The sequence below is a fragment of the Momordica charantia genome, assembly GCF_013281855.1.
Source record: "Momordica charantia cultivar OHB3-1 chromosome 8 unlocalized genomic scaffold, Mcharantia_2.0 BLBB01000008.1, whole genome shotgun sequence".
In the NCBI taxonomy this organism is placed as follows: Eukaryota; Viridiplantae; Streptophyta; class Magnoliopsida; order Cucurbitales; family Cucurbitaceae; genus Momordica; species Momordica charantia.
Window position 1 is genome coordinate 23,303,249 of NW_028275166.1, and position 72,089 is coordinate 23,375,337.

The 72,089-nt window shown below is 33.9% G+C and overlaps 3 protein-coding genes and 1 long non-coding RNA gene across 7 annotated transcripts; 3 read left to right on the forward strand and 1 right to left on the reverse strand.

Annotated features, from left to right (window-relative positions):
* The first annotated feature begins 5,156 nt into the window (after positions 1-5,156).
* Positions 5,157-8,310, forward strand: LOC148209815 (uncharacterized). The gene is made up of 2 exons (XR_015792695.1): positions 5,157-7,216; positions 7,344-8,310. It is a non-coding gene; the product is annotated as an uncharacterized LOC148209815 (long non-coding RNA).
* A 13,885-nt stretch (positions 8,311-22,195) lies between these two features.
* LOC111024647 (plant/protein) lies at positions 22,196-25,945 on the forward strand. Of its 4 annotated transcripts, none has more exons than XM_022302384.2 (8): positions 22,196-22,387; positions 22,506-22,591; positions 22,672-22,821; positions 23,002-23,226; positions 24,626-24,747; positions 24,915-25,078; positions 25,196-25,350; positions 25,507-25,569. In XM_022302384.2, the coding sequence occupies exons 1-8, from the start codon at positions 22,243-22,245 to the stop codon at positions 25,552-25,554; spliced, it is 1,095 nt and encodes a 364-aa protein (XP_022158076.1). In that variant the 5' UTR covers positions 22,196-22,242; the 3' UTR covers positions 25,555-25,569. The 4 variants fall into 4 exon arrangements, with proteins under 4 accessions (XP_022158076.1, XP_022158075.1, XP_022158077.1 ...); XM_022302383.2 differs by having other exon boundaries at positions 22,200-22,387; positions 25,564-25,945; XM_022302385.2 differs by lacking the exon at positions 22,506-22,591 and having other exon boundaries at positions 22,228-22,387; positions 25,564-25,945.
* Positions 25,946-30,650: 4,705 nt separating this feature from the next.
* On the forward strand, positions 30,651-32,072 carry LOC148209816 (uncharacterized). The gene is made up of 3 exons (XM_088126995.1): positions 30,651-31,078; positions 31,367-31,580; positions 31,659-32,072. The coding sequence occupies exons 1-3, from the start codon at positions 30,651-30,653 to the stop codon at positions 32,070-32,072; spliced, it is 1,056 nt and encodes a 351-aa protein (XP_087983121.1).
* An 11,382-nt stretch (positions 32,073-43,454) lies between these two features.
* On the reverse strand, positions 43,455-47,874 carry LOC111024648 (uncharacterized). The gene is made up of 4 exons (XM_088128093.1): positions 47,168-47,874; positions 44,289-44,912; positions 43,907-44,195; positions 43,455-43,715 (listed from the first exon to the last, which is right to left on the reverse strand). Exons 1-4 carry the CDS (start codon positions 47,756-47,758, stop codon positions 43,681-43,683), a joined length of 1,539 nt encoding a protein of 512 aa, XP_087984219.1. The 5' UTR covers positions 47,759-47,874; the 3' UTR covers positions 43,455-43,680.
* Positions 47,875-72,089: the final 24,215 nt, after the last annotated feature.

A 72,089-nucleotide genomic window follows, 5' to 3' on the forward strand; every position in this document is an offset into this window, starting at 1 on the left:
TATATTAGAGAGGAAAATAAAAGTTATATATATTTTTTGAAAGGATCTAGATAGAAAATTAAAGTTAATATATTTTATGAAATCAACAAAAAGTAGTACCGTCAATAATTTAATTGTCACGTCAGCTTATTGTTAGTTAATTAATAGTCAAACGAGGTAAAGAGACTATTTAAAACTATTTTTCAATCCTAAAGAATTAAAAACGTCCAACCTTGAAACAAAATAGATACAACAGTCAACTAATAGTCAAATGAGTTCACAGTGTGAATTTTACCATTAATTTAATAAGTTACATTAAATTAGGTTTTATTTAATAAAGTTTACTAGATTAGGGTTAAATCTAATAAATTACACTAAATTTCATTTCATTTCAGTTAATGAAGTAAAAGAAATCAAGTTTAATTTAATAAATTAAATAAAAGTAAGATAAAATAAAATAGTTTAATTTAAAAAACTAAATTAAAGAACATTTTTACTGATTCATTTTTGCAAATGAGATTTTATTAATCATTAATAAGTTAAAAAGGAAAATTCAAAATTTTACCCTGAACTTCGTGTCGCAGTGGGTAAACTTTAATTTTTAATTTTAATTCATCCATTAGAAGCTAAATATGAACGAGTGTTGAAATTAATTGTTTGTGAAAAAACTTAGTTTTAGAGAATTGTTCATAAATAAACTAATAAATCATACAAAATTTAACCCAAAAAAAAACCAACATCATGTCACAAAAATGCTCCAATTTGATCATAAAAATACTCAAACCTAGACAAAATCAAACAGATAAAAATGTTTAAACTTAGGAATAAAATGCCAAAATCTGACTAATTAAAACCATCTCTCACAATTGGAATAACCAATACTTCTAACAGTACTCTCATCTAATATTATAAGAATGCTCAATAGAGCGAGTCACAAATTAGAGAAAAAAAAACTTAACAAATTGAGAGGGTATTATTTCCATTCCTTATTCACGTGTGTATATGGCTTAAATTGCAATATTAAGTTACCGTTTAAATTTTGATGCTATTGATTAATTAATTTAAATTGGGTAAACATTTGAACTTTTCTCTAACTTAATTTAGTATTTTTGTAAATTTATTTGTTTGAATTAGATTTTCTAGTAGAACAATATTTGGGAGTGAAGATTTAAACTTTTAGTCGGACATACATATCTTTACCCGTTTGTTTTTTTAATATTTAGTAAATACCATTTATTTGATGATTAATTATTATTATGTACATGAATGTAGATTATGATAATGGCATATAAATAAGTTAGTTATAGCATTATATCAATTCTCATAGTGTGGGTTCGAATACAATGGAGTATGGACCAACATATATATCAAGATCAGAAGATTCAAAGTCATTTAATTTATAGGTGGAGAGAGTTTTTGTCATTGAAAGAAATTTTATTTTGGAATTTTTTTTTTTTGGCAAAAATATTAAGTTTTATTCAATCACTTCCTTTATTTATTTTAAGGTGTCTAATTAATTATTTGATCGTGTTTTTTAATTTAAATTTGAATTTGAACTCTTAAATGTCTCCGACGGCTATTTTTTTTCTTTTTTTTTTAATGTCTTTCTAATTGATTGTGTGAGAATTGCGGTTTAATTATATTGAGGGATTTGTCGTTTAATTAGAATCGTGGTAAATTCACTTTCCTTCTCATGTCAATTTTCTTGTCCATTTATTGTGTAGTCTTGAAACATACGAAGCAAGAAGTGCAAAGCAAAGTTTGTTTGTTCTCTTAAATTGTTCAAGGATTGTTTATAGTGTAATATTTTGAGGGATAATTTTTTTTATGTAACTCGATAAGTGCAATTCAGTGAGTTGTTATTTTTTATTATTATTTTTTTTTCGTGAGATTTCTACCAAGTCTTGGGAGAAGGCACATCCACCGTTGAAGGGAGTTCAAGCAGTGGTCTACAACACAAGGGGAGCTTGTGTTTGAAAAGATTCAGTCGAATGAAAAGTCAATCAAGTATTGCGGCATGATTTAAGAATAGAGTTCTTTTACGTATAGGTCGATATTGATTGTAAATTGTATTAACTTTTGATTGTTGATCTTGTTCTCTTAGCGTGGCCTCGTGGAGTAGGTTGGGAAACCTAACCACGTTAAAACAAATGGTCTTTGTGTTGTCTTACCGTTACAATTGCACGCGCCTAATTGTTTTAAATTCTAAAATCCACCAAATTGAGACATCATTAATAAAATAATATTTTAGCAAGCTAATTAGATCTTTCAATTGTATCAATCAGCACTGATTTCTTTTAGTGAGATTTTTGGGAATTTTAATTGATCACAATTTTGTGCTAAAATGCCTGTTTCAAAAAGATTTTCCATTGCTAAACCAGATTTGTTGACAGCAAACAACTATTCTTATTCAAAGATCCGAATGAGAACATTTTATTAAAGGGCATGGAAGGGCGTCTCCCACTAAGCCCAAGATAAAATGGTTAGCTGAAGATGACAAACTATCAAATTGCAATAGCAAAGCTCTTAACCATTTTTAATGGAGTTAATGTCGATCAAATATCAAACTCATCTCAACATGTGTATCAGCAAAAGAGGTACGAGACATTTTACATAAAATATATGAAGAAACAGTTATGTTAACCGCACTGAATTATTAATTATGCTTGCCGCTAAGTTTGAAAATCTTACTATGTTAGAAGATGAATGTTTGAATGATTTTTACCCTAAATTATGTGATATTGCTAATGAATCGTTTGCATTAGGGAGAGAATTTCAATTTTTAAATTGGTTAGAATAATTATTAGATCTCTACCAGATAGATTTTGTCGTAAAATAACGGTTATTGAGGAATGTAAAAATTTAGATGATATGAAGGTAGATGAATTGATGGGCTATGTTAGAACTTTTGAACTAAATTGGAAAGAAATAAAATAAGAGAAATCAATTGCTTTTAATTGTGCTCAAAGTGATAAAATTGAGAAAATTTGATAGATGAGTCAACTAGCTATTTTGTCAAAGAATCTTAGTAAATTTATGAAAAAGATGTCAAAGAGTTCTAAAACTTCTCAACCTTTTTCAAAAGACGGTAATCTTTCGCTTAAATAAAAAGAAAAGCAAAAGGGATACAATATAGAGAATGCGACCATTACGGTCATATCCAAGCTGAATGTCCAAACTTTTTAACGAAAAAGACCAACTTGATAACAAGTACTTGAAATGATGAAGATTCAGATAAAGAAGAACATATAGTTGATAATGTAGCTTTTATTGCAACTTTTATTTCTGATAATTCGATAGCTTGCAGAATTTATAAGATGACATGGAATCGATATTGAGAAAGATGATTATGATGGTGAAGATTTAGAACTTGACGAAAATTCTCTTAAAGAAGCTTACCAAAGTTTGTAACGCCAACAAAGCTTTCGTAAGTCAAAATAATCCATTGATGAAAAATAAAAAGGATTTAAAGGTTGAAGTCGATGGTTTAAATGCATTTCTTATTGAAAAAAGATAAACAAAATGATGAGGGAATTAAAAGTGAATTTAGTACTTCCAAATTAGATTATCTTTTGAGTATGGGAAAATTTTCGTGAAACAAAAAAATGTTTGGGATTTAGAGAGAAGTTAAAAGGCCTTTGATTTTTGTGAAGGCACAAAATATGAGTGCAATGGTAAATGATCCTTCAACTTCCCACCTCACTTTTACACCTATGCAACAAAAGGTAAAAAGTCAAGGTAAAATTAGGGGTATCGAGTTAAATAGCCTTTTTCACAGGCCCATTATAAAATGTGGCCCCTCTCCTCATTTTTATGTTTTGTAACATCGATTTGGTGTATTTTTACCCTTTTCATTTTTTCTCGAATTTATTACTTTCTCCTCCATTTCTCTCTCCTCTTTCCTCCTATATCGTTACAAATTCTCTCTTTCTTGAAAAATTCAACCAACTTTATCTCTCTTATTTACTCACCATAAAAAAAACCCTAAATATTTATTGCTATCTTCCTCCCTATCACTCCTAAGCCGCCTCTTCCCATTCTCATTCTTTTTTCTTCATCTTCTCTGAAAAAACAAGCAACAAGCTGCTCCATTTATGATTTTTTTCCGATGAGAGACATACGATGAGAGCGAGAGTGAGAGCGCCGAGAGCAAGAGCGAGAGCGCCGAGCAGGAGCGAGAGGGGCGAGAGCAAGAGTAGCGAGAGTGCGAGTGCCGTGAGCGGGAGCGAGAGAGCGAGAGCCTTTTTTTGTCTGTTTTGTACCTCTCTTTTAGGTGTGACCCGTTCTTTTGTGTGTGTATTTGTTATTTTGTTTTTGAATTTTAAGTTCCAACAATGGAGTCAACATTGAGAGGAGATGAATGAAAAATAAGGAAGAGAGAGGAGAGAGAAAAATGCATGTCTTCAAAATCAAAACAAAAAAAATCCAAAATTAAAGGAAAACAAAAAAATTGAATGGGATATGGTATAAAAAAAATGGAAGAAAGAGAGAGGGAGAGAGAGGAATGCACATCCTTGAAAAATCTGATAGTGAAAAAAAAAATCGAATCACAGATAGGAGAAAAGGATCGGCAGAGAAATGGAAGAATGAATAAGAGAGAGAAAGAGAGAGTAGAGAAGAAGAGGAAAGAGCAGAGAAAATGAGAGATAAAATAGCAAGGGGTAATTTGTAATTTCATGGTTATAAAACATAAAATTTGGAGTTGGTGATATTGGCGTTTGAAAAAGGCTATTTAGTCCAATTTTCCCGTAAAATTCGAAAATTTATTCCTATATATGTCATTTTTGTGGTATTCATGGACATATTAGACCTAGATACTTTAAATTAATGAATTTAATGAGAAATGATATTATCTTATGCTTTCAATGTTCCTAAATATGAAATAAATTCAAAGAAAACTCGAGTGAGAAGAAAATTGCTTAGATTCTTATACGCTTTTATCTTTTAAATAATTTTTTTAATGTTTTTTTCTTTGTACTTGTGATCCTTTGTTCAAATAAATAGAAGAAAAAAAAATGTTATTTTGATATTTTATTGAGGGGGAGTCTTTTTATAATTTTTATTTGCCGTGTTTTGACAAAATTAATGAGAGAAATATTTTTTTATAGGCTAAATTATTTTAAAAGTGTTTTTGCCAAATCAATGCCAAGAGGAGGGATTGAAATGAATTTTATTTATTGACATTTTTGGCAAAACATTAAGTTTCATTTAATCATTTCCTTTATTTATTTTATATGTCTAATTCAAATATTTGGTTGTTTGAACAGTTTCTTTTGTGGAATGTCATTCTTTTTCTTTGTTTTTTCTTTTCTTTTTTTAGTACGGATGTCTTTGTAACTGTTTGTATTAGAAGTATGGTTTAATTGAATTGAGGGATCAATGATTTAATTGGAATTGTGATAAATTCACATTCCTTCTCATGTCAATTCTTCTTGTCCATGGAAACATCCCAAACCGATCAACGGATCAGTAATTTAACAATAATAAAAAATCCGTCATGTGTGTTTCTCCAAATGTTCGGATGGAATGCAAGCAGTATCTTCAACAAATATTAGGAGTCATTGTGGTTCGGAACGTTGGGAATTATGTGGGCCTACCTTCTTGCCTAACTAGAAGGTAGGAGGACGATTTCAGTGCTTTAAAAGAGAAACTACCTTCAAACCAACTTTGTCTTGCCCAACTGGTCACGAGGTTTTTGTTTCCAATCTAATTATTGCTACGAAACAATGGGATGTGCACCAATTGAGGCAACTTCTAAATGAGGAGGATTTGAAGACTATTATCCAGATTTCTATAAGCTGGTTTGAGGAACTGAATGTATGGGTTTGGCACTATGACAAAAGAGGATTCTATTCATTAAAGTGTGGATACAAATTAGCTATAAACACTAAATTGTCTATATACTCTTCGAGTAACAATATGGGTGGCGACTGGTGGAATTGTTTGTGGAATCTCCAAATCTCCCCTAAAATTAAGATGTTCATCTGGAGAGCTTCACTAAGTGTTTGCCAACGATGAACAACTTAAGAAAGAAAGGAATCGATGCTTTTCCAGTTTGTGCAGTGTGTGGTAAAAGAATTGAAACTACAGATCATGCCTTATTTGGTTGTAGAAGAGCGAAAAATGTTTGAGATTGTCTCTTACCTCAGGTCCTTGTACATAAGGAATTCTAGCAGTTCGTCCAAGATAGATTCTTGCTGCTCAAAGAGGCATTATCTACAAAGGAATTTGATTTGGTTTGTGTTAGTTGTTGGGCAATCTAGCTTGATAGAAATGCGATTAAGACTAAAAAAACAAATACCTGATGTCAGAAGTATAAGTGACTGGATCCTCTCTCATATGAAGGAAGACAAAGATGGAAACTCTGTGAGGATGGCTGAGGTTGAAGTTCGAAATCCTCATCGTAACAGAGACTGGATCGATGATATTGTTTGGACTCCTCTTTCGACTGGTTGGGTGAAACTCAAAACATCAAGTTTTCACACTGGAATTCGGGTCATTTGCCAGAATAATGAAGGGAAAACTCTTGCTCTGCTATGTCGAAGTGTTTCAAAGTGTATTACGAACCTCTCACTGTTGAGCTCCTGGCAATCCATGGGAGTATAAGGCTTGTGGCTTGATTGGACTTTTGATTTGTGCAAGTTAAATCAGACTCACTTCAGGTCATCGATTTAATTAAGGGAGCGAGTGAGGTTCTTCTGGAGCTTGGCATTTGAGTGAAGGATATCTGCCATGTATGTGTCAAGAGATGACAACTAGGTAGCCTACAAAATTGTTTTTATTGAGTTTTCTACCAAGGTCAATGCATTGTGGTTTTCCGATTTTCCCAACTCGCTTCTTAATGAAATCAGGAGGGATTTCTATAACTGAAACAACCATTGAGGCTTTCTTTAGTCTTCAACAAATTATATTTTTCTAAAAAAAAAGTTTGTTCAGTAGTTATCGCCCTTAGTTCAGCAAGCAAGGGCATGAAAGGAGTGGGAAGGTGTCTTGAAGAAGCCAGCCGTATAGAGCATTTTGAATCTAAAAAAATGGCTCCCAAGCTGGTAGATGATCGATTACAAGCAGCATCTACGTTTAATTTCAATTAATTGGCCGGCGGAAGATGCCAAGGGCATGGAACCAAATATGTCAGGGCATGGGAAGATAGTAGAGATAGAGCACGCGATGAACATTGGTTATTCCTGAAATTGGCTGAGGCATGTGCAAATCCAATCATATTTGTTGATTAGAGAGGGTATTTGCTTCCCTTAAACCGCACTGTTCCTATTATTCCAAATGGCCCAAGAAGCGGTTGATGCTAACTTTAGATCCTCGATATTATTTATAGCATTGAACTCATCCAAAATTTCATGGAATTGCAGATTGGGATTCTTTAGGAGATCAGTTGCTGGGAATAGGCGTTGCCAGATAGGCTTAGCCTGTTTGCAAAGGAATATAGTGTGGCTGTTTGTCTCTTGCATGGATCTACATACTGAGCATGAGCATGAAGGTAAGACATCTATTCTTCGTTTCTGAAGTTGGTAGATGATCATGTGATGCTTTCAAAAGAAAGAGCCTTAATTTAGATGGGATATTAAGCTTCCAAAGAGTCTGCTAGTAGGTTCCATTATTATTGTTGCTAATAGAGGTCGAGGCGTTTTTCTTATTCATAAAAAGTTTGTATCCACTCTTTACACTGTATATGCCCCTTTTGTCATAGTGTCAATGCCAGGAATCATGATTAATAGAGGCACTGAGGGGAAGACTCAAAATTAGATCCTTGTCTTCTTGGCAAAAAGTTAAATCAATCCACTTAAAGTTCAATTTGTTGGATATTTTCACATGTGTGAAAGCTCAACATTTTAATGCCCACATGGGCCATTAGTTTTTAGGGTATTTTTTAAATATTTTTTGTTTATTTGTTTGTTTCCTTTCTAAAACAAACATGTGCAGCTATTACCATAATGAGAGAAGGTAAAAAGTGAGTGCACGTAGATCTAGGAGAGAAAATCATAAAAGAAAAAGAGAAGAAAAACCTTCCGTACAGTAGCATTTTTTTGCACGATCCGACGTTGATCTGTGGTCCGATCGAGGTGAAATTTTGACAACATGTTTACAACACGAGGGTCTTCAATTTGGATGGTGGAGATTTCTTTTGGAGGTGCCTACAGTCAGATACAGTGGGTAGTTGGTGCCACTTTTTAGACTGGAATCTTTCTTTTCTTCTCCGGTTTATCCCCGTATTTGCCGAGATTTATTGTCTCGAGATATCTATTATTGTATGATCTAGTTGTTGCTAGGGAGAACTTGGTGTAGCCCATTATTTATTATAGTGGAGATTTTGACTTCGGTTCGTGGTTTTTTACTCCTCACATTGAGGGGATTTTTCCATGTTAAAATTGCTTTGTGTCTCGTGTTTGTTTGAATTATTATTTTTACTTGCGTTTTCCTATTATGTTCATACAAGAGGAAATAATTGGTCCATAAAATTATGTGTTTATCTCAACAAAGTGGTATCTGAGCGAGGTTAACAATTAATTAGGTCTTGTGTTGAACAATGGAAAACTAGTACAAGTAGAATGGTGACATTGAATGACTCAAATCATCAAGTTTGGAAAAGAAAGATGGAAAATGTTTTGTATGTGAGAGATCTTTATTTTCCTGTTTTTTCACTTGAGAAGCATGAAGATAAAACTAATTTAGAATGTGAAATACATCATAGAAAAATATGTGGCTTTATTAGACAGTGGGTAGAAGAAAATATTCTAAATCATTTTGGAGAAGAAACACATGTACGGACCATATGGAACAAACTTAAGTCGTTATATGCCTCGAAAACTGGTAACAATAAAATATTTCTGATCAAGCAAATGATAGCTTTGAAGTATCAAGATGGAACACCTATGTCAGATCACTTGAATACATTTCAAGGTATCATCAATAAGTCTGATGGAATGAAAATCAAGTTTGAGGATGAGATACAAAGGTTATGACTTCTTGGTACATTGCCGGACTCGTGGGAAACTTTTAGAACTTCGTTATCGAACTCAGCCCCAAATAGAGTAATAAGTATGGACATGGTGAAAAACAGTGTTCAAATGAAGAGATGAGAAGAAAGTCACAGGGCTCTTCATTACAGCCAGAGGTTCTTAGGGGAGGAGTAAGAGTAAAAGTCTGAAGGGTAGAGACATAAGCAAAAGTAAGAGCGGTCGGTTTTCCAATGTTGATTGTTTTTATTGTGGCATGAAAGAGCATATAAAGAAATATTGTCAACAACTGAAGAGGGAAAATAAAAATGATAAAGGTATGGAAAAGAAGAATGATTATGATGGTAATGATGCAGATAGAGAGTTGTTGTAGCTACCTATGATTTCCTTATCTTATTTGATGGTGATGTAATTAATCTAGCTACATAGCAGATAAATTGGGTGATTGATAGTAGTGCGTCAATTCATGCTACATCTAGGAGGAATTTCTTTGCATTCTACACATTTGGTGACTTCGGTAGTGTTAGGATGGGTAATGATGGATCAGCAAAAGCCGTTGGTATTGGTGATGTGCACTTGGAGACCAAGAATGGTACTATGCTGGTTTTCCTGATATTTGTATGAATTTAATTTCCACAGGTAAGCTTGATGATGAAGGTTTCTGCAATACCTTCTACAATGACAAATAGAAGCTTACTAGAAGCTCAATGATTGTAACTAAGGGGAGAAGTGTTTCAAATTGATTGTAGCTAAGGGGAGAAGTGTTTCTCATTGTATTTGATGCAAGTAATAGTTATTAATTCTGCAATAAATACAACGGATGATGAAAATACACTACAACAAATCTTAGTTTTAATGTCGGACAAAAAAAAGCGGAGGAAACGATGTCGCACAAGAAAAACACGGAGGCAACCATGTCAGACACGCTAAAAAACAAGCCCAATTTTTATTTTAATTTTTTTTAAGTATCCATGTCGGGCCTAGCCTGCCATTGTAACTTTAGTTTTAATGGCGGGCCAGACCCGCCATGAAAAGTGCCTAATTTTAAAACCTAAATTCAACTTTTCACCAAAAAATTTTACACCTGATATTTTTTTGTCTCCCCAGCTCCCTTTGCCTCTCAAACCCTTTCTACCCTCTCGTGAAACCGGCCCAAACCTTGCTCCATTGCCTTGGGAAGGGGAGCAAACGACCACCTACGAGAGGTGCGAGCGAGACCCAACGGTTAGGAGCAATTTCCGGCGGCAGAGAGCGACAAATCTGTAGCAGTGAGCTTTGATTCTATGGTAGGGAGCGAGTATACGGCGGCGGCGACAATATCGAAGGTTCCTTTCTTCATTCTCTTTTCTTCCCTCATATTCGCTCGTTTTCATCTTCTTCTAGTTTGATCAGTAATTTTCTTCTGGTTTGAGTTTTGGTTATTTATCGATTTGGCTCTTTTCATCTCTGTTACACGAATGAGTTTGAGTTTGTGCTTTAAGTTTGAATTTGTGTAGAGGGTAATTGAAATTTGCTCCACATCTGAGTTTGTGTAGTGTATAATTGAGTTTGTTATTGCATATCAAGTCCATAACCTTATGTCTTTTCATATTTTTAGAATTTTCTTCAAGCTGTTTCATGATGTCTTCCAAGTTGGAACGAGATACTTTATTGTGAATGATACCTTGTCCAATTGTTCTACTCCATGTTATTGAGATTTATAAATAACTGAGGTAAGGTGGGTGAAAACGTGTTTTGTAACCCTATAATTGTACGACTCATTTTCTTTTTATGAATAAATGTGCAATTAGCACAAAACTTTTTCAATTGAAACTATTGTTTTATTAAAATCCTGAAGATAGGGAATTTCTATTTTCTTTAATGCCTCTTATTAAGCTTATTATAGAATGATAATAGGTTAACCTCTTAGAATCATAATAGGTTAACCTTAGATTTTTAATTAGGATAAAATTTTAATAAATACTGTGTTAAGTTTATATGATTTTAAAGTTTAAATGTGGTTTTGGTTTATCAGAACACCACCATCAATGTGAAATTGATTTTTCACAGCAAATTTTCAGCTATAAATAAGGAAATTTTGCCATGAATGACCTGCTGTAATTTGGAAAATCTGCTGCTGTAAAAAGGGAATTATGTTGCTGAAAATATGTGGTGAAAAATCAATTTCACATTGTTGTAATTTCAAAAATTTGCTGCTGTTAAAAGGGAATTATGTTGCAAAAAATCTGCTGTGAAAAATCAATTTCACATTGATGGTGGTGTCCTGATATGGTTCCCAAACTTTTATCAATCTTTTTTAGTCCTTGATAGAAAGTATGATTTTTGTTCTTGAACTTCTATATGCTTTGCTATTTTGGTTTTGAACATTTAAAATCTCAATTTTAGTTCTCAATAACAAATGAGGTTATGTCACATTTGATAGGGATATGGTAGGGGCTAAATGTGTAATTTAATGAGAGCCAGTAGATTAAAATTGAAATTTTAAAAGTTAAAGGGATAAAAAAGGAAAGTGGGTAATAAATTAAGAATTGTAATAAAATTCCAAAAGTTCAGGCTCAAAATTGAAAATTTGTAAAAGTTGAGGGACGTACTTGGTATCACTATGTACACTTCTCTGCTATCAGTTTCCTTGTGATGCCATATTATAAGGAAATTGATGACAAGACATTCACTTGTAATACTGTAAACACAATTTTATTGTGTAGAGTATTAGAAGGTGACATGGCACATGACTTACACAGCCTCCAGTATATGCACTCATATGGTTATGGATGTGATTTAAGTATGTGAACTCTCATATGTGTTCTGTGTTTGTTAGTGGCAGGCTATGGTGGGAAGCTTGTTTTCTGGCTATTTAGTGTTGGTAGGAATAACAAAGGTTTTATGGGGATTAAGAGGCCTTGAGGGAGTTCGTGATGTTGTTAGGCTTAACTCTTCCATGTGGGTGTCGGTTTTGAAAGATTTTTGTAATTCAGTTAGACATTATTCTTTTGGATTGTAGTCCTTTATTGGTCGGTCGGGTTTGTCTCGTGTTTTTGTATGCCCTTTGTATATTCTTTCATGTTCGATTTCTCATTTTAAAAAACTAGAAAAGTAGTGGTTGGCTAAGTAAAACCTTTTTTTTAACCATCTCAATGAAGCCTTGTACAATGATTTTGCTTTTTGATAAGAGCTTCCTAATCATTCTGTTGACTTTTTATCCTTCATAAATTCAAGTAGAATAAACCCTTTATTTCTTAATCATTCATATTTTACTTCTTAAGAACCCGACAAAGTACACAAGCTTAACCATTGTTGTTGTTGTTTTTTTTTTTTTTAAGATCAAACTTTCATAAATTTAATTATGGATAATTCGTGGATGACAAAAAATAGAATGTCAACCGAGTATAGTTTAGGGGTTGAGATGTTCATTGAAAATTGATTACGACATTCAAAAAGATCAAATGTCATTTGTTGCCCATGTTTAAAGTGTATAAATGCGAAGTCTCAAAATGTGAATGTAGTTAGAGATCACTTATTTTTATTTATGGTATTGATCAAAGTTATAAAACATGGATTTGGCATGGTGAATCAATACCGATTAAGAGAAACATTGAAAATATGTCTACTAGTGCACAAGAAGAAGTTGGGGATGACAATTTTGATAACACAATAGGGATGTTTGAGGCTGCATATGATTACTTTGACAATAATCAACAAAATTTCAAGGAGCTACTAGGTGATGTGAAGAAACCATTATATTCAAATTGTAAGAACTTTACCAAAATATCTGCATTGTTGAAGTTATATAATTTGAAAGCGAAATTTGGATGGAGCGATAAAAGTTTTACTGAGTTGTTGGCATTAGTTCGTGTTATGTTACCAAGTCCTAATGAAATTCCAAATTCTATGTATCAAGCAAAAAAAACTTTGTGTACTCTTAGGATGAAGTATGAGAAGATTCATGTTTGCCGCAAGGATTGTTGCTTGTTTAGAAAAGAACTCTCAGATGCAGATGAATGCCCCATTTGCGGAACATCAAGATCGAAGCTTCGTAAAGATTCAAAGGTAAATTTGCATAACTCATAACGATGTCGCAGTAAATCCTTTGTATAACTCATAATTATGTTATTTTTCAAATTTTCTATATGTAGTGTCCTCGACAATCAGGTTCTATCGAGTGTGGGTACTATTTGCAAAAGTATATATGAGAAATAGTGCAGAACCCTGATACTCCTATAACTGAACTTGTACGTATTATCATATACCTTTATGTGTTTATATATGATTTGTCATTATATTAGTATTATCTTTCTTTTTCTTTTTTATAGTTTAATACAAAAAGTGCCTATCAATAAGAAGAAATCGACGAAGTTCGAATAGAATGTGCATCTTTTGTTGGACGATTTGTGTAGTACCTGTGGATTCATTAGTTTTGTTTATTTGATGTAAGTATTTGGTTTAGACTACTTTCTGTCTAGTACTTGGTAGATTAGAAATACTTTGTCTTGTTTATAATATGTAGAAGTTTGAATGGTGTATACATGGTAGTACTGCATAACATATTAGTTTTGGAGTATTATAGAAGTATTTGACTGTTGCTGTAGTGGGGTCCTGAGCTAAGCCTTGGCTAAACCTTGGAAATCTTAGTGCCATAATGCCTTTCAAATCCTCCTAGCCATTATCTGACTGCAATAATTCTTGCTAAGAAGAACGCCCATGTTGTGGCAATTCCACCCAGAAGGTAATGGGTTACTCCTACAGCACGTCCTTGGACAATGCTCAAGGCTCTAGGCTGAGTAGCAGGAGCAACTTTTAATTTATTATGAGCCCAAACGATGGATTCAATAAGTTCTTGCCAATAACCACGCCCGCTGAATAGAAACATTAAACTAAAAGCCCATACAAAATGAGCACCTAGGAAAAAAAGGCCATATGCAGATAATGAAGAACCATAAGACTGAATTACCTGGGATGCCTGTGCCCTGTCTGCTCTTGATTCAACACACTTCCACTTTAGTGTCCGAGTTGATACTCTTATTTTCTCCCGAACCATAGTAATATTTTTTTGATCAAATCATTGAATTATTTATTTCTCTTGAAATTTCTCTTCAATGTTTATTTTTACACACGTCGTTTTTTAGGGGGCCTACAGCCATTATGTGGCATAGGGGTTACATCCCGTATGAAACTTAAGAGTATACCGCTTCTACGAATAGCTCTTAATGCTGCATCTCTTCCGAGACCTGGGCCCTTTATCATGACTTTCGCTCGTTGCATACCCTGATCCACTACTGCCCGAATAGCATTTCCTGCTGCGGTTTGAGCGGCAAATGGTGTCCCTCTTCTTGTCCCTTTGAATCCACAAGTACCGGTGGAAGGGTGTTAATATAAAAGTGTTTGATTGTTGCTGAATATAGTATATTATTGCTTTCCAAGTTAGTGTTGAGTTATTCTAAAGTAGAGAGGTCATGTTGGAATTTGTACTTGTTTGATATACTCTTAAATAATTGTGTTGTGAGTTTAAGGTTAGTTCTTGAGTTAAGTTTTAGAAGATCATGATCTTGAAATTAGTTTTACTTGCATATTAGTTTTTGAGTTTCAATAACATTGAGAATTATTTTGTATGAATAGGTTGGAAAGAGATATATTTGTTGGTTAGTTTTGAGTTATATTCTAAAGTGGAGAGGTCATGATGAAAGTTGTACTTACTCTTGATTATTTGCGTTTTTTGTTAAGTTTTTATAGAATAGGTTGGAACGGAGATATATTGTTGGTTAGTTTTGAGTTATTCTAAAAGTGGAGAGGGTATGTTGAAATTTGTACTTTTGATTATTTGTGTTTTGAGTCTAAGGTTAGTTTTTGAGTTAAGTTTTAGAATAGATATTGTTTTATAATGGATGAATGTGTTAAAAGTTTTAGTTGCATATTGAGATATTATCATAGGTTTGAAGGAAATATATATAGTTGGTTAGCCACGTCTGGGCAACCAACTATTTTTTTAATTAATTTATTCACAAAATAGTAATGGTCAATGCCTGTCACGAAATATAGTCATTCCGGGACGCACATATAAGATGTAGATACAATAACCCCCAAACAATGACGTACAAATGATGATGGACAAACAATGACGTACAAATAATGTCATACAAAAGATGACGAACATACGATGGCGTACAAACAATGACGTACATACAATGACGGGCAGGAACTGACATAAAAAAATTAACGAAACAAGGACACTCGTAAAGATATCGGTTGTTGCCCATCATGGTTATCCTTTCATGACGGGCATGTCCGTCATGGAAAGAGATTATACATGACGGGCAATGCCCGACATTAAAATTGTTCGTCATGAAAGGGAGCAAGGACACTCGCATAGATGTCGGTCAGTGACCGTCATTGTTATCCTTTAAGGACGGGCAATGCCCGTCATGAAAAGGCAAATTTGTTGTAGTGATAGTGTTGAATTATGGCATAAGAGACTCAGTCATATTAGTGAAAAGGGATTATGATTTTGGCCAAGAGGAATCATCTTTCTGGTATAAAGAATGCACCTCTGAAAAATTGTGCTCATTACTTAGTTGGGAAAAAAACTAGAGTTTTCTTTAAAGCATCTCAATACTCAAGGAAGCCAAATATACTTGACTTGGTATATTCTGATGTATGTGGTTCTATGAAGACAAAAACACTTGGAGGTTCCTCATATTTTGTGACATTTATAAACGATCATTCGAGGAAAACCTGGGTTTATATGTTGAAGACTAATGATCAAGTGTTGCAAGTGTTTAAACAGTTTCATGCCCTTATTGAAAGAGAAACTGGTAAGAAGTTGAAGTGCATCAGAACCGACAATGAGGTGAGTATTGTAGACCTTTTGATGAGTATTGTAGAAGTCATGGTATTCTACATCAAAAGACACCTCTGAAGACTCCTCAGTTGAATTGGCTAGTTGAGAGAATGAACAAAACACTAGTTGAGCGGGTGAGATGTTCGCTTTCACAGTCACAGTTGTCGAGATTGTTTTGGGGTGAAGCATTAAGCACAGTTGTGCATGTTTTGAATCTCACGCCATGTGTTCCTTTGAATTTTGAAGTCCCAGATAGAATTTAGTTAGATAAGGAGATATCCTATAATCACATGTGTGTCTTTGGGTGTAAATTAAAGCTTTCGTACATGTTCCTAAAGATGAGAGATCGATATTCCTAAAGATGAGAGATCGAAGCTTGATGTAAAGACAATACCATGTGTGTTCCTTGGCTATGGCTAAGATGAGTTCGATTATAAATTGTATGATAACAATACAGAAGAAGCTCGTAAGAAGTCGAGATGTTGTATTTGTTGAAGACCAGACCATATAAGATATTAAAAAGACAGCTAAAACAGAGTTTCAGCACAATGATGATTTGACTGACCTGGATTCAGTTCCTTTGACACAACCTTCTACGCAAATTGAGAATGAGGTACAAAATGATCAGTTTGATGGTACAAATGAGGTAGAGGGTCTAGAACAGGTTGAGGTAGATGATTATGTTCATGAACAGCCATCGGAAACATAAGTTCCTACAGAGGTTCCTATACAGGTTTCACTTAGAAGATCTACTAGAATCGGTTGATACAGGAACTAACTCAATTATGCATGAGAAATCACTTATACAAGGCGAACCCCCACAACAATAATAAGAATAACCCCAATAACAAATGATGAATCAACCCCAAGAAAGCTAAACAGATTTGTGCTTGAAAAAGATGATCAATGATCAAGAATAAAGGAGAACTTGTTCCTATATTCAAGATTTCGAACTCTCCACAATCTAATTGATCAAACTACATTGAAAGTTCTAAAACATGCATTCTAACACAAGAATACAAAGAAAGCTTTAAAGCTTGAGAGAGACTAAACTCAATCTGAATTTTTCATTCATCAAATGTTGTTGTTTGAAAAGCAAAAATGTACATCCCTATTTATAGTAATTGAAAAGACACAATGAAAAGACACAACTCTTGAAAAATACATAATAAATTAAATATGTTGATGAATCTAGATTTTTAGATTCATGAAGTTTCTTGGAAGACAAGATGTGTTTTCAAGCTTGAAGGGATGCAACTCTTCACCAAGTGTGAACATCTTAGCTTGGATGTGACCATTCAACCTTTCTTGTAGTCTTTTAGCTCTAGCTCTTGCGATTGGACCTTGTGGCATAATGATTGGCTCATGATTGGGTTGACTTTGAGCATAAGCTTCATTTGAGCTAATTTGAGCTTGCTCCTCTTGTAGTCTTTCCCCGTGCACTCCGTGATCACTCATTTCTATATCATCAGTGTTCTTCCACACGGTATCCTATTGATGAGTATGTGTTAATGTCTGATGGGGTAGAGTCTGAGAGTTATGAGGAAGCCATAGAAAAGGAACACAAAAGAGAGTGGATTGATGCAATGAAAGATGAAATGAAATCATTGCATGAAAACCGCACTTTTGACCTTGTCAAGTTGCCTAAAGCGAAAACCGCATTGAAAATAAGTGGGTTTATCAAGTGAAACAAAAAGAACGCACCTCATAACCATGTTACAAAGCGAGACTAGTTGTTAAGGGTTTAGTCAGAAGAAGGTGTAGACTTTGATGAAGTTTTTACTCCTGTTGTGAAGATGTCTTCTATACGTGTTGTTATGGATTTGGTAGCTTGACTTGGAAGTTGAGCAGATGGATGTCAACACTGCATTTTTGCATGGTAATTTAGATAAAGAAATTTATAAGAGGGATTTGAGGAGAAAGGCAAAGAGAATCTTGTGTGCAGATTGAATAAAAGTTTTTATGGGTTAAAACATGCATCAAGGCAGTGGTACAAGAAGTTTGAGTCAGTTATGGGGTAGCAAGGCTTCAAAAAGACTACTTCTGATCGTTGCGTATTTGTGGAGAAATTTTCTGATAACGACTTTAATATACTGTTGCTTTATGTTGATGATATCTTGATTGTTGGCAGGAATATTTCAAAAATTGACACGTTGAAGAAATGGTTGAGCAAATCCTTTGCCATGAAGGATTTTGGACTAGCGAAGAAGATTCTTGGAATTCGTATAGCACGAGACAGAGCATCCAAGAAATTGTATATGTCTCGGGAGCATTACATAGAGAAGTTGTTTGAAAGATTCAACATGAGCAAGGCTAAAGTAGTTATCCTCTATCCAATCACTTTAAACTGAGTAGTAAGCAGAGTCCTTCTACAGATAAAGAGAGGCAAGAGATGAGCAGAGTTCCATATGCTTCAGCAGTTGGGAGTTTGATGTACATCATGGTATGTACTAAACCGGATATTGCCTATGTTGTTGGTGTTGTTAGTCGGTTTATGTCCAATCCGGGAAAACAGCATTGTAAGGCAGTAAAGTGGATCATGAGATACTTGTGGGGTACTTCCAGTTTGAAGCTCACTTTTGGAAGTGGAAAGCCAGTGCTTGCCGGTTACATTGATTTAGATATGGCAGGAGATTTAAATAACTGAAAGTCTACTTCCGACTATTTGATGACATTTGTAGGTGGTGCAGTGTCATGGCAGTCAAGATTACAAAAGTGTGTTGCACTTTCTACGACTGAGGCAGAATATATTGCAGCAGCAGGAGCTCGGCTTCAAGTAACAACAGTATGTGATATTCTGCAATAATCAGAGTGCTATTAATCTTGGTAAGAATTCAACATTTCATTCAAGAATGAAACATATTGATATGAGGTATCACTGGATGAGAGATGCTCTCAATGATGGATTGTTTGAACTTGAGAAGATACATACTGATCGTAATGGATCCGATATGTTGACAAAGAATCTACCAAGAGAAAAGCTTGAGTTTTGTTGTTCCGTTGTCGGGATGACAATTTCCTTCACACAGTGAAAATGGGGAGATTTGTTGGGTATTTTCACCTGTGTGAAAGCCCAACATTTTAAGCCTCACATGGGCCATTAGTTTTTAGGACTTTTAAAAAAAATATTTTTTGTTTGTTTGTTTCCTTTATAAAACAAACATGTGCAGCCGCCTACCACAACTAGAGAAGGGAAAAAGTGAGTGCACGCAGATCGAGGAGAGAAAATCAGAAAAGAAAACGAGAAAAAAAAACCTTTTGTACAGTAGCGTTTTTTGCACGATCGGAGGTTGATCCGTAGTCCGATCGAGGTGAAATTTTGACAGTGTGTTCACAACACGAGGGTCTTCAATCTGGACGGTGGAGATTTCTTTTGGAGGTGCCTACAGTCAGATACAGTGGATAGTTGGTGCCATTTTTTAAAGTGAGATCTTTCTTTTCTTCCCTGTTTTATTCACGTATTTGCAGAGATTTATTGTCTCGAGATATCTATTATTGTATAGTTCTAGTTGTTGCTAGTGAGAACTTGGTGTAGCCTATTATTTATTATAGTGGAGATTTTGACTTCGGTGCGTGATTTTTTACTCCTCACATTGAGGGGTTTTTCCACGTTAAAATTGCTTTGTATCTCGTGCTTGTTTGAATTATTATTTTTACATGCTATTTTCTATTAAATTCACACAAGAGGGGATGATTGGTCCATAAAACTAAGTGTTTATCCCAACACCATTCTCTCAAGGGGCTTATAAAATTTGCCACAGTAAAATCTCATCAATAGGGCAGCAGTGATGGGTCTAAAAGTAATCGGTCTTGGTAGCCATGGATCAGTGAAAACTTTGAAGGATGAGTCATCCCCAACCCTCATGTGCAAGCCTTTGAGAAGAAAATCTCTCCCTCAAACAAAAGTCTTCCAGAAATAAGAATCAAGAGTGGTAGCCGTAGCTTCCAAAATAACAAGATCCCGAAAATATCTGGCTTTAAGGACTTTAGAGACTTACAAAGACGAATCTTGAAGAAAGCGTCATACCTATTCAGCCACCAAAGCCTGATTAAAACCCTCGAGGTCCCTGAAGTTTAAGCCACAAAGCATGCACATTCTCTTCCAACTCATCAAATGAATTTTCCTGTGATCATTAGTTGTAGCCCACCAAAAACGAACGAACATCTTAAGAAAAGTTCTTTGTTCAATAGTTTTGAGAAGAAAGAAAAAATAGAGTTACAAAATTAATGGATTTTTTTTTTGTTGAGTATTTAACATCTTAGGATATCATACAATAAAGAGTAGGAACGCAGGTTACTTTTTCATTAAGATTTCAATGACAATAACTAATCTGGAATTCCAACCAGTAAAATATAATTAACTATATTTTAACTGATATAAAATCTATATTTTTACTTAAAATTTATTTACAGATTTAGAAAAAATTTGAAATTTAAGTAGATAAAATTTAATTATTAGTAAGGGTCCGTCAATCAAAGCATAGCTCATCAAGTTAAGACACTCACATCCAACTATGAGATTGAGAGTTCTGTGTAAAAATTTTGGAAACAAAAAAAAATCAAGTTTCTTCTTCTTCTTTTTTCTTTTAATTTTTTCCAAAATACAGATAAAATCATTATTTCATCATTTTTTTTTAAATTTTAGAATGCATAATAAGTATAAAAAAAATAAATATAATATAAAAAATTTGAATATTAAATGTGAGAAATTACATTTCATATAATTTTTTTACTTTTTTTAATCTTAAATTTTAGAAAACAATCGGGGGGATGTTAACAAATTGGTCTACTACAGAAACAAGACTTCATAAGTTCAGGGACTTGAGAACGGAACAAAAGACGGGGGGACTCAACCGTCTTCCGAAAAGAGATGCCGCTATGTTGAAGAGACAATTATCTCACTTGCAAACATATCTGGGCGGGATTAAATATATGACGGGGTTACCCGATATTGTAATAATCGTTGATCAGCAAGAAGAATATCGGGCTCTTCAAGAATGTATCAGGTTGGGAATTCCAACTATTTGTTTAATTGATACAAATTATGACCCGGATCTTGCAGATATTTCGATTCCAACGAATGATGATGCTATAGCTTCAATACGATTAATTCTTAACAAATTAGTATTTGCAATTTGTAAAGCAACTCGACTTCGATTCTTGAATAATCCACATCACTTCTGCTTCTATTGTAACAAAAGATTCCCTTTTTATGTGGATTATGTGGAAAAGGCCCGTATCAATAATTATGATTTTACGTATGGACAATTCCTCAATATCTTGTTCATTCGCAACAAAATATTTTCTTTGTGCGGCAGTAAAAAAAAAACATGCTTTTTTGGAGAGAGATACTATTTCACCAATCGAGTCACAGGTATCTAACATATTCATACCTAACGATTTTCCACAAAGTGGTGACGAAAGGTATAACTTGTACAAATCTTTCCATTTTCCAATTCGATCCGATCCATTCGTTCGTCGAGCTATTTACTCGATCCAGAAATGAAAGGATGCAACTTCTTAACCGCCGCAGTTTCTACTCCTGCTAATAGCTTAGCACACTCTTTGTTGTTACTATGGGGTCCTGAAGCACAAGGAGATTTTACTCGTTGGTGTCAATTAGGTGGTCTGTGGACTTTTGTTGCTCTCCACGGTGCTTTCGGACTAATAGGTTTCATGTTACGTCAATTTGAACTTGCTCGATCTGTTCAATTGCGACCTTATAATGCAATCGCATTCTCGGGTCCAATTGCTGTTTTTGTTTCTGTATTCCTGATTTATCCACTAGGTCAGTCTGGTTGGTTCTTTGCGCCTAGTTTTGGTGTAGCAGCTATATTTCGATTCATCCTCTTTTTCCAAGGGTTTCATAATTGGACATTGAACCCATTTCATAGAAACAAAAAATATTACTATAACATGTTTATGTTTCTTTTTTTAATAAAATAATAATTGTAATAAGAATCAAGGAGTATTTTGTAAACATGGTTATATTTTTTTAAAAAAAAAGAAACAAGAAACATGAAATAAGAAAGAATAAGTAAAAAAACATAGATGTTATCAAAGAAATCATCGATTCTGTTGGGATGTTAACACAATTTTGAAAAATTTCTTGAAAATGAGAAATATACAACCATAACAATTACCAAACATTAATATTTCTTAAAAAAATTAAACTATAAATATAACATTATTAAACAGCCGAAATAACTTACTTTTCAAAACAGAGACAAAATTTGAAATGATTAGCAAACTAACTGTAATTTAGTTTAATCCAATTGGAGAGGATTTCCAATATATATATTTTTTTTTAATTTGGGATCAATCCGAACAAAAGCAAAACTCAATTTGAACAAGGAATTCTTTTTATTATTTTTTTATATAATCCCCACCCGTTCTAATCCTCTCAAGAAGGAATTCCGTAAACAAGTGGCAATTCGCAGATCAAAATCCGATAAATCCGTGATGCCAGAAGCCCGAAATTTTGCCACTATGCACATGCTAACGCAATGCCGTTGGGTCGAAGCTGTACGTAATCTCTTCTCCATCCAACACTGCGCGAGAAATCTAATCAGAAACCCAATCCATGGCATCCCTCTCTTCCTCAACGGTAAGAAGTTTCTCCAGTTTCCGACGAAAATCTTCTGAAACTTCTTTTTCTTCAATACCCATCTCCAAAAATTTCATTTCCCTCGTCGGAAAATCATCATCGGTGCCGTTTCGCGAAGGTTCGGCTTCTGCCGGGAAGAGATTGCTCTCGATCGTGTCCAGTGCTGAACCCACCGGAAATGGACCGCAAGAATCGCGTTTCAGGGTCATTTTTCTGCTTTTTTATGCATCAAACTAATTCTGTTGATGAAGAATTGAGCTGTGAATTGTGATTTCTTTTTGTAGGGGGCTCAATCATTTCTTCGGAATATTTTGGCGAGCATGGAGGCAGTTTATCTGAGCCGTAATCCCACAGCAAAAGCCATATTGGAGCTTGTTCCATCGGTCGATAATGATAAAATTTGCTACGATCATCTTGCATTTAGGACTTTTGGGGTATTTCCCTCCTCCAAAATTAAGTTAAATTTCCGTTGTTTTCCTTTACTGATCCGGAGTTGGCCCTCACTTCCTTTGTTGTTTATGTTGTCTTGGATAATTTAATTCTTGTTTTTTCAGTTTATGTTTGTTATAAGTCTTGTTAATGTTGAACTTGTGTTTGGGTCTGTGATGAATTAGGTGAATGGCCATGGAATTGATTCGTTAGCAGACTTTTTTCTGGACTTTGGATATACACGACAACAAGAATTGGCATTCCCAGCCAAAAAGCTAAAAGCATTTTGGTTTTCACCTCCAACCATTTCTCAGGCTCCTGATACTGATGATGGTAGTGGAATCAATGGGCCTCTGCCAAGAGTGTTCATATCAGAACTTCTTGTGGATCAGATGAGTCAACAAACTCAGGTGTGCTTTAGGAATTTCTTGACACAGAGGAATCTGCATAATTGCCTGAATGCTTTTTGTTTTGTTCAAACCTTTTGGCTTTGAAATCTGGACAAGAACTTCTGTCTTGGGTTCTCACTTCTCTGGAATATGATTACAGATACTCATGGTCAATTTATTTATATTGTAACATTGTGGCTCTAGCTTGGACTTGTTTATAAATGAAATGATTGGGGGATTCTGAATAACATAATGTACGGTAGAACTCCATTTTCCAGTATTCCCATCTACCTTTTGTTTCCGTCGAGGGAGAATAAACCATCATTGAACTCAAAAATTTAAACTGAACGATTGAGTAAATCTAATTTATATATGGATATCTCAACCGTTTTGTCACGCGCATGTTAGGAAAGGCCAAAAGGAAAATGTTGTCCTTGACAGTCAGTTTCCACTGTTCATGTTTGTGATGCGACTGACACATCAATAAATGTGTACAGCCTTTTATGTGTACAGACAATCTTTCCGTGGACAATATCCTAACACTGTTCATGTTTAAGAATTGCACCTCAGACCATTAGTTTTGCGTTGGCCTATTTTTTTCGTTCAGCCCATTAGTTTTAAGGTTTTGGTGTGCGCTATTTACTTTTTTTTTTCCTTTTTTTTTTTGGCTTATACCACACGCAGCTTCATGTACGGGGGAGAGAACGAAAGGGTTCTTTTCTGCTTGAGATTTTTTAGAGTGAATGTGAGGGTGTTCATCTTGAGTGTGCTGGAGGGTGTGATTCTTACACTAAAAGGTTGAGATACTGATCGAAGAGTGGATGTACATTATTGTAAGGTTTGATTAAGGAAGACAAACAAAGTCCCACATTGATTAAGGAAGAGAGTGATCCATGGTATATAAGGGAAGATATTGGTACGAGCCTTTTTGGATGAAACCAAAAATAAAGTTGTAAGAGTTATGTCCAAAACGGACAATATCATATTATTGTGGAGATACTTAGAGTTTTTGGGATATCGTTGTCCTTGACCCATTATTTCATGATTAGTTCTAGAGTGTTGTGTATATACAGCTAGGAACACGGTGAGAATTAGGCATAAGGTAGGATGCATTTTGTGCTTCATTTATGTAGGCAAGTAGATCCCTCTCGTATTTGCTATTGCTAAGCTTGCGTCGATAAGGTGCTCTTCCACCCCTTGGTCTTATTGATGGTTAATAATTGAGTTGATTTCTAACACCTTTCTTCTCCACATTGGTGCATAATTTTGGAAATGTTGTTAAATATACATATGTAACATAACTTGAACTACTACAAGTTCATATTGTTTTTCATTTTGAATCAGTCCATTATATGTCTAATAATTTTACAGAACTCAATCTTTTAGGTAATTTGATTGAACTTTTTCCTACTGCGTTCAGGAAATAATAAGAAAATACACAGAAAGTTCTCACAATGGAAAGAAGCATGCTGCTCTTGCAAGTGCTCTAGGTTCCTTGACATGGGAAAAGCCTTCGCATTCTGAATTTTTGCAATTAGCGAGGTTCTTAATCGCCATCAACTCCAAAATTTATGTTTTAAAAGTCTCATTTATGGTTTACTACCAGACACATGAACTTGCTAGTTTTTTTGTAGCTGAAAGTAATTGTGAAATGTATGCTTTGAGCACCATCCATAACCTCCAATCTCAATGGCTTTTTTTGATCGTAGGGAGAGTGAATATGCTGCCTGGACTCTCGTGAATGGTTATGCACTTAATCACGTGACTATTTCGACCCATCGTCTGAAATCTTATTTGAAAGATATCAAAAGCCTCAATCAGTTCATCGAGAGGAATGGTTATAAATTGAATTCTGAAGGTGGAGTTTTGAAAGGTATGCAGCACTGCCAGTCATTTCATCTATACTTGTGTTTTGATTATCTATTGTTGATGGTCCCAGTCAGCTAAAATGTGAGCACTTGAGCTCACTAATGAACCATTTCATTTTCAGTAAGCCCGGATGGTCTTCTACTGCAAAGTTCAACCCTTGCGGATTCGATTTCTTTCGAATTCTCTGATGGCATTACTACTTCCGTGCCCTGCTCGTACATCGAGTTTGCCGAGCGTTTAATTCTGCCTCAGTATAAACATCTTCCAGAAACAGAGGTAAGTAGGCCCTTTGAGTACTCGGATGAGTTATCTGTTTTTTTTTTCTTTTAATATAACATGGGAAAGGGTTTCGAACACATAACCTTTTAATAGGAGGTAGATGTCAATGACTACCGACCTATGCTCGTTTTGACATCTGTTTTGCTGTTAAAGTCATCAGTTATCTCTTATAATGAAGTGGGAGTGATAGAGATCACATGACAATAACAGGTGAAAGAGCACCACAGACGGGATGGATTTGAGGTTGGAAATGCTGATAAGATCTTTGAAAGTACATCCAAACAGCAGCAGACGGCACCGGCTTGAAGACTGTTCCTCCTGAAACACTCGAAAAGAAAACCAAAACTGTTTTTTGAATAATGGGTCGTAATCGTAGTTTGGACCTGACTCCCACCTTATATGTCGAGAATCGTTCTCAACTTATTTCAATCTGAATATAGTTCAAAGAATTTATTATCATCTCAGACTATAGTTGAACTGAGGGGAAAAAAATTAGAGTCTAAATACACACAAGTTTGATATGTAGTTGTATATTAGAATTTGTGTATTGAATTTTCAACACATACGATATTTTCATGGATACTTTTATGTACGTGGGTTCGCCATCAGCATTTCTATAGTATCACTCGGCAACGTATAAAAAATATTAACATAATATCAATAATATGGACATAATGTTAATATTAAAAAGGTTAAAAAACACATTTGGTCCCTCAACTTTTAAAAGTAACGGTTTAGTCCTTCAACTTTCAAATTAGTAACGATTTAATCCCTATGCGATACGTGGCTGCCAACTTGGATCCATGTGTACCAATTAAATGGCCAGCTGTAGGGTTGGTTTAACTTTGGTTCGGTTCAAATCGGTTTACGGTTTTTTAAGGGAGAGAATGAAATCTGGATTTCCACATTCTCCTCGTTTCCTTTCGTACGTGAAACATCTCAAATTTTTCTGGAGTGCCCAGATCAATAATTCAACGAGAATGCAAAACCCTCAATAGAAATGATCGCAGATTTCCATTTTTCTCTAGCAATCTAATTTATATTTAATCAGAAATTTCTACAATTAGTGACGAAAACGGAATAGCTTTGAAGCAAAATACATAAAACTGATGGAACAGAAACGGGAATGGCTTATTAGGAAAGCTTACCAGAACGCGGTCCCAAGTTTCCGCTATCGGCTTCATCTTCGATTTTGGCTTCGTCGCGAAACACCTTATTGCAGTCCCAAACACACTGATTTTGTTACCCAGAAAACCAGAAGAAGAGAAATGCCGAGTCGTGAAAGGTGGAGAGATGGAATGGATCCAATGTTTTCATTCTCTTTCCTTTCAAATCTTGAACCAATTCGAACCGGACCAAAATTAAACCGACTTGAATGCAATTGGCATTTCTGTTAACTATTAACTTAATTTTTAACTTTATGGACTAAATCGTTACTAATTTAAAAGTTTAAGGACTAAATCGCAATTCAGGAACTAAATTGTACTTTAATGAAAGTTGAGGGATGAAATGTGTTTTTTAACCCATTAATAAATTTTAACTTTATTTAAAAAATGTGAATGGCTTATTTGTTAATTTAAATATTTGTTACTAATTGTTTATTTCTATAATTTTTTCAAAAATATCTAACATCTATATTTTCATCGATATTTTCATAAAATTGAGATCTCGACATTTTTATCCACATTGTAAAATAAAATATTTTTTAATAGCATTTTCTTTTTTATTTCTTAGGTAGTTGGGTTGCTACGAGGTTTGAAATGTTTATTGTTCCTACACAAATCTACTCATATTTTAAGCTTAGAGTTCGATTTCTCTCACTTTCTTTCTCTCCTCTCTCCATCCATTAGTTTTTTCCCCGTTCTTTTCATTTCTTCCCTCTATTATTTTCTTTCTTTTTTCCCAGTTATCAGTTTTCTTTTTTCCCAGTTATCAGTGGCGCAGCACACTCCAAATCAAGAGATCTTCTTTATCTTCTCATTTTTCAGTTCCCACAGTCCACGATCCCGCCCCTTTTGTTTCACATCCCAACCTCATTACTATCGTCTTCTTCATTTCACGGCCCCACGACCCCGCCCCCTTCTAGTCAATCTTTTTTTTTTTGAGTGTCGGTTTTCCGATAAAATCGATTGATCGAACCAAGTTCGATCGATCGACACAAAAACAATTAGAGCAACCGTCGATTTTCGGCATCGGGGTTGGCCAAAAACCGACCCCGACCAACCGATGCTTACCCCTAAGTTTAGATATTGTCCATGCGAGTCACTAATGGCCTTAAGTCGAGGTATCCAGCACAATCGTTTATAATTGTGCAACTAATTTTGGAACGGCTATAATAGACCGGAGAAGTGGAACTCATAACCATACTTAAGAAAAAAAACATGAGGACGATAGGCCTATCCTAAAGGTTTTTTAAAAACGTCGTGAAAAAATTGGACAATTTGGCGTGTCATCCCAATTTCTCTAATGTGAATTCCCTTTATCTAAGTCATTCGAATTCCCTTGATAAATTCTCCCATCTTTGGAATTCAAATAAGAGAAGATATATTAGTGACCTTAGGTTCTCCCCTTGTAGGAGAAGATATTTTATGACTTAGCGGTTTTCCCCTAAATAGAGAGAATCTCATAATGAAGCTACGCTACATAACCTTATTTCTTGGTACACTTCACTAAAAGTTCTGATTCTAACTTAAGCATTAGAGCGTGTGATTAGCATTATATATATATACTTAATTGTGTATAATCTTTCTATTATTATTTAGGTTTCATTGAATTTCTTTTACGCAAATTTTCTAATTCTAATAGGCCAAACTTATGACACCATGTTAAAATTTTATTTTATTTTATTTTTGAAAAATATAGTGTATTGTTTTTATATAACTAATTTTTATCTTTGGTGATATCTACAAGATCTAATCGAATGAAGGGGAAAAAAAAGAATCTTGATTATTTTTGTTTCTTCCTAGTTAATTTTTTTTTTTTTTTTTTTTGTCATTTGTCAAAACTATATAAAGGGCAAGCAATGAATTTTGAGCAAAATTTGATATTGATTAAAAAATTACCAAATAAGTTAGAATCATTCCATTTAATTGATAAGAATCAAGCCATTCTCCAGCCAAGCACTTAGCACTATTTGGTAATGCTCCCATTTTTTATTTCTATTTTTTCTTTTTTTAATTAAAAAAATAGAATTGCATACTCTTAAGATCCAATATTTTCATTTATGTTTTGCAACAAATAAAAAACGGAAACAAAAAAACAAGAAACTTGATTTTGTTGTTTCCGAATTTTCTATACAATTTTGAGAATATTTCTAAAAAATATAGTCTATCAAACATATCTTCTTTTTCTCAATAAAAAAAACATATCTTTTTTAATATAGTCTAACTAGTAGAAATTCGAGCTTCAGTTACAGTTAGAAACTGTGATTAACATAATTCATGACAGTTATATAACTGTTATAGATTAAGACATCAAGAAAGAGGAGAAACATGACAATTCTGAAAAATTGTCATTAACGTATTTACAACTATAGTTATAATTTTTCACAAATAGAACTTCCATCACAATTAAAAAATGTCACCAAAACTCATTTGGTGATCACTTATAACTGTCACTTAAACACTCAAAGATTTTATTCTCTTGACAATAAAAAACTTAATGACGACAGTTTATAAATGTCACGAAATATTTTTTAACAACAGTTTATAATTGTCATGAAAGTTTTTTTAACGACGGTTCAAAATTGACATGAAATATTTTTTAACAACTGCTAATAAACGTCAAGAAAAATGTAACAACAACTATTTATAATTGTCACGAAAACTTTTATAATGATAGTTTTAAAAATCAATATTGACAGTTTTAACTGTCATGAAAATCTTTATATTGACAATATTTAATTGTCATGAATACCTTTATATTGACAATTTTAACTATTACGAAAATTTTATACATGACAATTGATTAATTGTGACCTTTTTTTTTCTGTTATAATTTGTGTTTAATAAAAGTTTGTAATGTCAAAAAAAGTTTATATATGACAATTTCATAGCTATCATGAAATACATTTAATAACAATGTACACATTTCAAAGAAATTCTCTATATTTGTAAATTATAAAATGTAACAAGTTGCATATAATAAGATCAATTTCTTCATATGCATATACAAACTAAGTATGATAAAATTTGTACATTATGATATTTTATACAAATACTATATTCACATTACATCAACCTTGTACATGTCGAAAGTACGCCGAAATTCTTCCCCATACATTCTCATTTCTCAAAATGTTGCTCCCACAAGCTACTCCTTCAACAAAATAAAAACGAACAATTAAGAAAATATTAATATTAACTCCCACATTTTCTTTCTAACTCCAACGTGCATTACATTGGTGAAATAGGTAGTCACATAACTTTCAAAAAATCATTACGACGAATCAATTATATAGATAAAAAGAACAACAACTGCATAGATATATGAATGTGAAATCCTCACTACAACGAGGAAACATAACAAGAAGATACTATCTTACATGTATAATTAAACATGAAGTTTACCAGACCAATTTTGTCGATGTTATGAACAAGGAAACATAACAATATGATACTATCTTCTGAATTAAATAAATGATAACAAGGTAGCAAAATAGACCTTGTAGATATTGAACCAATAAGTCCGTTTGACAGGATACAATACCCTTAGTCTAGATAAAATTGGGTCGTGTAAAACTGCACCTCTCAAGTTTGATAATCGTGAAGCAAGATCAAGCGTAGGGCCGTGTAAAACTACACCTCTCAAGTTTAATGTTAAGTTTAAGTTTCCTTTATCCAAAATATCCAGATCTCGTGGACCTCTACACTATTCAAATCAACAACACCAGGATATTGCCTATTCAGTTATAATTTACAACTACAGTTAGAGGAGAAAATATCTTTTTTTTTCATTTCTTAGAATTAATGTCGTGTGGCTTACGCTGTGGATCACTATAACCGAAACTAGTTGTCTGGATCGAGCAACATAGTGACCAGCACGAGGTTTTGATCCAAGACCTCATGGTAGGTAATACCACAAGACCCAAAGCCCTTGCCACTGCATCATCTCTTAGGGGATACTGTACAATGACTTCGACTATAACAATGAGATTAAGTTATGGGAATTATAGGCCAGTGAGGAAGAAACACTGCACCTTCAACAAAGCCACGAATGAGATCGTGGCCGAGCAAGTCGACGAGTTACTGAAAGCCGGATTCATTCGAGAAGTGCATTACCCTTAGTGGATATCCAATATGGTACTGGTGAAGAAGTTCAATGGTAAGTGGAGAATGTGCATCGACTTCACGAACTTGGACTTGAATAAGGCCTGCCCAAAGGACTCTTTTCCTCTGCCTCGGATAGACCAACTTGTCGACACCACCGCTGGACATGAAAGACTGAGTTTTATGGACGCCTACTCTAGGTACAACCAAATTAAAATGCATTTTCCCAACCAGAAGATTTCAACCTCTTTTGTCACGAGCCGAGATCTGTATTGCTACATAGTAATACCATTCATATTGAAGAATGCATGTACTACATATCAAAGGATGGTAAACTGGATGTTTGCAGCATTGATCGGCAGAAATATGAAGGTCTACGTGGATGACATGTTAGTAAAGAGTCGGCAAGGTAATAAACATGAAGCGGAGCTAGCGGAAGCTTTCGAAGTCTTAAGAAGGTATAATATGAAGATAAATCCGAGAAAATGCACGTTTGGGGTGACCTCAGGGAAATTTCTTGGATTCTTGGTGCATCAGCGAGGAATCGAAGGAAACCCTGATAAAATCCGAGCCGTGCTGGAGATGGATTCGCCTAGAAATTTAAAGCAATTATAGGGTCTCAATGGAAGAATAGTGGTGCTCAACAGATTTGTAAGTCGCTCAACCGACAAGTGCCTCCCATTCTTTAAAATCCTAAGGAAAAAGGGACAATTTGAGTGGACGGAGGGGTATGAACTTGCCTTCAGGGAGTTGAAAAACTACCTGGGTGCGACTCCGCTCCTTTCTAAGCCTGTTCCCGGCGATGAGCTTTGTCTCTACCTCACTGTATCAGACACTGCAGTGAGTTCAACACTAGTAAAAGAAGAGAATGGACGACAATCTCCAATTTACTACACGAGCAAGGCGGTGGTGGACGCAGAGACTAGATGCCCGCAAATAGAGAAGTTGGCGCTAACACTGGTCACCTTGGCTCGGAGGTTACACCCATACTTCCAAACCCATAAGGTGGCTGTCCTCATTAAATTCCCTATGCAATAGATCTTACAAAGGCCTGAAACTGTGGTAAAGTGGGTGGTGGAGCTCAGCGAATATGACATCCATTATAAATCAAGGACTGCAATGAAAGGACAAGCAGTGACAGATTTTATAGCAGAATTAACACCTGGGGAACACCAAATCTGCAGCATCAATCCGAAACTAGTTATGTGCTATGAGGAAGAGCAGCCTTGGACCCTTTACGTGGATGGATCCTCGAACCTCAGGGGTTGTGGAGTAGGGCTTCTACTAGTCTCTCCATATAGGGAGATATTTGAATATGCACTACGGTTTAGTTTTCGCGCATCCAACAACGAAGTCGAATATGAAGCTTTACTAGCAGGATTGAAGGTGGCCAGACACATTGGGTTCACGAATATACTAATCCTTAGTGATTCGCAGTTGATTGTGAGTTAGGTAAAGGAAGAATTTCAAGCTAAGGAACCACGAATGGTGGAATACCTAGCTCGAGTGAGAGACAAGCTCGACATGTTCTCGAAATATGAGATTAGACAAAGAGAAGGACAAGAATCAGGTAAATATGAGATCGGCACTAAGGAGGTCTCGACCCAAAATGTCCTTCTACTTTATGTGGAAAGAAAAATAAAGCGGTTCAAGCAACAAAAAGGAGATCAGACTAATGAGAAGGACACAAACCATGTAAAGCGCTAGAGATAATCGACCTAGGCCGACCCTGGTCGGCAAGGGCTGGCCCGCCCGATTCGACCAGGCCTCGGCAGTGCCGAGGTGTTCTCGGCCATTGGCCTAGATCACTTCATGGTGTCTCTCTCGACCTTCGGATCGACCGACCCGAACCCGCTTGTCTAAACCTCAAATTCGAAATTAGAGCCATGAAGTATTTGCATGAGCCCGAGAGCCCAAATGTCCTGAATGCCCTAGGTTTGACTCATGCAAATCCTAATGGAATTAGGGTTGATCAACCATAAATAAGAGAGAAAACATAAGACCAAGAGGTATGTTGAACATATCCTACACTCTATACTTGATAATCCTATACTAACTTAGGCATCAGAGCCCGTGTGGTAAAGCCACACTGGTCTTAGAGCGAATTTCGTTTTGCAGGTTGTATCGGTCCCTTTCTGTATCTAGAGAATTGGTGCGAAGTTTGGGTGAATTCCGTGGAGTCAAATTCCTGCCTCACCAATTAGTTCTAATTTTAAGAAGCTCGATCAATGAGCAATAATGTAGACATTTCGAAATGGTCAGTTCAATAAAGTTCTACCAGAAACCAAATTAGTGACGTGAGTGGTCATAATTATAAACAATGATAACTCTTAGCAGGTTTTACGCTGTATAACACACATTAATGAACTAACTTCACAAGAGAATTGCTGAAAAAGTTTACCCTTAGGAATAAAGAAAACCAAAAATTGATGCTAATTAGCCAAAGATATGAGAAACGACTTATCTTGTCAAAGAGAAAATTGTAGGAAACTTTTGTACCACAACTCATAAATTTTGGATTGAAGATTTGAAACGGTAATAATAACAATAAGCACAAATCCTTTATTGAAAATGTAAGAAGGAAAACATAAGGCCATAGCCAGACAAGTTTTAAAACCAAATATGAAAAATACTACAAATTTAAACTAGGCCACCCTAGCAAACATGTATATGATTACATGTAATGAGATTTGTCATTCGCAATGAAAGAATCAAGAGAGAGTTCACGTAATCATAGCGGGACTTCCAAGCTGAAGGTTCAGGTGTAAACCCCTCAAAATCCATCTCACAAAGATCTAAATAGTTATCGATCTGTCCCAAATCCATATTCAAATCTCCACTTTTTTGCTTTACCAGTGCCTCTTTCAATATAAGTTCTAGAGAATCTTTGCTCATCTGATATTGATCCATGCAACTAATAAAGACTTTTTGCGTTAGATTATCCAAATGTCCATGTGCAATTTGACTTTGAAGGTAAGAATGATCATGGATGACTGCTTGAAGAGTTTGGTTCACGAATATGGCGAGAAGACCGGTCAAGTTTGACTTTAAATCTTGACGAGGATTAGAATCTATCACAGAATTGCAAAGATCTTTCAACTCTTTGGATTTGTTGCACGTGTCTCGAACAAAGTTATATGCCGTTTCTATCTTCGGATCCACAGTATTGGCTCTTACAGAGAAAACAAGCAAAGTGAAGAAGAAAACAATATGGGGCAAATTCATATTGATCATCTTTCGCTCTGATCAACACTTATTTTCATCTATGCAAGAACACTGAGGTATGCTTGAATATTTATACCTGAGAGATTAGGAGCCATATTCTCTTTGTAAATTAACATTTATTCACAACTGTAATTAAAGGAAATGAAATATTTCCAATCATTATTACCTTACCATATATATATATTTACTTTAGCTTGTAGAAGACTCTTTCGTGGCTGAAAAGAGTGGCGGTTGCTTCAGTTCAATTTTTTGTTTTGTTTTGTTTGTACTGTCAAGAAAAGGAATAACAAATATCACTCGAAGTTTCAATAAAGGAAATAAAATATTGCTCATTTATTATTACCTTACCATATATATATATATAATTTTTTCTTGTGGAAGACCCTCTCCTCGGTGCCTTAAATGAGGTTGTTGCTAAATAAAGTTTCTGTTCGGTTTTTTGTTTTGTTTGTTTTACATTTTTTATGGTAAACAAAGAAAAATAATAACCGTATTATTTATTTTTTAAATATAACATATAAGAGAAGAAGATGGGACTCAGAATCTCTTGATTGAGGTATATGTCAATTACCGCTCAACTATATTTGCTTTGACCGATAAAGTTTTAGTTTAGTTTTAAGTTTTTGTTTGTTTCTAGGATGATTTTATCAAAAAAAAAAAAAAAAAAGAAAGAAAGAAACTCAGTCGAACTTGTGTGCACTATTATTAATTTACCATATATGTGTTTTTTAAGAAACGCATTTCCATATATAAATATGCAATGGTTTGATTTTTTTGCTATTTTTCCTTTTTTTCGTACAATAAAGACAAAGGGATTACAATGGAATCATCGACTTTAGAGATATTAGAGGTATTTTTTCCTATTAAAATATACTAGAATTGGTTGATTTTTAAAATTTATTTTTTCTTTTGATACTAGGCGCAATTGAAGATAGCTAATTAGCTCGGACTTGTTCAATATATGATCTCGTTTTTTGTTTTTTGGTTTTCTCGTTTTCTATTTTTCAAGAAAAAAAATAAGAACTGAATTTGCTTTGTTTATTGTTTCATTGTTCTTTTTACTTTTGTTAAAAGACAGAAAAATATATATACATTTGCTAATCAGAAATTTTTTTTTGATGAAAGTTTAGAATGGTAAAGAAAAAATCAACAAAATTCATTCTTCCATCTGAGATAAATTTATAACTGACACGAAAAAACTTCAGTTTAACTGTCAAGAAAAAGTTAATAGTAACAATATATTAAGTCAAGAATATATTAACTATGTCCATTTTTGTGCCACAATTGTTTTGAACATAGTTTTCTAATCGTGTTCAAGAAAAGTTTGTATAACAGTGACTTTAAATGTCATAAAACGTCTTTCAATAATATCGTTCAGTGTTATAATAAATGTTTTAATTACGCTAAAGAAAGCATAACTGAACCGTAATTGGCATATATCTCCAAGTAAAAAGTTGTGCGTCGAAACCCCGCTCCATTTGTACTAAAATAAATAAATAAATAAATTTATGAGACAATTACAAACAAAAAAATTTAAGGAAATAACAAATTTAGCACAAACATTTTAGTTTTGCAAATATAGCAAAATTTTCTAAAAAAACGAAGGTCTAATAATAAAAGGTCAGTTTTACCCTCATAGTACTAATATACCACTGATATATGAGTGATATATATCTGATATACCTCTAATTTACTACTGATATACAACTGATTTATCACTAATATAATTATGATATACACTAATATAACTTCTTATATGATTATATGATTTACTATTTATTGATTTACCACTAATGTATGTGTGATATATACTTAATATGCCTTTGATATACCACTGATATAATATTGATAACAATTGATTTATCTCTCATATAAGTATGATATCTACTGATATACTTGCTAATATGGTTTAATACTATATATACGTATGATGTGATTATGATTTCTACTAATATAAGTTATGATATGATTATATGATTTACAATTAATTTACCATGCTGATATAACACTTATGTATATGTGATATATACTTGATATGCCTCTAATTTACCACAAATATACAAATAATATATCACTCATATAACATCAAAGCGAGCATATAGCTCAGCGGTAATTGACACATATCTCAAACATAGCATATAAAATATGGATTGACTAATGTATATCATGCTCCCTTAATATGTTACACATCTCGAGTTATTTTTTATATTACAGAGACTTAAAAAGTAAATAATATGAGAGAGAACCAAATGTAGAAAAAAGAAAATAGAGTTCAAATTGTTGGCAGAAGAACGATAGAAAGAATTTTTTTATAATGGTAGAAAACAAACAACTTATAAAACTTTTAAAATTCCAACTCATTTATAATTCTATAATGAATTCTACTTGTTCTACTAAAAATATCTATAATTAATTAGCCGTAAAAATAAAATCTTAAATTTTTTAAATCTAAATGGTGGAACTTTTCATATTCAAACTTTTAGATTCAATACACTTATCAATTTAAGATCTCATTTAAATTAAATTTCCACCAATTATATTATTTTATTTATTTGAAATTGTAAGAATATTTAGACTAACTTTTTATTATTACTAAAAGAATGTATGTTATAAAATTTCATAATGGGTTAATAACATTATATTTCGATGTATAAATATTGTGGTAGAAATGTGGAATTAACCCAATTTACATAATTTTTCTAATGAAATAACTTTCTTCCTTCTTATGAATTTTACATCAATTCATGCTAGTAGTATAAATTATATACTAAAATTAAAAATATTTTTGAGATTGGAAGAATCTTGTTATTCTTAAATTAAATATAATACAAAATTAGAGCTAAAAATAATTGAACAAATTTAGGTAAGTAAACTTTTTCTATATTTTAACTTTTTAAATCATTTTATGATCTAAATTAAATATATAAGTTTTATTAAAAGAAATAAAAATATAAGTAATTAAAAGTAATTAACTGTTTTTTCTAATTGAATTAAAAGTAACTTATTGTAAGTGACATCTTTTCCTCAAAATTTTTTAATATTCTAATTAATTGTAAGTGACATGTTTTCTAATTATAATAATAATAAAAAAAAATAGTCCAAAAGTAGGAACATGATTATAGAAATATTTTTCTCCGGTATGTAAATTTAAAATTTTGCCAGAAATAAAATAGTCCTTTTTTTTATAGATGGTAAATTTTTAATATATTTTAGATTTAAATTAAATATATAAGTTTCTAATTAATTGTAATTAATGGTAATTAAATATATTTTATAAATAAATTGTGTGAAATAGATTTTGAAATTACTCAAATTTATGGTTGCAATTTGTATTTATGTGATTTTCTTTTAGCTTTTATTCAATTATATATAAGTAGGATGGTAAAGTAGTAGTTTAGTTAGCCTTTGTCAGGGGATATTTTTGAAAAATTTTAAAAAGATATAGTATGTTTGTCCATAGATTTTTCAATTTGGCATCTCTAAAAATAAAATCCATTATAATGTCTTGAAGGGTAAAAAATGAAACCAGACTAATAGACTAAAATTGAACGAACTAAGTCAGTTTGGTCAATTAATTAGGTTGGTCTATTCAAACAAAACCAAACTATTTAAAGATATTTGTATATTGAATATTTTGAATAGTTGATATAATGTTATTTATTATTTTAATTTTACACCAGGTTAGTGTATGTTTGACATTTTAATAATTTTAATCTAAGTTCATCTTTAAAAAAATAAAAAATAAAGAAAAAACTGACAATCAAATTCAATATCATTTTTATTAAATAAATAGAATTTAATGTAATTTTATAATTAAAACAATGTGTACAAAATCTTAATAATCCATATTTTCTCTCAAAATCCATATATCACCTCTTTGTGCAATCACTATACTAAATGTACATCTCTCCCACTCAATCTCGAGTCTTCATTAATCGCAACCATTATTGCTACCGTCTTATTGCTTGCTGCCGCCACATTGGTGCTCGCCACTATTACCCAATTGATATAATTCCATTAGAGATCAATTGTCTTATAGTATCATCTGTTTGCTGTTTTAGTGTAACTCAATGAAGAAAATGAAAGAGCATGGTTGAAAATGAGTAGCCTAATGGTCTGATTTTGCATGCTAATCTCATTAAGCTTTTGTTTTTGATATCTGGTCTGTGGAAATCTACAAGATATCTACCCTTGCTTTAGTTAGTAAGGAAAGATACAAAATTTGCCATTTGTCTAAGGTGTTTTACAGTAGCATAGGACAGCTTCATTTTGCTAATATTCCATGGCTGCCCTAGAACTTTGACCCTAGCAAGATTTGCAAGGGTTGTGTATCCCTCTTCACATAATGCCAGTAAGCTAATAGCCTTTGAACAACAAGTAGCAAGTATCTACCCTTTCAAAATCCACTAAGATAGGTTGAACCCCACCCCCATACCATTTTCATCTATCCTATCTTCAACTCCATTCATTAAGCATTGAGGACAATGTTTCACTTTAAGTTAGGGGGTGACCGACTTTTATTTTATTGCAACATTCATTCTTGTAATTCCCTTTACAATGCATCCATTTTTAAAGCTATGCTAAATTTTTGGCCCTGTAATTCAACTCTGAAAAGAAAAAAAAAACATTTCAAAGAGTTGCAGGGTTTGGAATGGCTAGTATCCCATAGATATTTAGACGGGCAGTAGTGAGAAAACAGTTAGAATAAAGGAAGCCAATTTGAGAAAGGAAGTTGGGGGAAAATTTTGAAAGCTACCAAGGGTGAGGGTGGAATGAAGTGGTCAGATGTGAGTAAATCACCTTAGTCTTAGTACAAGAGTTGTTTGATTCCTTTATGATTTGATGCTTGAGTAGACTGAGAAACATTTAACAGTCATAGGCAATTGGTGAAGTTGTTAGTGTGCATAATTTGTCTATTCTACTAAGAGTAGAAGTAAGACAAGCATTACTTGGGGCAAGCAATAGTTCAAGTTTGGAGGTGTGATAACTCTCCAAAAGAGAGTAATTTGTGCTAGAATTTCATATAAACTAGCTAAGAATAGCCACACAAACACCCACTCTACATTGATTTTGTGTCTTTTATGCTTTTAATTCACTAACACCATTGCCTTAGTAAGCAATGTTGAGAGTTAGGATAATTGGCCTAATTTTAAATGTTTTGATGCAGCATTATTAATGCTACAACATCGGAATAAAAAAGGAGCAGAAAATGACAAGGCTGACAGTGGCAGAACTTTACCCTGGAAGTTACCATAGTAATTCTGATTGGGTTTCTTGCCTTGATACACGACGTTCAACTACAAGATTTTGTGTTTTCTTGGGAGATTCTTTGATATCTTGGAAGTCCAAGAAACATACTACTATATATCGGTACTCTGCTGTCTTGGCTGTTGCTTCTTGTGAATTACTTTGGCTTTCTCATCTACTGTATGGATCTTCAAGTGTCTTCTTCTCGGCCAACACTTTTATTTTGTGACAACGAGGCTGCTATGCATATTACTTCCAGTCTCATTTTTCATGAACGGACTAAGCACATTGAATGGGACTATCACTTTGTTCGTGATCGACTGGTTGATGGCTGGCTTTCTCAAGCTCCTTCCTATACGGACTAATGTGCAACTTGCCGATCTGTTTACTAAGCCACTTCCTGCTTCCTCTTTATTTTCCTTATTATCCAAGATGGGTATTCAGGATATTTATAGCCCATCTTAAGGGGAGTATTAGGAATAAGTTAGGCTATAATTAGTTAGTTGTTAAAGTAATAACTAATTTATGTTATTTGATTTGTTGGGATATGTATATATATACTTGAGTTTGTAAATAAAGTTCAGTTTTCTTTTTCCACTTTTGGTGTCAATAGAGATCTCTAGATTTAAGGTCACTTGAAACAATGTTCAAAGTAAAGTTGTCCCTTCCATATTCAATGGTTCTTTTTACCTCATTGTAAGATTAAGGAAGTTTAATTGGATGATAGCCTTATTTTCATTGGACATTTTTTCATCTATGTTGCTAAAGTCAAGCACAATTCGGTTTAACTCATCTAAGTTCTGTTCTAGATCCTTAGACACATCCATTTTAAAATCAAAGAACTTTTCTTTAATCTAAAGTTTATTGGTTAGGGATTTTGTGAGATATATTGTGAGTCTAGCTTCGTCCACAACTCTTGAGCAGTTTTGGCTTCATGAACTTGCCTTACAACGTTATCTAATAAGTACAAAATTATGGTGCTAAAGGCAATTTCCTTTATTTCGACAACTTCTCCTTTACTTAGTTTTTCGGGTCACACAAGAGATTCATCTAAAGCCCTAGAAACCTTTTGTTGAACAAGTGATGCTCTCTTTTTTTCCATAAATAAAAATCACATTTCCCATCAAACTTCTCTACTTCAAAATTTTCAACCATGAATAATAGAGAAATAACTCCCAGCAAGACTCTAAATGTTAAAATCAAGCACTGATACCAATTTGTTATGCTTATCTCACACAAATCTAATAAACACACTTCTGGACAAACTAAGAAAACCAGCGACACAACCAAAATGCAGTGAACAACTATGAACATATATATTAGAAAATGTAAAAATAGAGTGATAGAAAAGAGATGGACAGTGGTTGGATCCAATTTGAGATCTACATCCACTTTCTTCATGCTATCCACTAATTTCAGTAATCATAAAGGTACAGCAGCACTAAAGGGAACGGAGCAATTCTCAAGAAGTCCAAAATACACAACTCCCTTTTACTCTTAAAGAGATGCACAACTGCCAACAAAGAGACCTCACTATAAATAACCAGACCTCACACTCTCTCAAAGAACATGAAATACCCAAGAGGAAGAAGAACTTCTTCTCTCTCTCTTTTACAGTCGCACACCAGCTTCTTCTTCCTCTTTTACAATTGCACACCGTGCACCCCTTTTCTTTTCTTTTTTTTGGTTTTTCTCTCTCTAGTAATCAACTTTTGTTGAAAGAAAAAAGAAACAAATAAAATGGGTAAGGACCCATTTGGGGAGAAACCTGAATGAGATACGGAGCGTGGGATTAATGAAGTTGAGTTGGAAAGTCAACATTCTGATTTGGCACTTCTAGGTGGTTAAATAATAAGAGTAAAGAACCATTCAAAAATTAGCTGTCAAAATAAATCAACAATACTTAACAAATGGATACATGCTCCATCATCAAAATCAGATGGATTAGAAATCATAAGGTAATTTGATTTTGATAATATGATTTGTCATCTACAAACATAATTTGATAATAGCAACTACCTATTCATCCATCTATTCTTAGTCTTAATCCTTCATTCTCGTTGGTTGTTATTTCAAAATTTTATGAAGTTAAGTAATCTTTAATATTCATTTTCCAATATTTAAAATTGGCTTCATGGAACCTCATAATTCCTTTTAAACTTGATTTCTCACTAAATCTCATGACCCTGAACCAAATAAGCTTTGATATCAGTTTCTGTGAAATAAAACGACTAGTCCTTGAATAAGACCTATCCAATCACAAGATAACTAGTTTTTAGTTCCACGGGATGAAGCAAATAATACTTTAATCACTAATAATAAATGAAATACGAGAATCATGTGTGTTTCAAACTTAAAAATGGGTCAAAGCGAGCACAGTAATAATTATCATATATTTTCAACCAAGAGGTTGTGAGTTCGATCTTCCACTTCCACCTCCATATTGTACAAAAAAAAATGGCAAAGAGAATTAGTGGAGAAGTAAAAGTAAAAACAATGTTTGGGCCTCCTTATGTTTCTTGGCCCAAAAATATTAAGCATTTCATTTAATGACTAACGAGAGGAATGGCCATAAAAATAATGCTGGCTAATTGACTGATCCGTTCCTAATTTATTTATGACAGATATGCCCTTGAAACCAAATGGCTAAAATTATGGTATAATTTTTTAGACAGCTTAATTTTAGGAAATTTCTAAGCAACTTATACCTAAAAACGGATAAGAGTATAAAAGACTAGCTATACAGAATGGATATTTAAAAAATTAACTTGGAGATTCATTTTGATTTGTTTCTTTGAAATTCTAAATTAATAAAAAAAACATACACAACCTAAAAGATGAACTGTGAACTCAGATTTCATTTAAGTTATCTGAGAACGTAATTTAGTACTAAAATATTAAAAAATTACTAAAAGAAAGTTGACGATGCAATAATATTAAAGAACGTTTTTAGGGTTTTCAAAAATGGGGGAGGTAGTAAAAATTGGTATATTGGGAGATTAAAAATGGAGGTTTTGTAATCATAATATGTCACAAAAATTGTCTTTCCTCCTTGCCCAAACGAAGTATACGAGGTCTTTTTCTTATTCCCCTAGAAAATGAACAATCATCTTTCATTGCTGAAGACAACTTTTTCTTGTTCTCGTCCTCTAAAGAAGAGGAATCTACTGGTGTGATCATCGTGTTAGAAAGCTTGTGCATCTTCGTCGGATATATATGTTCACTATTAGTGTATGTCTTGTGAACGAAGTTTCTGGGGCATATGAGAGCTTGGATTCTTGTTTTTGTGGTATGCTAGATTTTGTAGAAGACAACATGGAGCCTACACATTATTCTGAATTAGATCTAATAGATGTTTTTATAATAAAACATTGTTTCTTTTAAATTCCTAATATATTTCCCTTTTCTTTGCTTGTTTTTTTTTATTTTGTTGGAGATGTAATTGAAACCTAGGACCTAAGGTTTAAAATGTCGTTGTTTTAATATTGTTTAGATATGCTATATTTTTTAGTAAACTTATATGATTTACATCCCAATTCTTTCTTTTAAAGCTAGCATTGGTATGTTGTATTTCACATGTATTGTGTATATCTTGGGTGAATATCCAATTTCCTGTTATCTAGGAACCCTACACAATTATCTAGGGAAATTTTTCATATATTTGTAAACTACATTATTATCCAAGAACACTTTAAATTTTGAGATGTTGCTCATTTTTGTCATTAAATTTTGTCTGTCATATTTACTTTTATTTATTGGTGTTGTCTAGTATGATGCAATGGACACTTGTTCAATTAATCTACCAACTATGATTATGATTGAGATGATAATACAAATTGTTAGGATATTAGTATGTATATACCCATATGAATAGAAAATTGTCGTGTCCTTTCATGTAAGGAAGGACAATAATAGCTAGAGACTCTAAGAATAATTGGAAATTTTTTTTTATTTAATAGAAACAACTTAATTCTAAATAACAATTAAAAGAAAATTCATTGTTTATTGTTCGAATAGAAATTAAAAGTTTCTACCAAATTATTCTTCAATTACTTTACCAAATATGATTATAGTTGAGATGATATTATAGATTATTAAGGTAATACTACGTATATACCTCGTATAAATAGAAAATCATGTTGTTTTATTATTTCTAACTAATTACACATACATTCTTTTGATAATATTTTATTAATTAAAATAACATAAATTTTAATTTATTTTATTACTATTTTAATTTTTTATAGTAAATATTTTTTATTAGAACCATCATTGTATTAAATTTTATTACTCTAATATTTAATAATAATAAATTCTATTTTTACAATCTAATTGATATTATTTAATAATGACAAAGTAAAATTAAATAATTTAATTCTCTCTTTCTTATATGTACAAAAAGAAAACACAATAGTTAACAGTATACACACTACAATTCAACGTACCAAAAATCCGACAAGAATAATCAAGCAATAACCAATTTACAGCTACTCACTATACTCTACTGTACATTCTAAATAAATATATTCCCTATGTTCTTCAATCTTCTGGGTAGACTCCATTAACTCCGACAATCATTCTCTCCTCTTTATATCAAACCTTGCTTCTCAAATTCACTTCCCACTGTTACAACACAAACACACAAAACCAATACCAAAAATTGGTCAAAATTCAACTCAAAAAGAGTTTCAGGTCTATCAGTAGTGATGAGTTACAAGCCGAACTCCAGAAGCAGGAAAAACAGATATGGCAGCATTCGCATGAAACTAAGGAATCGGAATTGGAAAAAGTGAAAAGGGATCCAAGAATCTCACATTTGGAAGATTTCAGAACCAGAACGACATTCAAAGTTGCGTTGTTTGGAGGAAGCTGCAATCGAATCGGATAAGGCTTTCCATTCAGAGGATTGCGAGTGCACACAACCAATCCTTCAATGCCGGTCTCCTCCTCCAATTTACGAGTCAATTCCTCCACCCCCATCCCTTGGAATGTCAAAGATAGCCTCTCCGAAGCCTCGTCTTCTCCCTCGTCGTCCGCCACCTGGTACCATATCCTCCTCCCTTCCGGTTTGGGCGGCGAATTCAGCGCAGCAGAATCGTTCGACTGCAAAATTTGGGGCAAAAAATTAGGGCTCCGAAGTCCGAATGTGAAAAATTGGGGCTATTCAATTCGTTCCGGAGTTGTGGCGGTACATACCTCGGCGATTGAAGGACGCGCAGATTCAGATGAGACTGGAGACAATGTTGAATTGGAATTCAATTCGAGAGGAGATTCCGGGTCCGGGTCGGGTCGGGAGAGGGGTTTGTGAACTGGAGATTGGACTTCGATTTCGATTACATCGACGTCCCAGAGGATCCAATCCTGAGTAACGGTCCGGTGGGGGACATCGTGAGTGACCGAGTTCCGCCACGGCGGAACACCGCCGTTCCCTCTCAAGAAATTGCCGTAGCGCGTCTTCAGCCTGGCGCGGGAGCCCTCCTTGACTGGCTCCCACTCGAGCGACGAGTCGAGGCGCGAGGGCAGAGTCTGGAGAACTTTCCGGCCGGTCATTCCGAGCAAGAACGGGTGGTTGGAGGCGGTGAGATACTTGCCGTAGCAGCTCTTCAGCCGGATAACGGTGTCGGAATCGGAGCCGGAGAAGGAAACGAACTCGACGCTCCATCTGGCGTTCTTGGAGGATCCGTTCCGATCCTGAGTGACGGATTCCTCGTCGTCGTCGGCGAACAAGTACTTGTCGTGGTGGCTCCGGAGCCGGACCACCTTGGCGTGGCGGAAGAAATCCATGCCGGAACAACGGAACTTGCCGGAGGAGATGTGAATCTGCAGTGAACCAGAAAAACGCAGAAATCACAGATTAAGAACCGTAACTGTAAGCTTTGGACAAGATATAAAATATTCTCCCACTCCCACCAAGGATTCACAGAATTTATGTGTCGAAAAAGCGATAATAAAAAATTAAAAAAAAAAAAGGGAATAAAATGGTATATGGGATTGAACAGTGGGAGAGCCGAGAGGATAGACGCGGATTCCACTTACGTGGCTGACCAGTAAACCGAAGATTCCTCGAAAATTGTTTTTTACTTTTTTTGTCAGACGTGGAAATCAAATTCGATTTGGATTTTTCGCGGAAAATGCGTCCGGCGAATCCAGCTGGCTTCGTCGAGGACAAGGCCATTCACAGACTTCTGTTGATTGATTGGATATCAATTATGGGATATTCGGAATTTCTTTTAAATTATTAATGGATAGATTAAAATGTTGCTTTAATGTAGGAATAGAAAAACAATGCTATTCAATTATGCAATATATTATTGTGTTCATTTAATAATCAACTATAATTAAAGTAACTTAATTTTGTATTAAGTAAATTCAACTCTCAACCAGCTAAGACATGTAATTTTAGATTCAAATCTCTATCCGGCCTTATCGTTAAACTTAATAGATGTACATCATATTCATAATGGTATAATTAAATGCACTTTATTAACAAAAAAAACTAAATGCATTTTAAATTTTTAATATTAAATATGTATGCTTTAGTTTCCACTAATTCCTTAAAAGAAAGGAAAATTCCACTTAATTCTTTTTTTAAATGGGTGAAAAACTGGCAACATGTGAGAGTGAGAGATTGAACTCACAACCTCTTAGTTAAAAAGCTATTTCAATTATCATTAAGCTGTACTCGCTTCGACGAATTTAACTATGTTTTGATTAAAGCAAGGAAAAAAGAGATTTTATTTTGTCACTAAAAAATGGATGGACAGTGGACACTAGCAGAAAAATGATTAACATATTATTTAATTGTTAATTGTAATTAATTAATTTTGTAAGACCAGATTTAAAAAAAAAAATGAATGTTCAAATTATGAGGTCAATTTAAATTATTTATTAAAAAATAATCCTAGATTAATTACTTATTATATTTACTTATACTAATTAATTAAGGTTAAATTAAAAATTAACTCCTTGAAATTTTTTAAATTGTGAACGATCTTCTTTTCCTTTTTAGGAGTTTTATTTAATTTTTTTATCTTTGAAAAGTTTCAATTACATTTTTAATGATGATTCTAATTAGTCTTTGTCATCCATATTATCACATTAAACAACATGATATGTTAATATTTGTTTTAGTATAACAAATAGCGGTGGAGATTCAAAGAACTCAATATATTTAGGTCGAAAATAGGTGTCTAAACCAGTTGAGTTTTACTTTGATTAACAACGTTATATGTTAATACTGACGACTAACAAGTGTGATAATTTATCATAATATGACATAAGATTAAAAACTTGATAAAATTAGGGGGTTAAAAGACTCAATGTGGTAGGTAGGTAAAATACATAGTTCTTTTACTTTTTTATTTTATTTTATCCACATTATTTTTTATTATTTTGAAAAGAAGTCCTTTATTGTTTCCAATCCAGACATGTCACACGACAATATTTATCAATAAAGTTAAATATAAATATTTTATTACAATCAAAATTAAAAATTCAACAATATAATCAAATCTTTTAAAAGCAAGATTAATTTTCTAATTCAACTATATATATGAAAAGAAAAACAAAAAACGTGTAATATTTGTATACATAAAACTTTATTGTTTTTTTTTTAACTAACAACATTACTCTTCCTTCAAAAAAAAAAAACATTACTCTTATACTCACTAAGGAGAAAAATCTATAAGTTTTTATTTATCTAAAAGAAAAGAAAAATCTATCTCCTCTTCTTTTATATATCCTTCACAAGATTACTTTTTCTAATTTAGGACAGATTTGAGATATTTGGATTATTTGACATTTTCTAAAATTACTTTTATCGTCTAGCCAAAATCACTTAAATTTAAATAATAATTTATTTACAATAATATAAAAGTAATTTTAACTCCGCCAAAGTTATTATTTTCACTAGTTGGTTAATGTAAGAGAAGAAAAATAGAGGTAAAGTTTCTTTCTGGATTCTTTTTTTTTTTTTTTTTTTTGAGAAAGTTTCTTTCTGGAAATTATTTGTTAGGAAAAAGTCAGATGAGTGAATGATTAATATTAGAGTTAGGTGGGGAATTGAATTGGGTTACCTGTTTTGTTGAAGAATTTGGCGTTACGGCCATGGGCGTGCCAGGCTCCGAGCCAAGAACCTCATCCGAAACCACAGACGCAAAACTCTCGAGAGATTCCAAGTGGCTCGTGACGGACCCATACTCCGCGCCGGCCTCCGCGTCGACCACCGGCTCCACGTCCCACAGAATCCACTTCCTGGTGGCGGCGGTGTGCGGGTCGCCGTGGGTGACCGAGTTCCGCCACGGTGGCGTGCCCCCATTGGCCCGCAGGTACGTCTCGCACCAGCTCCGCAGCTTGACCTGGAACCCGTCCCGCACCGGCTCCCACTGCACCATCCAGTCCGCCAGCTTCTCCGGGGTCACCTGAACCGCCTTGTTCCCGGTCATCCCAATGAGGAAGGCCTGGTCCGACGCGCCGAGGTAGCGCCCGTGGCAGCTCCTCAGGCGCACGGCGCCAGGCTTCTGATCCACCGCCTCCACCGCCCATATGGCCTTCCGCGATGAGCCGTTGCGGCTCTGGCGGACGCTTTCTTTGTCCTCGTCGGCGACTAAGTACTTGTCGTTGTGGCACCGGAGTTTCACTGCTTTGGTTTTGCTGAACAGCTCCATGGCTTCACCAATCACGGGGATGGCCCGACAGAAGAACAACTCTACTCGATGCTTTATAGTTGCTATCGGCAGAAATTTCTTTGCATATATATATGTATATATATATATTTCCTTTGATCTTCCATAAGACTTGCCAACGGGGAAAATACTCGCGAAGAATCCAACGGAGACTTTTTGTTTTCTTTTGAGGATAACAAGTTTGCTTCGTTGACTAAAAGGATATGAGAAACTTCTTGGCTCCTGCTTTTGACTAGGACGACTAAAATGAATAAAATCTATAAAATAAATATGGGAAATTTTTGTGATTACAATTTATCATTCTATATTAATGATTATAGTTTTTTTAGTATGACACGAACTCAAGAGGTGTGTCTTAACTAGTTTAACTACGTTGAGGTTGTTTATTAATAATTATAGTTTAATCAATTAAGAATTGTAAAAAATAAAAACTGCAGAAAAACAAATCAAAAAATTGAGATGAAGAAGAAAGATCACAATGGTTTATAGTGGTTCCACTACCAAGTTGGTGTACATCAACTCCTCAATCAATATCTCAAGTTTCTATTAACAAACAGGGTGAAAAATTCACCCTCCAGCACCCCCTCCCCTTATCTCAAAGGCTCAAGAGGAATCATGTATGGGCCCAAGAAAATCCCCAAACATAAAAGGAGAATTTAGGTAGGTGACTAAATTTTGGCACCCATTTTAAATTTAGCATAAATGGCTAAAGGGTATTTTAGTAGTTTTACAAAATAGGGTGATTTTTCAACAATCCATGTTTTTTTTTTGGATTTTTCTTATATTCAACTACTTAACCAAACTTTGTTTTTAATTAAAATTACTTTCCTACATTAAACGGATTTTAAGTGATTTGTCATTGTTCTACTGTCCCTCGTCTCATCGTTCTGCCATTGTTCTAGTGTATCTTCTTCTAAGCTCCCTCTACTCTCTTTGCAACAATAGATTGTGTAGACTTATTTGAGTACGTATCATTATCAAATTAAGTTTTTGAATATTCTTTCGACATTGATTTATTTCTCTTCTCTTCATCTGTAAACTCATCATTCACCTTTTCACTCTCTTCATCAAACTTTATGTCATCCAATTGAAGAATTATTAAACTTAGAAGGACAATACATGTATATATCATTATGCAACTCAATTATCAAAATTTGAAGGTCGATAAATGTATATACCAATAGAAGAATTATTAAATTTAGAAATATGTGTATATATCACTATGCAACTGAATTACGAAAATTAGAAGATCAATACATGTAAATACCAATTCAAGAATTAAGATGTCAATACATGTATATATCACAATGCAACTCAATTATCAAAACTGGATGAATGCAACTCAATCATCAAAATTAAGAGGCCAGCATATGTATATATCAAAATTCAACTCATAGGTCAATACATGTATATATCACAATGCAACTCAAATTAGAGGTCAATACATGTATTATACTAATTGAATAAATATCAAAATTAGGAGGTCAATACATGTATATACTAATTGAAGAAATATTAAAATTAGAAGGTTGTCAACATGTATATACTATATAAAGTAGTTGGATTTATGTAGATATACTCAAATTTGATTTTAAACCATACATTCATGTGGTAGGTCCCACGTCTATTTTGTACTTTAAAATTCTCCCTCTAAATTACAAGAAGGCAAAAAACAAGTTTTATTTTTAAATTCTGCCTAAATTACAGGAAGGCAAATAATAAGCTTTTAAACCTTTCATTTCTTAGTTTTTCATCGTTCAAAGTTCCAAAATAAGAACAAAATACTGCTGGACTTACCTCCTTCAAAAAGTCAGAGGCAGCTGGACAGTGGACTGTCGGTCGATGTGGGGCATATCTCGATGGCGACAGCGTGCAAACCTGAATTGGGCGGCGAGTCTTACACCGACGACCTGAGTGTTGAACAATACGAGGAGAAACTAATAGGAATGAGATGGAACTGATCGGTATCGGACGAGAGCAACTGACCGGGACATGATTGACCGATGGCCTGAGTGGGACGGTGGAGGATTGTAGGTGGAGATGAAAGTTCGGAGAGATGGAGATGTGGGGCAAAAAGGAGGGGTTGCTACAATACAAACCCTACATTCAACTTCATCAATACAAGGTTAACATCCTAAGTCTTCATAAATTTCCCTAGAAATATTCATATTTACCCTTCTTATTTAGGAATTTTAGATTTTAAATCTATAAATTTCAAAATCTATCTTAACAATTTTTCTATAATTTTAAAATCTATTTTCACAATTTCTTTTCAAAATATACAATATCAATTTTAAGTGGTTTAAATTTGATTTCCCATGTTTTATTAGATACCGTTGATTCCCTATTGTTGTTTTTGGTATTCGTTCTATCAAATAAATCCCTAAAATTATGCATGTATACTTAATTTGTACAGGAGTACATCTATCTAAATATTTATTTAGGATTTTTTTAAAAAATGCGACTTAGCTATTTATGCAATATTTGATATGTTTGACAATTTTTTAAAACGCGTTATTTATTTTAGTCATTCCTGCAGTTGTTCCAAACATAAAGGGCTAAGAGTAATTCTTAGACAAATTTGATGAACTGTCATTTGCATCACAAGTCATCCTCCTGACACAAAGCAAATTTAATTGCTGATGAAAAGCCTAAGACACTAATTGGAACCACGAACCATCAATGTTTTCAGCCAATGCTACTTTTAGTAGACTACATAGATAACTCAACCTAACTCCTGAGACCACCTTCGTGAGCATATCTATTGGATTATCAGAAGAAATTTTTTTTTCAAGCTTCACTTTCTTCGATGTTATACTGTCTCTCACAAAATGAAATTTAACATCTATATGTTTTGTTCGATCATGAAACATATGATTTTTTGACAAAGCAATTACACTTTGACTGCACAGTATATACACGGTTGAATAATAATCCCAAGCATATCACCGATTAATCCAGATAACTATATTGCCTCCTTCATAGAATCTGCAATAGTAATATATTCGGACTTCCTAGTTGATAATGCTACGACAGACTGAAGGTTAGACTTCCAAATTATAGTATTCCCAAATAATGTAAACACATAACCTGAAGTTGACCTTCTTTTATCAATATCTGCAACAAAATCAACATCTACAAAACCTTTTAAAATATCTGGACTATCCTCAGTTTTTGAATATATCAAACTATACCCTTGATTGAATTTTATATATCTCAAAACCCATTTAACAGCCTCCCAAAGAGGTTTACCAGGCATACTCATGAAGTGACTAACAACACTTACTGCATATGCAATATCAGGACGAGTACAGATCATTCTGTACATTTCGAATATGGGATATGAAACATACCTTGTATCTCAGTTTCAGTTTTTAGGTACTACTCTCTTGACAACTTAAAATTATGCTGAGCAAGGGGAATTTTAACACATTTTGCTCTACCCATGTTGAAGTGTTTCACTACTTTATCAAGATAATCACGCTGGTTTGAAAACAACAGATTGCTAGCATGATTTCTTCGAATTTCCATCCCAAGAATCTTCTCAGCAAACCCCAGATCCTTCATTTCAAATTCCTGACTAAGTAAAAGTTTTAAACTAGCAATTTGAGAAGACTGTTGAGAAGCTATGAGCATGTCGGCTATATAAAGTAAAAGATATACATATACATCATTGGATATTGTTTTTATGTAAACACAGCTATCAAAAATCACTTCTACGAAAATTGTTTCTTATCATAAAGCTATCAAAACACTTATTCCATTGTCGAGGCGATTGTTTTAAACTATACAAAGAGCGTTTAAGATACCAAACTTGATGCTCTTTACCTGGTATTACACAACTTGGGGGTTGGCACGTATAAATCTTTTCTTCCAAGTCTCCATGAAGAAAATCAGTGGTAACGTCCATCTGTTCCAATTTTAGATTAAACCAATTAACTAAAGCAAGAAGAACTCGAATTGATGTATGTCTTACCACTGGAGAAAATATCTCATTATAATCAACACCATATTGTTGTTTGTAACCTTTAGCACAAGCCTAGCTTTATATCTAGGTTTCTCCCCCTTAATAGAAAGTTTAATCTTGAAAAGCCATTCACAATCAACCAATTTCTGGTCTACAGGTTTATCAACTAATACCCAAGTTTCATTCTCATAAAGTGAAGACATCTCTTTATCCATAGCTTCCAAACATAAGTCTTTTTCCTCACTATTAATAGCTTCTTCATAAGAATTTGGTTCTACATCAGTCAAATTTTCTTCACAGTTTAAAGCATACATGGCAATATCAGCTTCATATCTCAAAGGAGGTAGAATTACCCATTTTCCTCTATCTCTAGTTAACTGATAATCAGCAACTGAACCACGTTGACGATCATCTTGTTGCTCTTGAGTGATATCAGTTTTTGTATGTTCAAAATCAATCAAAACAGGATCAGAAGAAGGAAAATTTTCATCATACTCAATAGTTTGACCACCACACCCTGGAGTTCCTGCATCACCTGAAGTTTTAGACATTCTTACAGTACCTGAAGTTCCAGGAGAAGTTTCAATTCCAGTAGAAGGTTCTTCACCCAATTCCTCCATCTGATGTGCTTGTTGTTCAGTCAAAATTTCAAAAGAATAATATTTTATCTTTAGAACATCTCTTAGATCGAAGAACGAGGTGGAGACAGGGATTCAAAATTTTCACGAGCACGAGAATGGGGGAGAGCATCCTCACTCGCACCCACACCATTGTCATCTCTACTCTACATAGAATTTGATCTCTCTAATATGTATTTTCAATTTTCTAACTTAAACATAAAACAAAAAATAGTTATCAAACATATATGGTTTTTGTTTTTTAAAAACAGAAAAACAAAAACCAAAAACTAAAAACAGAAAAACCAAAAATCAAAGACAGAAATGGTTATCAAACAGACCTTAAACTTTTTGTTTTAAGGATTGATGTAGCCATTTAACTTTATGGATTGATTACTTAATTCTTTTGATCGAATGATTATAAATGTTCTATTTATGTTTTCCTATCCTTAATGCTTTTAATCTACTGGTTATAGATTGGTTGATCTTAGACTTAAAATCATAAGTGGTTAGGAAATGTGGTTTAGAGTTAGAACTGATATGCATAATTAAAGGAGTTTTAAGATTGAGAGATTTAGAAGTCATTTAGAAGTTATTAATTAAAAGACTTGTTCATTAAAGTCTTTGCTTAAGTCGTTAATTATAGCTTGTCATTTAAAAGTAGAAAGAAATATTGATTTCTTAATTAGTAAGTAGAATTAACTTGCACTCGGGAAACAACTAAGATATGAGAGCTCATGGCCTATTAAATTAATAGTTCATTCAATTTTGAGTAATTAGGTAATTGGTTTATAAAGTCAATAAATGAAATCAATTCCCTAATCCTCGTGAGATTAATTCCCTAAATCTTTCTTCCCATTTATTTTCTCTTTATTATTTTATATTATTTGCTTTAATTTATTCCTTCATTCAGATTTGATTCTCTAAATAAAATTGAGTGATTGTATCTCAAGTGAGCTAGAAACTCAATCCAAAGAATGATATTGATATTCACTTACCAACTATATTAAAACTTGATCCATACACTTACAATAAGCAAATTCTACTATATATATTATAATAATAATAATATATTATTATTGTTGTTGTTGTTGGTTGTGCGAAGATTGCATGTGGCTTAGATGCATGCAAAGGAACCTTGTGGCGAAGTTAGTGAGAGATGATGCCAGAGGTGCATCGACTTGTACTTCAAATCGAGAAAGACGTACCTTAGGGCGAGATGCTAATTAAACTAAGCATTAGCCCACACGAGAAAGTCAGGACACAGGTTTGAGGGAAGATATAAAAGTATCAAAAGTGGATTAGTGACAAGATAGTGGACATTGCCTCGACCCGACCTATCCCTCCAGGCCAGTGTTCGAAATGTCAATGTCGATAGAAATGTCGAGGTCCCAATTTTACGAACATGTCGATATTGATTGATATTTTGGAAAAAAAAACATGGAAATTGATGGAAATTTTTTGAATTGATAAATAAAACTTGAATGGTAGCTTAATTAGCCTATAACTGATCACCTTTAACTATTAAAGGTAAGAAATATGACCATTTTACTTATGAAAATTTCAATGAAAATATCCAAAAAAGATTTTTTTTCTTTAATGAAGATCGATAGAAATTATTTAAATAAGTAAAGTAAACTTTAATTGTAGCTTAATTTGCCTATAATTGTTCACTTTTGACCATCATATCTAAATTATTTGCCTATAATTTTCATAAGTAATCTTACTTGTGGAAATGTCGTTGCGATGAAAATGTTGGAACAAAATCTTGTGTAGATACATGGAAATTATTTGAATTATTAAATTAAAGTCCATTGTTACTTGATTATGTTTTATTAATACTTTATAATCTAATCTAGTCTTTTAGTTACACAATTGAACAATATAGGTGAAATATTGACATATATAAAGATTGAAATAATCGTAGAAATTTTAAAAACTAAAATATTATTATATACAAATAGTGATGATACATGAAATAGTATAGGTAACTTAATTAATACAAAAAAAGATCTTGGAGGATCTAGTGCACTAACTTCATAACTTTGATATAAATTATAATCGTTCTCCCACGTCATCCGAGACTAAAAGTGTTGAAGGTAGTTGCTAAATGAGTGAAATATGACTCCACATATGAATCTCATTGGTAGATAATTTGGATGAATGACACAATCACGAGGTTGGAGTTGAGGTTGACAGCCATAGCCATAGCCATAAAGTGAGTATTCAATTTGACCAGCCTGGATTACTTGATTGCCCACCTCTGCTTGGTTATAAGCAAGGTGTCACCCCCCTCCACCAGATGTTGTGTCATTATCGGTGATTATCTCATTTTAAGTGAATTTCTATTATGAAAGACACTATAAAAGTAGTTAACCACTTCTAATAAACAATAGAAAGTAATTCCAAATCGTAAAGATCCGAAGGTTGCATGATATGAGGGGAAAAACGACTTTTCTCCCGTGTCGATGTCGAGCACCTCGATATGCTGTCAAACAATATATCGATGTGTCGCTCAATATTTGAAACCATGCTCCAGACTCCGATCGGATAGGCACTTTGCAAAAAACAAAAGTTAAATAACCTTTGAAGCGCCTTTTAATTTTCAATCTACTTTTATAATGTTTCTAGCTACTTGATTTGTCCAAATTCATTTTTGCCGCTCTTTAAAATTCTAATTAAATATTACCAATTTCTAACTAGAAGCGGTCAAAATCAATATATTTACAAAAGCATTTTTTAATTCCCGAAGCACATCGCCGGACAATCTGTTTGGCCCTTAAATTTGAAGGGTGATTGTCATTTTGGCAGGGTCAAAATTCACTTTGATGATGGTCAAAATCATCTCCCTTTATATTTGGCAAATCTAGGAGTTTGATTTCAAGAAAACTTAAAATTATTTTAATTTGAGTGATTTTGAAAAATAATTTATACTTAAATCTCTTTTTGTTTTTTCAAAATTATCACTCATTCTACCGTCACTCCCAAACACACGCTAAGTCATATACTTGAAAATAGGAAAAAACCCAAAAGTTCCATATATAATTGATTGATATGAGGTGGACCGGACCGCATCATGACATTAAATTTTCTGCCAAAATATTGATGTACTCTTTATAGATTCATCGACATAATAGTTGAATCAATATTTCTGTTATATCCTAAAAAATTGACGACATTAGATGGAAATAACTACCATTTATACTCAATATTAATAATAATAAATTTTTACTTATTCAAATAACTTAGATGCTCATTTATTAATTCAAATAATATTTTCCTTTTGAATTTCTCGATTTCTACAATTTCTCAAAAAATACCAATTAACAATCAACATTCTATCTATATTATTTCCATAAACTAAAAAAATCTCGATATACCCATCAACATTAATATTTAAAACTTTCGATTACAAAGATCGGTTGATAATACTATGCAAAATAGTAGGGGTATTAAAAATAACCACATGACCTAAAAAAATCGATCCATCCAACTCAACTCATGCAGATTGAGATGAGTTATAAATTTTTTCTGAATTGGGTAGTGTTAAAATAAACGAAAACTCATGGGTGAAGGTTGATTCAAGGGTTCACGTAAAATAAGTTTGAGTTAAACCGAGCTAATCTGAACTTATTACTAAAATCATTTATTTTACGTACAATAAAATTATATGGATATATTTATTACAATTTTATTTCATTTCAATAATTCTTTATAAATTAATTATTCTCCAGCAACTTTTAAAATAATTTTTTTAACCTTTGGACTGTAAATTTTCATGAACAAATGATTCTGGAATCTTGATTCTGTGTTAGAAATATCTGAATTAATGTTTAAAATATTATCATTTATTTTATATATCTATACAATATTTTAAGTAAGTGATCAAAATAACTCGAGTAAATCCAAACCAGATATTTAAGGTTGGATTAAATTTGGTACCTCAACCAAATCCAACGTAATTACGTGTGATAGAGAGAATGACATGAAGTTGCTGCGCCGCGGCGCCCGTGCGCGTTGGGCCAAGGTGACGTACGCAGCAAGAGTCATGGTCGAAGTCAACCTCTTGACTGGGTCCAACTTCGCTACACAACCAAAATTATAAATTCACATTTATTTTGCCTTCTTTCTAATGAAAAGGATCTCAAAATTAACCATTAAAAATTAATCAATTATTGGTTTGACCATTCCAATTAAAATATGGTTTTAAAAATCTTTCGTCGCCCTTATAAACTGGAATTCAATGTGAAAGCCACATCAATATTTGAAAAATCCCTCACAAAACTATGCACGTAATTTCCAATATTGGTCTTATTTTCCTTTTTGGTTTCGTTTATTATTTTCTTACAACATTGTCCCAATTAAGATCATGAGAGATTTCAATTAAAAATGAAAAACTAAATATTTTAATTTTACTTGTTTTCTTTTAGTGTCTAATTAATTTTAGATGTCTTGCTTTTATTTCTGAGTTTTGTACTGAAAATTATTTATTGTTAATTTTCTTTAATTAATCATTTCATGGATTTTCTTTTCTAGTATAATTTCACAGAAATTTGATTAACCTTTAACAAAAGACACATAGATATTTACTGATCAAATAAATTAACCAACGACATGTTATGTTAAGCTATTAGTTTAAACAATCTATAGAAAATTAGTGATGAGAATTAAAATATTCTTTTTTATATACTGAAATTTTAGTGAGAATTAGAAGCATGTGATTTAAATAATGATGAGTTTGATATAACTCTTTTGGAATATTGAGTTATTTTAACCGATTAAAATTATATTTTTAAAAAGTTTCTTGGTTAACTAACATATTGTTCTATCAGCCGATGGTACATAACGAACTTCAAGAGCACCGCGGCGTAACACGTGATCCCGAACAAAGTGAACATCTATTTAAATGTGCTTGGTCCGGGCGTGGAAGACTGGATTAGTTGCGAGAGCACCAGCACTGATATTGTCACACCAAATAATTGGCGGAGAACTAATGTGGACACCAAGTTCACCAAGGAGTTGTCGCAGCCAAATAATTTCAGCGGAAGCATGAGCAAGAGCACGATATTCGGACTCAGTACTGGAGCGAGCAACAGCTGTTTGTTTCTTTAACGACCACGAGACAAGAATGTTTCCAAAGAAAACACAATAAGCAGTAATTGATTTGTGATCTGATGTTTGATGCCCAGTCTGCATCAGAATAAGCTGTGAGAGAGACCGTGTCACTTGGTTGGATGTGGATGCCCATGTGTTTTGTACCACTTAAGTAGCGTAACACCCGCTTCACAGCTTGCCAATGTATGTCGGTGGGCTGTTTGAGAAAGTGACTCATGTGATTAACGATATACGCGATGTCTGGCCGAGTGTTGGTGAGATATTGAAGGGCGCCAATAGTGCTTCTGTACAGAAATGGATCACGCATGGGCTCTCCATCAGAAATTGACAAGTGTTTGCCCAATACAGTGGGGGAGGGGGCTGGCTTTAAACCCTCCACATCCAGGCTACGAACACGTCATCTATGTATTTTGCCTGAGTTAAAAGAACTCCGGAAGGGAGATGAGTGACCTGGATGCCGAGAAAATAACTGAGCAAGCCAAGATCTTTCAACACAAACGTTTTATCTAGTGTGGCAACAAGACTATCTATGAGAGCAACATTATTTCCAGTGACAATGGCATCATCGACATAGACCAGAAGGATGATGGTGGATGGACCGCGGTGATATATGAACAAGGATGTGTCTGATTTACTGTTGGTGAAGCCCCAGGAAAGCAAGGCAGATTTGAGAGTGACATTCCAAGCTCGAGGAGCTTGTTTGAGGCCATAAAGTGCTTTATGTAGTTTGCAGATATAATTCTGATATCTGGGATCGACATATCTTGGAGGTTGAGACATATAGACATCTTCATCTAACTTGCCGTTGAGAAAGGCATTGTTGAAGTCAAGTTGTCGTAGTTTCCAGCCTCTAGATACAGCTAACGACAGAACAACTCGGATAGTGGAGGCTTTGACCACAGGACTAAAGGTTTCAAAAAAGTCAATACCGGTACTTTGATGAAAGCCTTTGGCCACCAACCGTGCCTTGTGGCGTTGAATCGAGCCATCAAAATTGCGTTTGATGCGGAAGACCCATTTACACCCAACTACATTGACTAAACCAGTAGGAGGGACGAGGGTCCAAGTCTGATTTTGCATAAGAGCATTATACTCCAAATCCATCGCTGATTTCCAGATGGGAGTAGCAAGAGCAACCTTAACATTTGTGGGTTCTGTTACCGACCAATCAGTGGGAGCGGAAGATAGGAGCACCTTGGGCTTGAATATTCCGGCTTTCCCTCTTGTAATCATAGGGTGGATAGACTGAAATGGTGGGGGAGGCTGAGGTGCGATAGAGCTTCCAACCGTTGAGGTAGTTTCCGGTGCAGTAATAGAGAAAGAAGGTAAAAGGGACGAGGTTGGTATGTTTAGGTCAGATGCTTCAGGTGTGGGTAGTGGAGATAGAGGGAAAGATGGTGGATTTGAGGGGGTGGAGAACGCATGTTGGTCAGCTGAATCGTACTAGGGAGCTGGTGGGATGGGCTAGATATAGGAGATGTGTCAATGGGTAAAGGTTCATGGCTTAGGGGACTGTTTATGAGGAATTCTAGATTATTAGGTCGTGATTGGGGAGGTAAGGTTGGAGAGGTTGTTGGGGCCTGGGGTCTAGGAGGCTGTGAGTTATGGGTGATAGGCAAATTTGGTGGGCGTGGGTGAGGGGTGTTGGATGGTGGGTGAGTAGTAGGTTCAAGAGTAGGCAGGCTACCGAACCACGTGTGTAGGTTTGAAGCAGCGGTGGAATGAGATAAAGAATTGTCAGACACAATGGATTGTTGAAGGCCAAATCCAGAAGCAAATGGATAATCACCTTCATTGAATTGAACATGTCGTGAGATGAAGACTCTTCTTGATGAGCTGAGACATTTGTGACTCTTATGAGCTGGACTTGGACCAAGATAAACACACTTGTCAGTTTGAAATTGGAACTTATGAGTATGGTAAGGGCGTAAAAAAGGATAGCATGCACACCCAAATATTCTCAACTTGGAGACGTTAAGACCTCATTGTATCAATAACTCCATTGGAGACTTACCATTAAGCAGAAGGGAAGGAAGACCATTGATTAATAAGGTTGATGTCAGGAAGGCCTCCCACCAAAAACTTAAAGGCATGGAAGCTTGAGCGAGAAAAGTGAGACCGGTCTCAACAATATGGCGATGTTTACGCTCAGCTCGACCATTTTGTGCAGAAGTGTACGGGCACGAAAATCTGGATTGTATCCCCAACTGATGACATAACTGATGGACTCGTTTATATTCTCCTCCATTGTCAGACTGTAACATTTTAATATGGCTGCCAAATTGAGTCTTGATCATAGTAGTAAAATGATTAAATGCTGAAAGTGTGTCACTCTTTAACTTCAAAGGATAAATCCATACAAATCGGCTATAGTCATCAAGAAAATGAACATAGTATCTACACCCATCAGATGACATCACAGGTGCAGGTCTCCATAGATCAGTATACACTAACATAAATGGAGCAGTAGCTCGTGAACTAGATAAAGGGAAAGGCAGACCATGAGATTTACCATATTTGCATGCTTCACAAAAGTTGACATTATCATGAACTTTCAAGGGCAGATTACAACGTTTAATTAAACTTCTAAAAACTTGAGAAGACGGATGTCCAAGTCGATGATGCCAAACGTCCTTGGATACCACAACATTTATACTACTAGATGATTTGGGAAGAGACACAGAACAAATAGTTGTATTAGCAGTCAACTCCAAGCCACAGTCAACTGAAGTCGAAGTACTCCCAGTGACTACTCCAACAGTATTGAGGCGATAAAGTCCATCCTTAAGAGCCCCTTTCAGCACCACCTTGCCCGAACGTATATCCTTTACAAGACAAGAATCAGCATGAAATTCAAGGTATACGTTATTGTCTTTAGCGAGTTTGGACACGCTAACTAGATTTTTAGCTATGTTAGGTACGCAGAACACATTTTCAAGCATGATCAACCCACCGTCAGAAACTAAACAGGATTTACCAACATGAGATATTTTTAATTTATCGCCATTACCTACTGTAACTCTTTCCATACCTCCATATTCAATAGGTTGAACCATACTATTGTAGTCTGCGGTGACATGATTTGAAGCACCACTATCCACATACCAATTCGGGTCTATCACTGTTTCTAGATTGGCCAAAAAAGGATTGTTATTTTCGGTTGCTGTGAAGGCATAAGATGTACCTTGTCCAGAGTTGTTGTTAACCCCCTGGTTAGAGTCGCCGTTGAAGTTTTTACCCTGACTTTGTGTATTGTTCCTATACTCCTTATCAAATCGATGGTAGCACGTTAGTGCTGAATTTCCAGGTTTACCACACACCTGACAAATTTGCTGACTATTGTTGTTCCACCGTCCTCTACCTCGATTTCGACCACCCCCCGATTGTTGTTGAATGGGGTCGAGAGTTTTGATTTTGACGTTGGTTTCCACCACTTACATTTCTGCTACTATTAGCCATATTCACAGAAACAGAGTTGTTAAAAGATACTGTATTTTTATGAGAATTCTGAAGTTCTAACCTCTTCTCAAATACCAACAATTCGGCTTGCATTTCAGGTCACGAAATGCCTCGTTTTCCTTGGATCGTTGCTACCACAGGATTATACTCTTCATCTAATCCCAGCAGAACTTGAGAAATCAAAGATCGAGTGGGTACGGGGCTTTCAGCTTGACCCAAATTGTCTGCATGAGACTTCATAACACGCAAAAAATCAGTCATTTTAAGAGAACCTTTTCGAGTTTGTTGAAATACCTGACGGAGATAATCTTCTTCCGCCTGAGACTGTACTCCAAAGAGTTCTTGTATGGCAGCCCATAAATCACAAGCATTTTCGTACCCCATCACCTGTGTTGCAACTTCTGGAGTCATAGAGTTGTACAACCAACCAAGAAGTAGCTGGTCGGTAGTTACCCATGACTCATATAGTGGATTGACGGCTGCTTCTGTTGCTATAAAGGAACTCAATGGTGCAGATATGTTCGTTTGGATTGTTTTCATATTACCAATCGACTGTTGCACAAACATGGGCGGGCATGGGTGCTCGCCGGAGAGGTGTCTCTCTAGTTTGTAACTTCGTAATATGGGTAAGGCTAGGTTTTTCCACAAGTAATTTGTTCTATCTAGCTTTATTGTGGTGATTTGGTTAAGCAATTGATTGAGTGGTGGGCTGCTAAAGATGGGGTGGGTAGAGGTGTTGGAGGAAGTTTCACACAGAAGGTATGATGTTTGTATTTCACTGTATTATGATGGCACTCAAAGGCTCTATTTATACAAAAGTATATCCTAAGTTTAGAAGAAAAAGAATCTAAACTTTAACAAAAATATTGTAACAAAAATGCACAATAATAGATATTCTTGTTTTGACTATGACGTGGTGTGTGGCTTCAACTTCCTTACTGAAGTTACGTTAACAAACCAACCGAAAAATATTGATGCATAGTAGATCTATATATTCGCTTTTCAAGAGAAAAAATAATCCTAAAATAGAAGAATCCCAAAGCATATACTTATTATAATTAAGGTTTAAATATTATTTTGGTCCGATATTTTTGAGTTTGGTTTATTTATTAATTTTAGTCCTTTGTATTTTCTAACTTTTATTTTAGTCTCTGTAGTTTTAGAAAGTGATTAATTTGATCCCTATTTGTAAAATTCTAACACAAAATTTATACATAATAAAAACCTTTTAGTACAAATTTATGATTATATTTCAAAAAAAGTGTAATGCTAAAATTATAATGAAAAGAAATAAGATAAAAATGAAAAATGAAAAAACCAAAACAATCCTTTTTAAAAAATACAGAAATTAAAATTGATACGCACAAGTATGAAAATTAAAATAAACAAAAGTTGAAAATCTAGGTGTAGAACCATAAATTTTGGGTTCAATCATAAACGGTCACGTCATTATCTATTTATTATAAATTAACCCTAAATTAAAATTAAAGACAAATTGACAAATTAAAATAATGTCACATGTCTTTTGTTGGGTTCCTGGATTTAATTGGTTATTGGATTATGTGAGAATTGGGCCCCAAATCAATTTAGTTCATAAATCCATTAGACTGTACCCAAAATCCAAATTAGCATAAGACGAGATAGATTGATATTTAAATAAGTTTAAATCCATTTAAAGAATTCGACTGGGTCCAAATCACCCCAACCTAAATCTTTTCAAATTAAATCATAACCCAAATAGAGTCCAATTCATAGGTTGAGTCCAAATCATTCAAGCCCAAAAGCCCATTAGACCTGTGGAAACCTCTAAAGGGGATATCGTTTATTTTAAAAAGTTTAGAATTTCAGAATTCAAAGACTAACGTAAAGACTTTGAATAACATAGAACTTCGATCTAAATTCAAGAACAAGTATCTCAACTTTCACATCAAGTTCGAAGGAAATAATCAAAAGGATAAAAACAAGAGATTGAATCCATTATACAACACATACGATAAAATCAAAGTTCAACTCTACGAAATATAATTTATCGAAAATCTCGTGGAAACAGTAGTAACCAAAACAAAGCAAAGTCACATTTTTAATAATTAAATATACTCATATACACACCAATGAAGAAATTAATCATTACAGTGCATATTTTTAAAAACTTTATTGAATCCTATGATCCTATCATGATGGTGGAAGTTGGAATGTTATTTTCTTGTCTATGTTGCTTTTTGCGTAAAAGTGGAATCCATCATTAATGATTGGAAGAATAGTGGGGAAGCTGCTTGTGGTTATCCTTGTTTCAAGGTTGAGCTTTGGTTTCTGAAAATACAAGTTAAAAGTTTCAAAAATGATGTAGTAATAGGTTAATTTATGTGGCAGATATTGAGATTTTGTTTCCAATATACTTGTGACGAGTGCTTATTTCATAGAGAGTATTGAAGTAGTGTTGCTTCCATCGCCAAATAGATTTGTGATTTGTGCCATGTCTCACCATGTGACAGAAAATTAATGGCAATGAACTAAATGTTTAATGTGGATGAAATAGTGTGTTGAAAAAAGTGAGAGAAATTTCAATTTTGTATTCTCTCTCTCTTTTTAGGAGAAAACAACTTAAAATAAAACAAATTTCGGAAAAACTAAATTGTCCAGCCACGAGGGAGTTTGACAACTCCACTCTTCCTTCAAATCGTTTTCCATCGCTCGTCTGGCTAAGCCATGGACCACCTTATTTGCCTCTCGACTAATATGTCTCATTGAAACTATTTCTATATCTTCCATCATTTGCCAAATTTCTTCTAAAAGCCAAATTTCAGTTTGATCTTGACACTGTCTGTGAAGTAGATGAATGGCTTCGAGGGAGTCAGATTCCTAGTGAATTGATCGACAGTGTTCTTGTTGAATCGCACGCAATCTCTCGCAAATAGCCATCACCTCTAGGTAAGTAATATTTCTTTCCGCTCTTATAATTCTACAGCCTGCTTTGATGACTTCTCCCTTCTCGTCTCTTAAAATCCAGCCAATCCCGCAAATGTTTGTATCAGCTCGCCATGCTGCATCCGTATTTAACTTCCATGAATTTGACGTGGGAGGTTTCCATCGGGCACCTGTATTGTCTCCAATTCGCCTTATCAGGTGCAAGTCCTTGTTTGTCGACTTTCCTTTTAGATTTGTGTTTCGACCTGCACTGTTGATTATGTATCTGTCAATCGCCAATTGAATGTCTCTAGTTTCTGAATGAACACCTTTGAAAATTGATTTGTTCCTCATTTCCCAAATCTGCCAAGCTATTATCATGCTTATTCTACGTTCTTCTTCACCAGCCTTATCAATTAGCCACCCCCAATACTCTTTTGTAGTTCAATTTTTCCCGTCAATGTAGAAAAAAATTGCTTCAATAGGGGTGCAATTTATCTATATATGTTTAATTATCTTACATTCCCATAGGATATGTTGAGTAGTCTCTTCTTTTTTCCTGAAAAAGGGACAAAACAGATCAGTAATAATTTCTTTTTTCACCAGATTAACTTTAGAAGGAAGAATATCATTATAACTCTTCCAACAGCAGATTTTAATCTTTGGGGATACATTAGTTTTCCAAAACTTCTTCCACCACAGCTTTTGATTTTCGCCATTAGAAGTAGAACATTCTTTTGCTCGCTCCAATTCCATCCCCAAGTGATAGGCGCTTTTAAAAGTGAAAAACCCTCTTGTCTTTCTTTCACATAATTTCATCTTCTTGACTCTGTCGCGGTAAAGGAATTTTAAGAATTATTTCAGCTTCCTCATCACAAAAGTTATCACGGACAAGATTCTCATTCCACCTTCCCCTTTCACTCATTAGACATGCCACATAATTGTGCTTCATCCCATCTTGGACATAAACTGGTGTGCCATTGCCTTCTCGAGGAATCCATGGATCATTTTCTATGGTAACAGCAGCCCCATTCCCAATTCTCCATCTACAGCCTTTTACAAACAAATTTTTGCCCCACATTATACTTCGCCAAACAAAGGAAGGATTTTTCCCAATTTTAGCCCTCATGAAGTTACGATGAATAAAATATTTTCCCCTTATAACCCTCGCAAAAAGACTATCCGGACTCCTAATCAATCTCCAACACTGTTTTGCTAGCATAGCTTGATTGAAAATGCTCACATCTTTAAAACCCATACCTCCTTTATCTTTACTGATACACATCTTCTTCCAACTCCTCCAATGTATTTTCTTTGTCTTATCTGATGATCCCCACCAAAACTTAGCACATAAAGAATTGATTTCTTTGCACAAGCTAATAGGTAACCTGAAACAATTCATGGCATAATTAGGAATGGCTTGAGCAACTGCTTCGATCAATACTTCTTTACCTCCTATTGAGAAAATTTTCTCCTTCCAACCTTGAAGCACCTTCCAAACTCTCTCCTTAATTGAGTTAAAGGCTTGACATCGACTCCGAGTTATCTGCGAAGGTAACCCCAAATATTGCCCTAGAGTGTTCGTATACTTGATCTTCAATTCATCTTTGATATAATCGATCATCTCCGAACTTGTGTTTTTGCTGGCCATAAACATTGACTTTTCAAAGTTGATAATTTGCCCCGACGTTTTCTCATAGAAGTGAAAAACATTCTTAATAGCTTGACAATCTCGACGGGTAGCTTTGAAAAAATCAAACTGTCATTTGCAAAAAACAAATGGGTTATAGAAGGGCAATATTTATTTATACACAAACCTGAATAATTTCGAAGTTGTTCCTCTTTATTAAGGAGTGTGGAAAGACCTTCTGCACAAAGGAGAAAAAGGTACGGGGATAAAGGATCGCCTTGGCGAAGACCTCTTTGAGGAATAAAATTCCTTCTAGGAAACCCATTAAGAATGACTGAGAAGCTAACAGACTCAACACAATCCATTATCAAAGAAATCCATCTACTACAAAACCCCAATTTCTCCATAACTACCCTCAAGTATACCCCCACTCGACTCGATCATACGCCTTGCTCATATCCAACTTCATAGCGACCACTCCATCTTTCCCTGTTCTTTTATTGTTAATTGCATGAATACACTCAAACCCAATCATCGCATTATCTGTAATTAATCTTCCTGGCACAAACGCTGATTGGTTGGGGGAAATAACCTTATCAAGAACTTGTTTCAACCTATTAGCCAAGACTTTTGCCATAAGCTTGTAAATCACATTACATAAACTTATAGGGCGAAAATCTTTCATATCCGAGGGTTTCTGTTTTTTTGGGATTAAAGCAATAAAGGTTTTGTTAAGGATCCCCAGCTCAGACTGACCATTTAAGAACTTCAAACACAGATTGGTCATTTCCTCCCCCACAGTATTCCAATATTTATGATAGAAAATTGCCTGCAATCCATCTGGTCCCAGCGCCTTCGTAGGGTGCATACCTTTTAGTGCCCTCTCAATTTCCTCCTTCACAAAAGGCATCGTTAGTTGTTCCCCTTTTAGTGCCCTCTCAATGTATTCTCTCTCGTTTGTTCTAGTTATTCTAAGAGTATAAATTCTCTCAACTTAGATATCACTCTAAGAACATTACTATGGAAAACTTTGTCGCAACGTCATCGAGACGCGAAGCGGCCGACGTCATCCCCTGAAGAGTCTCTTTCGAGATAAGAGTTTGGAGTCGCCACCAATCATCTACGTGGTGTGATTGGTCACCTAAAAATGAAGGCAAGGTATGCGAAAACAGATTGTTGGTTCGGGAGTCGACTGAGCGTAGGGAACGTGTTAGCACCCTACGACACCCGTTTGAAAACGGTACCACATTTTGTCAAAAAATTATCCTATTATTTTATTTGGTCCAAAGAAAAATGTTTTTATTTTATTTTAAATGTTCCATATTATATTAATTCACACCTTGTCATGTACCTTAAAAATCAAACATCTTACCACTATGCCAACATCTTAAGATATAAACATTATATTCTTTTACACAAACAAAATTTTTAATTTATTTTTTTAACAAAAAAAAAAACTACGAATTTTGTTAAATTAAAACAAAAAAAATAACTTTTTTTATTTATTTCGAAATTAACAAGATTATTTCAAAAAAATTCTTTTATTTAAAAATAAAGTAAATTTACTTTAACAAAACTTGTTTGCTAAAAAAATTGATTTTTTTTTTTAAGATTCATTTCAAAACCATAACCACCAAATCATTAAAAGAAATTTTAAAAAAATGAGATTTTATTATAGAAAGATTATGTTTTTATCTCCTACTTTTTTAAAATCCTGCAGCAGAGAAAGACTCTTTTCAATTAAAAGATAAAACAAAGTTGACAAAAAAAAAGTAAACCTTGTTAAAAAATTTAAATAAAAACTAACTTTTAAAGTTTGAATTGAAATTTAATAGAATCGAAATTTTTTTTAAAACAAGATTTATTTTATAAAACTCCTATTTTTTTCAACGTATTTTAACCAAAATTTTAAAGTAAAATCTTTTATTAAAATAAAATTAAGTTTAATATTTATTTCATTAAAAAAAACTCTTCTTTATTAGAAAAAGAAAAACCTATTTATTTTAAAACAAATTTTAAAATATCAAAATCCTTATTTTATTTTAAAAAACTTATTTAAAATTAATTTAGAAGATTTTTTTTATCTTAAAAAAAAGGTTTCCAACTAAAAGCATTTTCTTTTAAAAAAAAGTAATAAAAAAAATTTTTCTTAACAATTTTTTTTTTCTAAAAAAAATCTTTTGATAGAAACAAAAGAATCTGTTTCAAATTAAAAGCATGATTTCCAAAGCGTTTCCCTTATTTAAAAAAAAAAAATTCTTTCCAATGTATTTGATACTTACTTAAAACGCACTACTGGGAACGAAATTGTCGGACTGGAAGCGGGCTTGGAAGAAGTTGTGAAGAAGGTTGTTGCTACTGTCGTTCGCGTCGTTCCCTTGCGTCGTCGGAGGTCGTGGGTATGAAGGAGAAAAGTGGTGATGGTGGGATAAGAGAGATGGAGAGAAGAAGATACGATGATGAGTTTCTAACTCTCTACCATGTGTCCTAATGAGATGGTTCGAGAAGAGAGGGGAAGGAAAGAAAGGAGGAGATGACACGTGCCTTTGACGAGGAAAAAATCAAAGAGGAAAAACAGTTAAAAATCAAAGGTTTTGTTAAAATAAAATCTTTATTTAATTAAAACAAAACCTTTTTTTAAAATAAAATTATTTACTTAAAAATAAATCATTTTTATTTTAATAATGAAACAAAATCTAAACAAACCATTTTTTATTTTCTTATTAATAAAATTAAACATTTAAATAAATCTAACATTTTAATCTGAGTTAATTTAAACTTTATATTAAAACTAATAATAAAGTAAACCTATGTTATTCTTTAATTAAAATAAAACTCAATAAAGTAAAATACAACGATATAAATTAAAATTAAAATGAAAAATAAGCCGGACCAAATACGGTGCCTACAAACTCCATTGTATTTGTGAGAAAATTATTAATATATTAAGTGAGAAGATACATCCACTATTGACGGAAGTTCAAGCGCTGGTTCTATCAAGTATTGGAAGAGACACATCTAAAACTGAAGGGAGTTCAAATGGTGGTCTACGACACAAGGGAGTTTGGGTTTGAAAAGATTTGATCAAAGTAGGACATTACAAGAAAAAATACTTTTACAAATGCCAAAAAATGTCGAGAAAAGACCAAAAAACATCGGAATGATTTCTCTCAACGAAAAAATTTTCTCAGGAAAATTGTCAGCCTATCTCTGTTGGGTGAAAAAGTCCACTTCTCCCGTTATTTTGATGTTTTCTAGATGTTGGGAGAAAGACATTATTGAATAAAAAAATAATGAGCGTCATTGTCGAATTTGGGTCAGACCATTGTGGAGTTGTCGTTAGGCTCGCTGTGTTGGCTTTTTTGGCCTTAATCTCAAATTAATTAATTAATTAATGTTTTGATGATAACAAACTTAATTTTATTTATTGACATTTTTTGTATTTTAAAGTGTCCACAGTGTAGAACTTGTTACAACGATTCCAACGACTGTTAGATTATCCAGATCGGAGCTCAAACGAAAAAATTACAACGAAAAGAAGTTGAAAGAATGGTATGACGTGGATGTGAACCAACAACAAGGTAACATGTGACAACCGAAAATTTTACCAAAAAAAAAAATAGATAAAGAAATGAAAAAAAAAGAAAGAAAAAAAAAAGATGTTACCGTTAGGTAACTTGTACAAAGAAAGAAAAAATAATTATATATATATATATATATATATATATATAATATTTTATTATTATTATTTTATAATTATTTATTTTCAAAATCAATTATTATTTTATTCAATTAAAATCTCAACCTTTGATTTTCAATCACTAAAGATCTAATGGTCCAAATTCAATTTGGATTTCAAATTTATTTTCAACTTTTCCTCACCTATTTAAACCTCACTTCCCTCAACATTTTAACAATCATTCTCTCCCAATTTTCTCTCCAATCTCTTCATGTTCATCTCTCCAAAATTTCAAATGTTGTTCTAATTTCTTGTGAGAGAAATTTTTTTATTCGAGAAATATTTGCGCTTCCAATTTTATTTCTTTTAGCCAATTTGATGGCTTTTATTTGTAAGAATTTTTCTTACAAATTTGTGAGCAAATGTTTGTATACCCACTCTTTGAGAGAGTTTGTAAGTTCGTTATCAAATTTCATATCCTTTGTAAGGATTGCTCTTGAGCCCTAAAAAGAGCATTTGTAATGGTTTAATCCTGAACCGTGGAAAGGATCGGGTTTCTTCTTGCTCCCGGAAAAAGAAGGTTTTATACCGGTTTGACTCCTACCGTGGGAAGAGTCAAAGTTTCTTAATCGAATACCCAAGAGGCACTTGGGGAGTGGAGTAGGCTGGTTGTTGCCGAACCACTATAAAATTTCCGGTGTCATTTTCTCTAACCTTACTCTATTTAATTTTTGCAATTAATTTTTTATTACAAATTGCATAAAATTAATTGTTCGAATTTGTTATTCATATTTATGCTTAATGTTTATATTTGAATTATTTGGGTGGTGAAATTAATTAGGGTGTTTGTATTTTCAATTTATTGTTTAATTTGTGATAAAATTAATTGTTCCTAAAAAGTTTACTTATTTGTTTAAATTTGGGCCCACCGTAGTAAAAATTTTATAAAGTTTAATTAAACCCTATTCACCCCCCTTCTAGGGATGTCATACCTATTCAACACGCTGTTCATGGATGTAGTAGCTGAAGTCGTTGTCGGATTTTGCCGTTATGGTTGTCGCCGGATCTGGGTCTCGCTGCTGTGGAGTTGCCATTGTGGTCGCCGTTTGTGGGTACGCTGGACTAGATCTTGCTACCCTGGAGTTGCCATTCGTGGACGTCGTTGGTGGGGTCGTCGTGGACTTTTATTCAAACTGTTTGGCCCTAGTGCTTTATTCTTCCTTTAACCCCTTTAAAAACTTCTTGATCGCTAGAAGGCCAAATAGACCAGTTAGCCTAGTTGATATCAATGGGCGACCAATTCATATTAGTAACTATTCGACGAGAAATTCAAAGAAGAGAAAACTCAAATTTATGAACTTGTGTTGTATTTATGTACATAGTGTACAATCTCTAATGTATAATCCTCTTATTAATTCTCTCGAATGTAAACTTTAATTCAAGGGGCTTTTGAGCTTGTTCTTGAATCAATGAAGTTGATGTGTTCTGCTTCTTGCTTCTCGAAGGATCTTTGAAGTCTTCGACTTTGAGCTTGTTAATGAAGTTTTTAGGCTTGTAGCTTGATGAAATTCTCCGACTTCTAGGTTGATGAAGTTTTTCAGCGTGTTGATGTTCTTCCGCTATACAGCTTGTTGAAGTTCTTCGGTTTGCTTGGCAAAACTCGCAACTTGATGAAGTTCACAATTTGATGGAGTCTTCAACTCGTTGCTTGACAAAGTTCTTCAACTATGCAGCTTGTTGAAGTTCTTCGATTTGAAACTTGTAAAGTTCTTGGGCTTGCAGTTTGTGGATGACTCTGAATGATTGCATGCTTTGGTGTCTCCGAATATTCAATTCTTCTCAATCCTTCTAGAGAGGTGATCCCCTCTATTTATAGAGTTTTGGTGAATCTTATATGGGTCATGTGCTTAATGGGCCATAGACTTGAGCCTAATCTCTTTATAGGTTTGGAATAATTAGTTGATTTCATCAGACGATTATAAGAGAGATGCGTGATATAATTTGATTCGTCGATTTTAAAAGTAATTTAGATTATGTGTAAATTTGTGATTAATCCTAAATATAATTTTAAATTTGTGACGTGGTATTTAATAATTAGTCGAAATTTTTCCTTCAGTAGTAACAAGATGCCCCTGATTCAAGGAACCATTATAAATGCTCGTAAAATGCCGTATTGCCTCTGTCTCAATCACTAAATCCGTAATGAGACTGTTATCTTTTTTATCTGTGCTTACTGAAATAAATTTTCGACCTTTTCTAGCAGTGCACACTTTGTGAAAGAAAGATGAATTTTCGTCTCCCTCCAGCAACCATAGCTTTTTGCATTTTTGACTGCATAGTCCTGTCTTTGCTAAAACGAGGAAGCTTAACTTCGCTTTTAAGGAAAGACGAAGATGGCAATCAGTTTCGTCAAGGTGTCATTCCTCTTCCCTTTTGTCAATATTGAAAATTTCCTCTATGATGCAGGCTTTTTTTCTAAGGGAACGTTGGCATGCTGCTTTTCTTCCAATTTTTAATATGTGGAGCCAAAATTAATAATTTTTGAATAGGTGCATAGCCGACAAATGCATTAACGTTGAGGGAGGCCATAGGGAGGAGATGATCTGCTGGAAACTCTAAACTAGGATCCATAGGTCTCCAAGCGGAAAAGCGCACGAACCCCATTTTAAAGTTGGGGATTCAAGGATGATGGGGAAATGGTTTGGACAAATTCTTGGCAATCACTTAATATGGTGGAAAGATAACTTATCGAACCAAGCCTGGGAAAATAAAAATTTGTCAGTGAGATAAAGTAGGCCTTTGGGGAAATTAGACCAAGTGAATGATCCCTATGCCATATAAGGATCAATAAGCCATGCAAAATAAATAAACTGATTAAAATTGCTCATACTTTTATGAACCAAATTTGGGGAAGAAGTTTCACAGCTCCATCGATAAACATT

What these genes read in the sequence shown, in the direction of transcription:
- LOC111024647 (XM_022302383.2), top strand. Translation starts at nt 22,243, where the DNA reads ATGCCAGAAGCCCGAAATTTTGCCACTATGCACATGCTAACGCAATGC. An exon ending in TTGCATTTAGGACTTTTGGG is followed by an intron (nt 22,822 to 23,001) that starts GTATTTCCCTCC and finishes GTGATGAATTAG; the next exon opens with GTGAATGGCCATGGAATTGA. An exon ending in GAATTTTTGCAATTAGCGAG is followed by an intron (nt 24,748 to 24,914) that starts GTTCTTAATCGC and finishes TTTTGATCGTAG; the next exon opens with GGAGAGTGAATATGCTGCCT.
- LOC148209816 (XM_088126995.1), top strand. Translation starts at nt 30,651, where the DNA reads ATGGTACTGGTGAAGAAGTTCAATGGTAAGTGGAGAATGTGCATCGAC. An exon ending in GCTTTCGAAGTCTTAAGAAG is followed by an intron (nt 31,079 to 31,366) that starts GTATAATATGAA and finishes ACTTGCCTTCAG; the next exon opens with GGAGTTGAAAAACTACCTGG. An exon ending in AGAAGTTGGCGCTAACACTG is followed by an intron (nt 31,581 to 31,658) that starts GTCACCTTGGCT and finishes CCTATGCAATAG; the next exon opens with ATCTTACAAAGGCCTGAAAC.
- LOC111024648 (XM_088128093.1), bottom strand. Translation starts at nt 47,758, where the DNA reads ATGGAGCTGTTCAGCAAAACCAAAGCAGTGAAACTCCGGTGCCACAAC. An exon ending in CAAATTCTTCAACAAAACAG is followed by an intron (nt 44,913 to 47,167) that starts GTAACCCAATTC and finishes GGTTCACTGCAG; the next exon opens with ATTCACATCTCCTCCGGCAA. An exon ending in GGTTCTGAAATCTTCCAAAT is followed by an intron (nt 43,716 to 43,906) that starts GTGAGATTCTTG and finishes GTGTTGTAACAG; the next exon opens with TGGGAAGTGAATTTGAGAAG.